This window comes from Centroberyx affinis, unplaced genomic scaffold (assembly GCF_046629955.1).
Source record: "Centroberyx affinis isolate AG114_WGS23_722 - 3 ecotype Tasmania unplaced genomic scaffold, CSIRO-AGI_Caff_v1 ptg003391l_1, whole genome shotgun sequence".
In the NCBI taxonomy this organism is placed as follows: domain Eukaryota; kingdom Metazoa; phylum Chordata; class Actinopteri; order Beryciformes; family Berycidae; genus Centroberyx; species Centroberyx affinis.
In genome coordinates this window covers 58,265-112,111 of record NW_027281376.1, presented here as the reverse complement: position 1 = coordinate 112,111, position 53,847 = coordinate 58,265, and the positions used below count along the sequence as shown (strand labels likewise).

General features: G+C 42.8%; 2 protein-coding genes across 2 annotated transcripts; both read right to left on the bottom strand.

Moving 5' to 3' along the window:
* Window positions 1–5,900: 5,900 nt before the first annotated feature.
* Window positions 5,901–48,234, bottom strand: cnot4b (CCR4-NOT transcription complex, subunit 4b). Its single transcript, XM_071539081.1, has 12 exons — window positions 48,051–48,234; window positions 34,726–34,966; window positions 33,684–33,881; window positions 28,663–28,749; window positions 27,380–27,481; window positions 26,809–26,934; window positions 24,151–24,275; window positions 22,938–22,995; window positions 21,288–21,543; window positions 19,733–20,305; window positions 11,870–12,106; window positions 5,901–6,824 (listed from the first exon to the last, which is right to left on the bottom strand). Exons 2-12 carry the CDS (start codon window positions 34,897–34,899, stop codon window positions 6,487–6,489), a joined length of 2,274 nt encoding a protein of 757 aa, XP_071395182.1. The 5' UTR covers window positions 34,900–34,966; window positions 48,051–48,234; the 3' UTR covers window positions 5,901–6,486.
* A 493-nt stretch (window positions 48,235–48,727) lies between these two features.
* Window positions 48,728–52,182, bottom strand: LOC139660832 (toll-like receptor 1). Its single transcript, XM_071539083.1, has 2 exons — window positions 52,169–52,182; window positions 48,728–51,966 (listed from the first exon to the last, which is right to left on the bottom strand). The coding sequence occupies exons 1-2, from the start codon at window positions 52,180–52,182 to the stop codon at window positions 49,500–49,502; spliced, it is 2,481 nt and encodes an 826-aa protein (XP_071395184.1). The 3' UTR covers window positions 48,728–49,499.
* Window positions 52,183–53,847: the final 1,665 nt, after the last annotated feature.

Genomic DNA, 53,847 nt, shown 5'->3' with positions numbered 1-53,847 from the left:
TAGCTAGTGCGTAAATCAGATGCGTTAACAACAAGACAGTGATGGTTAGCAGACCAGATAGGTTAGCTAGCTAACAAGGTGACAGTGAACACAAAACTGATATGAGGTGTCAGAGATGAAATGATCAGTTCCCAGTCAAAAACAGTACAGAAATGAACCTTGTTTAGTCAATTCTGTTGAGAAGTCGTACATTTAGAAATGCAACTTAGCCGTTCACAGCTGTTGTTTCCAAAAGATGTGGACCTCCAATATGGCCGCCAGAGTGGCTGTTACATCTCCGGAAAGCCCTGTATTAAAGAGCAACTAAACCCCAAACCCAAATCTGTTCCAGGTGATGTCAGTACCTGTTGTACTCCATAGAAGGTAACATCACCTGGCACCAAAGATCAGCCAATAGCACATGGCCATTTCAGTAGCATGCCTTTTACCATTAGATGTCAGGCTTTACACTGATTTGGGTTTGGGGTTTAGTTACTCTTTAAACTAAGGTGAGTGGCTGCATAGAAACCAGGTTAGAAGAACGTGTTTTAGGTGACAGTTGGTATGTCTTTGGGATTAACATCACCATCATATATTTTTCATTGAATTACAGCACCCCTCAATGTAAGGGCTCAATGTAAATTATGGCATCCCAGAACCACTCACCCTTCTATACCTAGGTATACCCAAATAAGATATAGCTAGATTAGACCAAGATATAGAATTATGCTGATAAAGCTGTTAAAGTTTTGGATCTCATACAAGAGAACATTTCTACTCCCATTAACTCCACAGTTGTACTATACATCAGCATTATGTATTTATTAATACAGTCTATGAAGTGATTATTGAAAGAGCCATGGGCTGGATTAATAACTATCCCGGAGAAGTCAGGCCCAATTTTTACTTTGCAGCGAGGGTATATTTTTTTTCTTCAATAAATGTTCCTTCGGACACAAGCTGATAATGCAATTGACCATGAAATTACTTTAACTTCACTGGACACACTTCAAGAGCTGTGCTGCCTAAAAAAAAAAAAAAAAAGTTTAAAAATAAACCCTCCTCACTCTCATTGAGAATCTTCTTCGAGGAAGAACCGCAGAGATTTTATGCCACACAGTCAAAAACAGTAGGCTATGTGGAGATATCCTGGAAATGGGTGGTGATGGGGGGTATTGAGCCATGCATAGAAGCACAATCAGCCTTATGTAAGATGGCGTTCCTTGACATATTTAGCACCCATAATTACCAAGATTACACAAGGAACGCAATTGTTCCTCAGTTCTTGGGTCTACACCTTAATATGTAACTGCTCCTCCTGAATGGCCTTCGAATAAGGCTAAGAATACACGCATCACTGCACAACAATACCATGTGCTGTCAGAGGCCAGAAATGTACAGAGGAAATATCTGCTATGTATTTATTTAGACCAGGATAATGTTACCCCATGTAGAGTAAAATTTCAAGAGTTTCCTGTTTATCCATGTCTTCTGTCTTCAAAATCAAAGTCAGAATTGAGGAACTTGAGTTGGCAAGGACACCTATAGGAACGAAACGCAGACTTCTGATATCAGAATATGGCCATTCCTGAAATAGCTTAGACTGGCACTGAACCAAGGTCCATGACTCACTCAAACTATAGGATTCACTTCCGACTACGTAGCAACTCAGAAATCGAAGCTATCACCCCTTAATAGCACTGTGAGAACAAACCACAAGCCTCATAGTTATCGAACTAACCGATGAAGACAACAACAGGGAAGGTTTTAAAGGGTTTAACAACAAAATAAACAGAGATACTGCAACTTCCATTCTGGACGGACGTTCAAAACAAAAAGGATCTATCAACCTTTAACATCAGTAATGTGTCTGTTGAGTAAACATAAAATAAGAGAAAAAAAAAAGAAAAAAATGGAAATGTTCAACTGTGGAATGTAAAATCACAACGAAATAAATCTCATTGGTGTGTTTACTAATGCTGTTGGTTGTCGTACATGAAATTGTCGGTGAATTCAATTCCTTTCTCTGCTGTATATGTATGTCTTGTTTTCAGGTTGTAGACCATAGGCTAGCTTACCTGGTTTGTGGCTAGCATGGCCTGAATCTCTGCTACAGACATGGACTACTTCAGCTGAGGAACAAGACTGGGGAATTAAAGGAATACACCATGTTTTTTGAAGATTGGTCAACTTATCCATTAAGTGAAAAGAACATAGACACCAAAATCATCCGTGTCGCCTGTTAATCTTTGGCTCTTGTGCTTCATGCTAACACTTAATGTTGAGTGATAACTGGCCAAAGTAAGAAGACTGACCTAGTAATAAAAAGTTCTTAGTGTTATAATATCATTAACTCTAAGCCCATAGCTCATGTAACCAGGTGTGTTTGGAACCATTTCAGTTGAGCGACCACATATCCATCCGCGGGAGCGTATCTATGTTCCCAGGGTCCTATGTTCCCAGGGTCCTATGTTCCCAGGGTCCTATGTTCCCAAGGTCCTATGTTCCCAGGGTCCTATGTTCCCAAGGTCCTATGTTCCCAGGGGCCTACGTTCCCCAGTTCAATATTCTGTTTCAAGTTAAAATATTTCATAAATATTATCCAGTTTTTTTTTTATAGTGAGATGTCACTCACAGCTAAAAATAGAAAAAGGTGTTCAAAATTAACTATAGATAAATGCAGAAAAAATTAACTTGGAGGCAAAAACAAACTGGATTAAATTAAGATACTTAAGTCATGTTTTTTATATCAGAAGACAGATGTGAAGTGTGAGAGTTGGATTCAAAAACATGTATACTAGGCTAGTTTTCACCTAAGGAAGCATTAAGCTATGACCTTTGGTGATTCCATGACTCCAACCATTTGATAAGTTCCCTCAAGTGTAGGCCTATTATATTGAGAGCCATACGGCAGTGCTGGGGATCAGAAAACCCCTTTGACGAGTTCCCACAATAGCTCATGTCATATTAAGTGAATACAGAGCTGGGGGAACATCTTTTTCAGGTTCCCATTATGTGCTATATAGAGCTGGGAATATAGGACCTTGGGAACATAGGACCCTGGGAGAGCACATATGTAGAACTGCTGAACATAGAACCCTGGGAACATAGGAATGACTCACCCTACTATCACTCAACATAGTGTATGCTAAACAGGTACTATGGAGCACCAGAGCCAACAATCTATCAGGGACACTGATGATTTTGGTGTGTCCTTATCATCTAGGGTCCATTCACCTCTAGAACAGTAACTATAAAAAGATTTAAATCATTTTAAGATGTAGAACAGAATGTCTGTTCCCACTACAAGGATAACTATATTTTTGGTTCCATCTCAGAGCAATTTTTTTTTGCATGCAGCCGAGGATAACATTTTTTAAACTAATCAAATTTAAGTTCTAAGAAAGAAAGAGGTTGGAATTCTGCACATCATTGCACTCATGGCTTTGTTTGCTGAGAAAGTTATCACAGATATGGTTGTAGTGTGAATGCTTGAGCAACATGTATCGTTTTCGTTTTTATTTATCTTTATAGTCGTCATTCTACATGTGAATTGACCTTTAACGGATAAGTTGACCAATGGGACAATCTACTAAAAATTCACTGTATTCTTTTAAGGTACTAGCTGGTCACAGTGATGGATCCATACTTGTGCACTTCAGTGCTTTCTCCAGAACATTTTATCAAGACATGTCCACAATTAGCCTAATCAGAGTTGTTTTGGATTTATGTTTGTCACTATACTGGCATGACGCCAAGGTCAAAGTGCCTTTGGTAAACAGAACTGTATTAAACACACTGCATTGCCACAGTTTGATTTTAGTTCCTGTGGCAATCACACATATCCACAAGGAACTTGCTGTCAATACCAAAACTATGGAAACATATAGCCTACCAAAATGTTAAGAAAGGGTGAAGTCATGTCGAGGGCCAATGTGCACCACTATCAGTGCTTTCATAACATAGGGGGAATGGAAAATAAATGGAATAAAAATAAATCCAAGCCTTGAAATAACTGGACAGAAGCAATCCAAGAATTATCCGAGATGTCCTCCACACATGGCAACGTGACGAGTTACCCTTAATCAACATGGGCAGAGATCTACACGTCTGGCATCAGATGATCTACTGTGGGCATGAATGCAAGAGTTGCAAACAGGCTTGTCTATCCACCCATGAATATGTCAAAAACAGAGCCTGCCTAATTAATGAATTAAAATATCTTCTGAAAACATTGTTTGATGTTCTCAGCTTGCTCGGCCAATTAGCGCAGAACAGCAGTAATTTCTGTCGATGAAAGCGTGACAATGTCACTGCTGAATATAAGCATGCCTTCGCCAGGCACAGTATGAACACTTAATTCGCTCTTGACATTATCTGCAAGCTGCTGCCTCCTCGGCAAGATAAAGTTAATTGGCCCACACTGAATGCATTTGAGGTCTGTCCTTTCAAATGCTTCTGCGGGAAATGTAGTTGGCGTTCATGCAAAAAAAACCCTTAGCAGAAACCATGAGAGCCTCTCACTACTTGGTTTTGACAGCGAACATGAGACCACATCCTAATGAGCTCACACACAGTTCTTACATGCATGAAGACAACCGTTTCAGACGGTGTGAAATGTTGACTAGTCCAGTTTCTGTACGAGTGCTTTGTCTACACTGAGAAGGTCTAAGCGGTCACCGACTCGGTCTAACTTTGGCAGAGGTGACATCATGAAGAAGCTCGCTTCGTCCGCCTGCAAAGAAGGATGAGTAATGAGTAAGAAGCAAACTCAACACACGTCATGTTTTCTCTTTTATTTAAGATTTAGTTTGTTTTTTCTTCCAGACCTGTAGAGGCGTGATTCCTTCAGCTCTTCATTTTAGACTCATGTTTTTAGCATTGTGTAAAACCAACCCATGGTTAGACTGCATCAGTGTATTAATCCTCAAGAATACTGTTGAATACTGAAACTTGTCAGGACCTTATGCAAAAAAAACAACAAAAAAAAACAAAACAACTTAAGACCATTAAAAAATAATTGGACGTTTTGGATAATGAAGGGGCACGCGTTGTACCCCTCATGTTACCGATTGTTTGAGTTGCCCCGAAGCACTACTATCCCAGCGCACATAGCCTCAAGAGATAATCTTAGGAAATAAAAGACGAGGAGTTAAGTGGGGAAAATGTCGCCGATCCCACTTTAGTCTTAAGTAGCGAGATGAACAGATTGATTCGATAGAACTTCCAGCCGCCGCCTAATCCAATTAAAAACAAATATTCTTTTTGAAATGTTCAAAATATAACTCTTTACCCTGATTTAAATCTCTAAAAGCGAAACATTCAACAAATGGACACTAAAGTAAGTGCTGTCTCTGTCTCAAATACAAACCGCCTGACCGCATTAATGTATTACAGGCCAAAACATGAACAGGAACAATTACTGCAATCATAACCATAACCCGATCTAGGACCAGTGGGAGAGGTCTCTGAGTGATGGCGACTGACAATGAGCGCCACACAGTGGCACCTACTGCGTTAAGCCCACTCTGTACTGAGATGCTTCACATCTAGTGCCAGTCTGTCTCCCTTCTACCCTCTGATACAGAGGTTTGGCGGACAGATTTCGTGGGGGTAGAGGGTGAGTTCTCTAACTAAACCACCCCTCCCAGGGCCTCCTGAAATCCAGACCTCCTGACCGCTTCTAGCAAGACTCTGAGACCATGGGACGGACCCCCGAGCCCGTTTACGGCGGAAAAACAAACATAGCAATACTCAAGCGGAGTACAGACATTGCATCTCTTCCCATCGAATCAGATCGGGCCTTAGATTTTGCTTTTCAATTTCTCCCCATAATTCCTTTGATCCTGTGAATTAAAAAAAAAAGCTAAAGTTCCCTCCTGATCAAAGAATCGAGCCCCCCCCCCCCCCCCCCCCCCGCATCTTAGACGCAGCAGGTTTCTCGGAATCGTTTGCCTCGGGTTTTTCGAGGGAAGCGGCTTCTCTCGTGTAGACAGATTGAGGAGATGAGCTTTTCCTGGCAAACCGTTTGAAGGCAGACGCGCTCCAATTGTGTTTCCGAGACTTACGCGGCATCAGTCAATTGTTTCTATTCCAAAGCGCCTCTCAAACATTGTCTTACTTCCTCGACACGATGAGTGTATTTTCCCTCGAGATCCAAATTCTCTGATATCTGGATCACCGCTACTTGCGCATAATTCTACAAACTCTGGAAATCCCTGTCAATTCTCGGCCAATCACGGGGGAAGACCCCTCTCGTTTGAGTAGTCCTGCGTACTCGTGATGCTGTCGGGACAGCGTTGGGAGGCGTGGCTGGGGTAGCGCGCCTAGGGCAACTTCAACAACCAATCAAAAACCAAGACGAGAAACACAACAGCTCAGAAGATCAGGAGGAGGAAGAAATGAAAATAGTATATCGTCGTCTTATTATTCGTTAATAGTTTTGTACTGTATCTCTGCTGATTTGGTTGAGTGATTCTCTGTGGATGGTGGAGGGGGAGGGGGGGTTTAAGGTTTACATTTGACGGTCCCCTTAGTGGCGGTCCACGGCGGCGCTCTGTAGCAGGTCTGTCTGGGTCTGGCCGGGCGGTCTGAAGGCCGCCTGGAAGCCCGGCGGGGGGGAGTGGAACTGGGCGGCCGGGGACGGGTAGGGCGCCCAGCCGGGTCTGTGGGGAGGGGCCTGGCTCCCGAAGGGGCCGCTGTGTGGGGGCTGGGGGGGGGGGGCGCCGCCGCCGCCGAGCCGGACGGGGCGTCCATCTCTGTGAGGGCCTGCAGGGACTTGAGCCAGTGGGGAGGATTGTCGTCGTGGAGAGACTCCAGACTATTGCCGCCGGAGGCCGGGATCCCTGCGGAGAGACAAGGGACATTACAGATGGAGGACGAGGCAGCAGTATTTTTTTTTTTTGTCTGTTTGTAAAGCTAACATGCTTCTTTTCCACATTAAAATACCAATAAATAAATAGGCTGTGTGTGTCTGTGACCTTGTGTCTTCTTAAAACTTTTCTTTTTGTGAAAGCCTTTGGAAATGTTTGATATATGTTTTTATTTTATACTGTTTCTACTGCTTCTATTCATTTGATCTTATTCATTTTATCGTTCTTACTTCCTCGGTGCTCAAGCCCTTTGGCCTTATTCTCATTTTATCTGCCTTGTCTGGTTTTATTTTCTTTTGTAAAGCACTTTGTAACATTGTTAAGAAAAGTGCTATATAAATAAAGTTTATTATTATTATTATCATTATTATTATTGTTGTGTCTTCATGCCTATACTGCCTAAAATTGGCTTTTGGGATGTTTTGGAGCATATACCATTTGCTGTGGGCATATTGTACGGACTGTTTGGCCAGTAGTGACCTGGGGCCCGTTGCATAAAGATAGACCTGGTCTTAGACTTAAATGTGACTTTAAGTCAAACTTGCTATAGACATTTATATTTACCGGTTCCTACTACTTCTTGGTTGTTGTAGATCTCTAATGGGTTGTTTCTGTCTCTAAAGACTCACTCTCTTCTTCAGACTCTTCCCAAAAACCAAAGATTTGGCATCTTTTATGAAACAGCTTCAGTATTTAAACTTCCCACTCTGACAGTTAGGCCGACTCGTTGCCATAACAACAAAGTTCTTAACTCAAGATTAACCGGGGGGGAAGGTGGTTCCTTCCTCAAAATAAGTCAGTTGTAATATTTAAAGAGCAACTAAACTCCGTATTCAAATCTTTGGTGAAGCCTGACGCCTAATGGTGAAATGTAGGGTACTGTACTGCTCATCTGTTATTGGCTGGTCTTTGTGCCAGGTGATGTCACCACCTGTTGTACTCTATGGAAGGTGACACCACTTGGCACAAACACCAGCCAATAGCAGATGGGCAGTGCAGTACCCTACTTTTCACCATTAGGTGTCAGTCTTCACTAAAGATTTGGGTGGGGTTTAGTTACTCTTTAAGTAACAGACAGTCTTAATTAGCCGAGTCCAACCTGAGAATGTAAGACCAGTCTAAGGCTTAGACTAGTCTTAAACTAGTTTTATGCAAGTGGCCCCTGGGTTGTGGCTATCAAGGTGAGGCTAGCGGCCACAGAGCAGGGAAGTCACAGCAACAACAACACTGGAGGAAAGCAGCAAGAAAAAGAAACAGCAAAGTTAAACCTTCAAAAAACACAATGAACTCCAGTGTTGCCTTTTTTTGTTATTGCAGATCGGCTGCAATGTTCCCCGTCTGCTTCTCCAACACCTGTGGAGGCTTTACCTCAGCCTCAGGCTAGAAGACAGCTCATGTCAGGGCGGGAACTTGACCGACTGAGGGGGAGGAGGGCGGGACTAACAATACACTTCCCGGCTTCCTGACTTTCCTTGGATAATGGAAGGAGGGGAGAGTGTTACTCATTCACTTTCCCCACCCACATGTTCCAGCCAGTCCAGGGGATTTGAATCGACAATCTGCCAGTCACAAGCCCACTCCTTGAACCCAACACTACCTCCGTTGGCAGAATTACATCTCAATATGTCATCCCCCACCAATCACCAAGGTTATTATAGTTCCGCATTTTTCATTAGTTTTTATTTTTATTTCGTTTTGACTTTTTGTTTTCAATTTCAGTTTAGTTTTAATTAGTTTTTAAAGCGGGTTTGCTAGTTTAGTTTAAATTTTTTTGAAAATGCTTAGTTTTAGTTTTTATTAATTTCAGTGTTAGTTTTAGTCTTTTTTTGTAATATGGGGTATTTGTCGGGGGCAAGATTCAAAAATTCAAAATACTAGGCTTATGTATGAAATAAATTGACAAAGACGAAAACTAAAGACATTTTCTCTATAATTTTAGTTAATTTTAGTTAGTTCTGTAAACACACAATAGAGTTTCAGTTATCGTTTTTTTGTAAAGCCTCGTTTTTATTTTTATTTCATTAACGAAAATGTTTTTTCCTAGTTTTCCTTATTCCGTTAGTTTTCGTTAACGATAATAACCTTGCCAATCACGCAGTCCCCCTCAGGGCCAATCAGTGACAAAGATGTCCTGTAATTGTAGCACCTACTTGGGTTGTCAAAATCTAATCAGCATTGTTGGAGATATTGTGCGTAACGGCCGGATAGATGAACGAACGAATGAACAAACGGACGCTGACTGATCCACAACCCCCCCCCTCGTGTCACAGACATAGAGAACTCCCCTCCACAGACAAGTCCTGTAGAGTAAGACGAGCTGAATCTCTGTGCTGTGATCTGACAGACACGGCCAGATTTGTCAGCATCACAGAGTGGGCAGCGGGCCGTCTACAGCGATCATCACCGACCGGCCCGTCTGTGGATCGATGCTCTGGGCGGGGCCGCGGGGCCCGAGATAAGAGAGGCCGGTACTGAAGCCAGAGGCTCAGACAGAGGGGGATCGATCGCCTTCCATTACGCCGAAGCAGTTGGAAGGAGCTGGCTCGTCCCCCTGTAGGCCTGTCCTGCAGTACAAAGCCCGGAGCCACGACTTAGTGGTGAAACTCAATAGCATAACAGAGGAAATCCCTTAGCCAGCACGGCGGCTCTTCTCAAATCCAGGCCATTCCTCCTGGCCACCAAGACCTGGGGAAGAGAGCGCATTTCTGAGCATCGCCTGGGAGAAATACTGTCGACGCCGGGTTTTTTCGAAAAATGCCCATTTGAATGCTTCAGCTGTTGGTGGCTGGTCTGAAATCACCACCCACCAAGCATACGGTCACCAGACGTCCCGGTTTGTCCGGGATTGTCCTGGTTTGTCCGGGATTGTCCCGGTTTCAAGATGGGTGTCCCGAGTCACACTTAACGGTCCCGGTTTGGGGTTTTGAAAATGTGGTCGCCCTAACCAAGCACCAATGCCGGTAAAATGCGTCTTTGATGAGTAAATCGTTAAGTGTCACACAAGTTTTAGAGACGATAACACTTGGATCTTATATACAGTCTTTGGTCTTTACCTGTTCTCAGACTTTGTCCCGGCTGACCACTGTTCACTCTCTCTGACCGTGAGCCAATCAAATCAAAGCAAAAGAGGCTCCTGATAGGCTGCCTGTTAAGATGCTGTACACAAAGTAGTAGCGTCTAAACTTCTGTTTCTCTGCTGTCTGGATGGATAAGTAGCCTGATGTTAGTTGAAACTGAACATTAATCTCATGTGGCGAGTCACTGAATGTTTATTGGATGTTTCACACAGTACCTGATTCTATGCACAAAATACCATTGCAAACCGGTGGGGTGACATATTTCCATGAAAAATGTATATAAATTATTTGGCTGGTAAAACTTAACTCTTGGCAAGTATATGTTTCTTAGCCCAAATCCTCTACTGATGTGAGCCTGTGGCTTCAGAACAAGACCAAACAGCACACATTAGAAAAGCTTCAGGGTCGGCAACGAGTCTCCTTATGACAGAAGCCAGAGGTTCTTTCCTTCATAGATGTTTCAGAGCAACAGGCATCTTGGGGTGGCTCAGGACCGCGGTCTCTCGCATTAAGGGTGAGACAGAAAGCAATCATCATTACATAAACACACTAACTACAGAGTGGGAAGAGATTTGCCGTTCTAAGCCTAATTGGCCCGGAGGCGGATGTTATGAGCATCATTTCTTCCCAGTGGGAAGCGCGGCGCCTCAGGCCAATCGTGGTGGTGGGGTGGTGGTGGGGGTGGGGGGACGCTTCTCCAGCCTCTCTCTGACAGATAGATTGATGCCACACGCGAATGGATATATATATATTGTCATCGTAACATCCCGGCACAGGCCAACGCCACCAAAAAGTGTGCGGTGTACACCATGAGCCTCCTACATTAATACAAAGGCCAGTCACGTTTGGTAAAAGTATTTGCACTACATTCATTCACTGGTAAGAAAAATCTAGGCTACAGCTCACTCAAAACAAATAGTTGAGTATTTTGGCGCCATTAGTCCAACATCGTTCTCCTTATCCCATAAACCCTTGCGTTTTGGGATCAATTCCTGTAGTTGGTTCAGGTTACGTTCTCACTCCTAACGAACCTCACTGCAGTTCTCTTGGAGGACCGTGACGCGCATTTTCAGGCGTCTTGTTGCGGTCATTTAGTGCCACCTGAGTTAGGGCGTTTTCACACCTGTAGTTCGTTTGCTCTGGTCCGAATCAGTTGATGAGTTTGTAAACTTGGAGCGTTTTCCCCTTGGTTCGGTTTCTTTTCACATGGAGAAAAATCCAAGCGAACCAAAATGCATCACTACAAACCAGGTGAGAACGTTCACTCCGCTTATTGGTCAGATGTGTCTGGGGCGGGAGCAAGGAAGTAAATACAGGAAGAAGGTCCTGTGTTCTGGACTAGTGCACATTGCTATGCAACATGGAGCAACGGCAGAGTTGGCATTTGCTCATAACTGTTGTAATTATCTGGGCAATATACCAGGCAACACTGTACCAGCAGAATGCCCAATGCACTTCGAGGAAACGTCTTGAAAATGCTATACTGGCTATACCTGCTACACCTGCCATACCTGCTACAGGAGCCGCTTAGCTCAAACTTGCAGAGTAAATTGAGTACACCTGGTAGTCGGGTCGGATCGAGGTCGGATCACGTTCCCACCACAAACGAACCGCTCCGGAGTTCGTTCGGGACCGGACCGAGACCACCTCCTCTAAAGGGTCTCGGTGCGGTTGTTTTGGTCCGCACCCGAGTGCGATTACTGTGTTCACACCTGCCCAAACGAATCGCACCAAGGGGGAAAACGAACCAGAGTCCGATTTAACCGGACTAAAAGCGCAAATGTGAAAACGCCCTTAGAATGGCATTGTTCCCGCCTGACCAAACGAACCAAACTAAAGCCGCTTCAGAGTTCCAATAAACCACTCCAAGCACGCTTGGTGTGACCGCGTCCTTAGTTCCTGCCGGGACCACAGAGCCCTTGAGCAGGCATTGCGTCCTACCTGTGATGATGGCTGGGTCCATCCAGCTGGCCGTGCCATCCCAGCTAAGGCTGTGAGAGAGGCCCCCCGAGCCCACCGGCGCCCCCGTGTGGTTGACGCTGGACGAGGATGAGGACGAGGACGAGGAAGACGAGGAGTTGGGCAGCCCTCCAAAGTTGATGTTGATGTTGGGTAAGAGCGCTCTGAGGCCGTCTTGCCACTCTTTCACATTTATACTCTCTACACAACCGCTGTTTTCTGCATGGAAACAGAGGGAGAGATGCAGCTCTTAGAAAATCAACACTGCCAGCAAAACTCCAGCTCTCTCACACCATGAGTTGTCCTGTATGAAGACACCACCAAAACAAACCGCAGATTTAATAAACCCAGCAATCTACTCCTCTAATAACTCTCAAATGCTTGAGCAGTGTCTGAAATTAACTTTTGTCTCAACTGCCAAGGGCTGATAAACTAAAGAAAAAATTACCTGCCAAGAGTCATTTTCAAGATATTTAATTTACATTTTTCATAGAAATGTCATCCTTGCCATTTTCAATGCTATTCTGTGCACCGAAGCGGGTACTGTATAAAACAATGAATCTTCAGCCTCACACCTGCCATGTGTCGCCACACTGGAATAATGTTCAGTTTCAACTAATGTTAGGCTACACAATCCAGGAAAAGTAAAGCAGCGCAGCAGGCGGCCAATCAGGAGCCTGTTTGATACAGAGCCATTGATCTGATTGGCTCACGGTCATAGAGAGTGTACAGTGGCCAGCAGGGACAATGTTTGAGAACAGGTAAAGACCAAAGAGTGAATATAACCATGACATTCAAATGTCTAAATAATCTAAAAAAGATACTGCCCAGAGTGGCGGGTGGCCCTTATTGATTTATCCACAAAAGACAAATATTACCAGCATTTGCCACTTAGTGGGTTATTAATTGTGGACCCTGCGCTTGAGGCTTGAGGATATAAAACAAAAATACTATTTAATTATACTCAATATTATACAGTGAAACGGTCTCCTGTCTTCCTCATTCTCCAGTAGGCTACTAGCAAGGGAGGCGAGGCCGTTTAAATAATACAGCAATTCATCTTTGGAGTAGCTCCAAAATAAACAGATTTTTTTCTTTTTCTTTTATTGAGACAGAGAGCTCCAGGATCTGGTCCACTGCCAGTCTGGGGCGCGGGGGGTAGAGGATGGTCGAGGTTTACTTTGCAGAAAAGGAGGTGAAGAAAGAGGGGAGAGGAGTAACCGGGGTGGAGAGGAGGAGGAGGAGGAGGGTTCGGACTCATCTCATCTTTGCTTCAGGACAGAGCGTCTCCCCACGGACCAACTAGCTGCCTTCTCTGCCCCCCCAAAAAAAAAAAAAAAATTATATATATATATAGAAATCTCACCAAAAAAAAAAAGTACATCAGGCTTTAGCCTCTGCCAGACAGGCATTCTCCCGAGACGCCTGGAATGGAGTGCAGCAGGCAGCATCCTGTATCCAGAAACAGGGGAGAGCTGCGAAGGTAATTGTACCCTCTGCGGCAGGCAGGCAGAACACAGCCCCCCCCCCCCCATAAACATGTGCCGCCTACAACTTAATAATACTGCCATGGCCGCTGCACAGAGACCTGGGGTGGTGGGGGACTGGGGGGAGCGTGTCTTCTTTTAACCAGCTTCCACACACACACACATACACACACACCTTGTCGCCCCCGGGCCTCGAACTGCCATGTCTCTATGCTTCTGAGGAAAAGCATGACTGGAATGTTCTACAGTCGTCCCGTCACAGCCGGAAACCGTGGCGACCGCTGACACCGAGGTGACCGAGGCGGTTCCAACGGGAAACATCACATCAACGCACTTAGGATTCGACCGATACGGGTCGCCGATATTTTACGATATTCAGTGTCTTTCAACCGAATCATTTTCAGGCCAAAAAAAAAAAAGACAAGTATTCAGTATTTCCCCCGGATTTATTTTCTTGTCAGGGTGGAAAAGCCTCTGAAACAGCATTTACACCAGTGATTCTCAACCTTTTTCCCTATCAAGGACCCCTAATCTAGTCCACATTAGGGCCACGGACCCACCATTTGATGATATTTTCTCTCTCGGACCCAAATCTGAGAATATTTTTATTGTTTGATAGATAGTAGGTAGAGAGATAACAGAGAAACTATGATCAAAACAGATCAAAAAATTCTTCTGCATTCTATAATTGTGTTCACTTCTTGTAAATGAAATAATGCTGAAGTTCATTAGTTTGCTGGGGACCCACTGGAACCCCTGGTGGTCCCCGGACCCCACGTTGAGAACCACTGATTTAGACCATCATGGGACACTAAAACTCTCCATTGAAACCAAGACTAATTCAATTCTTTGAGGGTTAGCAGCTCTTCAAAGCAGGATGACCCCCCCTCTTATTCAATGGTAGGGCACCGCTGGGACACATTACTGCCTTTAAATAAAGAATTTAAGTCCAAAAATGATTGAACGATTGCATGAAAAATGAATATGTGCAAAGAAAACCAAACATTAAAATGAAAAGGCTAGTCGGGGCAGGTGCCAATAACATCCTGGCAGTGTACCCGAGGCAGGAAGACTTGGTATGGAGTCAGGAGAGGCTGCAGAAGTGGGCTAATTATTCAGCTGCCATGTTTTCTCTTGCAGCCCAACAGCGGTATGGATGTGCTGTGGTGGGGAGCTGGGCTCATTTAGAGCACCGTCTAATGAGAGACTGCAGACACCAGGCCTCGCGAGGAAGGAGCCTTTCCAGTTACCATGGCTCTATGAATAATAAATACTAATTGACAGGATGACTGTTGGTGGACTTATTCATTAACCCACACAGCTAGCTTCTCAAAAGATGGCTAAGGGATGGCAAAATCTGTCGCAACGCTATACGCCTTTTATAACGTCACATATCGTGGGCTGACTGCTACCATAGCCATCATTTAAGATAGTGGTTCTCAATGTGGGGTCCGGAGACCACCAGGGGTCCTTGAGGGGGTTCCAGAGGGTCCCCAGCAAATTTCTGAGTTGTTACACTTCAGCATTGTTTCATTTACAAGAAGTTTACACAATTAGAGAATGTAGAAGAATGACTGTTTTGATCATAGTTTCTCTGTTATCTCTCTACCTACAATACAGATAGTGATGGAATTCTGGACAAAATCATATCTAACAATAAAGATATTCTCAGATTTGGGTTCAAGAGACAAAATCTCCTCAAATGGGGGTCCGTGGCCCTAATGTCGACTAAATTAGGGGTCCTTGACATGAAAAGGGTTGAGAATCAGTGACTTAACACATTAATTCCAACGCAAATTCCGTTAATTACATTAAGCTACTGTATTAAATAATGTCAAGTCACAACTCCAAAAACATGAATGATTAAGAGGAGACAAGTGTCCCCTCAGTATTCCCCTGTGATCCTCCCTCAGCCCTCGCCGGGCCCCTTCCGTTTCATTTTAATCGGCCAGTCAGGCGGAGAAGCATGGCTGGCATTAACATCATCACCTATGTTGCCATTTGCATCCGCAGATAAACAAGCGCTGCCATGTTTAATTCATGAGACGAGAGAGAGAGAGAGAGAGAGAGAGCCGGTTTCAAAATCAATTTTAACAAAGTTATAGAATGCCACTCCTCCAGTGGGCGGAATTATTTACCATTAAATTAGCTGGATCTCTTTTATGATGGCGCTATTAGGGAAAGGTCGCCTGCCAATGTAGCCTCATCTTCTTTAATTGCTCCCATTTTACAACCAATATCTTCTGTTTGGACATTGCTAGCTTCATTACAGATAAATTGTTAATGAGATGATTGCAGCTCACACACGCCGGACTATTGTGAGGGCAAACCAGTCGGACATCATGCCATCGCCGCGTTTCAGACGTCCGAAGAAGCTGCTCGGTTTGACTGGTCTATTTCTGTATAGCTATCTACCTCGTTCCAGCCTCATCAATAATACACCGACCACAAGCCGGCCGGGTACTGCTGAGTCGTCGCGACAATCTTGACACAATACATCATTTTCCGTTTGCCGCTCATTTATCTGGCCCCATCTCTCCGGCGGGACAGGCGGGACGAGGAGAACACGGCCCGCCTGTCTGGCCTCCCTCCCGACGACGGGCTAGAGGTCGAGAGGGAGGGTTGAATAAAGATGGAGAGGGGGGCCCCCCCCGCCGGACCGCGCGAAATTACATTAGCATTCGGGAAAAGTAGGGGAGCGGAAACCGGGTCTACCGGGGCGGGCCGTGGGCGAGGGGCTGACCGATCAGGAACGGGGGCAACGGAGCTCCTGGACGAATGGGAAGAAGGCGAAGGAGGCGCTCTCTGTGGGTTCTTGTCACTCACAGCAGGGTGGAGGCTGAGGCTGATGGCGGATTCGGGAATGGATCCTGACATTCCCTCCAGGATTCTGCCAAGTTTTCTTTTGCGATTGTGACCCAAAACTGCTTGATTTTGCAGAGGCTTTTTCTCAAAAATTGTGATGCAATCTGTGGAGTTTTTGCAGTATGACTGAAATGGTACTAAAGTGGCACTAACAGGAAATGGAAAATTTTAACTACCTCCCATTAAGAAAGAGTCAGATATAATCACGTGATAATAACCTCCATACTCACAGAAATTACTTTAGTAATTACTCCTACTTTCTTTTTTGCTCCTACTCTTTTATTTTTTGAGCGCATGGTTTCTAAAAACCACAGACATAAAGTTACAAAAAAGGAAAATACTGTCCTTGGATTCCAGCTTTTATGAATATACCTTGAACTCCACATCAGCACAGTGACCACCAAATGAAATCAGTCCATTTGAGTTTATTTTGTGGTTATAAAACTGTATCGTTTCATTAAACAATGATGTAATATTTATATAAGATGATCAAATTACGGATTTCAAATTTCAAAAACTGCATTTTCAGGAGAACAACAGCTGGCGGCTGGCCTGATTAAAAACTGTTGATCTCAAACACTCCTTGAATGGTAAAGGATGCATTCATATTCATATTTTGAAATGTAAACCATAATGTAATCGTTAAATCACGCTGGATGTTAAATGTTTAAATGAGGCATATATGCTAATCATTCATGCATGAATGTATCATGAAACAAGTCATACGCATTACTTATGTGCTGTGTTTATGTGCTAACCCTTCGGAGGACTTGTTTTCAAAGCTCCTGTCTCAGGGGATTTCAGTAGTTGACAGACTAGGCTTGCTACTTTGCTCTTACTCATAACTACAAGGATTTTCCAGATGCCACTGTTTTCAAACAAAACTTGATATGAAGCAGCCATTGCTCGGCATTTCCCAGATGACATGTGCAGCAACCACAGCTATGTTTGACTCACTATCACTAAAAGCCTTCAACTTTTAAATATTGCATTTCCAACCATGAGTTCATGGGTTGTTCCTAAATAATGTATGTTTGCATGCATTGGTTACAATGTCAACAAACATGGTGTTTTCTTTTTTGCGATATGTTTGATCTGAATGAACAAAATCATCGTACGTGTACATTCTCCTACTAGCCAATCGTCAACACGTTATATCGCCAAGCCCTGATGTATTGGTCAAATTAGGGCTGGGCGATATGGTTGAAATCAATATCACGATAATCATAAGGATTTTTCTCGATGTCAATATATATCACGATATGGTTCATGTATGCAAAATCACGTTAAATAATCAAATGAATGTTAATCTCATTGAACCGAATGGTCATGTTAGGTGTGGTGTCAAACAAAACAGAAATATTCAAATAACATTCCTACCATACCTTATTTTATGAGAGTTTTTAAGTAAAATTTGCTTGTCATCATCAATTTAGACAGCAGAAATGTGTGTCACGATATTAAAATATCTTCATATCATCACGATATCTTTCCACTGAAAGACGATAAACGATAATATTGAATTATCGCCCAGCCCTAGGTCAAATCGCCTAACCTTACAAGGCAGTAGTACACTTGCCAGTCCAATGGTCTCACATAGGGATCCAGAGAAGTCAGAGTGAGCACATGCACATCTCTTTTCCAGGTGCTGAGTCGAAATAGTTACTTTATGCAAATTCCAAACGACTTGCAACACTGTGGCAGCTAACGATGGCTAATCAGGATTTCCAGGTTATATATATTTTTTTTTTGTTTCTTTGTAGAGCTCACATAGGGATGGCAATATCACACTGACCCACATAGCCAGTGAAAATAGCTAGACACTATTGTAAGAGCTTCTACAATGCGTGGTTTGTTTAAAAAAAACACCCAAGAAAAACATTTCTATTCATCGCTTGGCCTTGCTCATAAAGCAGCACTTCACATTTCCTCTAAGAGTGTCTGGCCTGTCTGCCGTCTGGAAAGACGAGGGATGATTTCTGGAAATCAGCGCGCCTCACAAAAGGGGATTTCAGGTAAGTCTACACCCTGTGGCCGCTGCCAAGCTTTACCAAGCCTCTGGGAAATTTGACTTTTCCCCCCCATCTCCCTTCTTATCACAGATAAACAGCTCCAGACTCGGTAAACAGTCGCTTGGAGCAACTTCATTAGCTCGATACATTTAACGTGTAATGAAGATCACAGCCGGATCCTGTCGGTAGCTCTCCTACGGCTTCACCTTAAAGGAATAGTTCACCCAAAAATGAAAATTCTCTCATCATCTGCTCACCCTCATGCCAAATGAAACACAGGTGAAATTTGTTAGTCCATATAACACACAGGGAGGTTGCCAGCACAACTTGGTAGCAGCCTTCTCCAAAACAACTGAAGTCAATGGGGACCTGTTCTTTAGAGTTCCAAAACAAAAACAGCCAAACAATCACACTGTGAATAGAAAGACCTATACATCATTATTTGTTGCAAATCAATCAGCTGTAGTTAAGATTTGCACTAAATGATGGTGTAAATATACTGTAGGTCTTTTTGTAACTCTGAAGAACTGGTCCCCACTGACTTCAGTTGTTTTGGAGAAGGCTGCTATGGAGTTGTGCTGGCAGCCTCCCTGTGTGTTATATGGACAAACTTCACCTGTGTTTCAACTGGCATGAGGGCGAGGAGATGATGACAGAATTTTCATTTTTGGGCGAACTATTCCTTTAAGTGATTTGGAAGGTGATTTGCTACTAGAGCAGGCACTGGGCTGAACTGAGAGTTGAACTGGCAGAGCTGGGACTGGGCCTGTGCTGGGTGATGTGAGACGATACTAAAAGGTACAGTCTGCCGTCGCTCCCCTCTGCTGCCAGATGCATTTCTCTTCCCTCTGATGAACGTTTTCCCAGAAGTTCTGTATGAGTTGGGGGGGGGGGGGGGGGGGGAGAGAGTGTAAAATACTGAGACAGCCTGAACAAAACCTAAAAATACGAGCTTAAGTCTAAAAAAACTGCAGCACAGCATAATTAACGGCAGTGTTACAGCATTGTCAGCATGACCCATTATCAGCTTGATATGAAGATTCAAATCATAGGCCTTCCATTCTTCCTCTCTGCTAGAAGCCATCTAATCTCTAACACACACACTGTACATTGTGGTTTCAGCCAGAAACAAATGAGGTGCTGCCACCCAGTGGTCAACTGAATGAGCTGTACACTTACCCACAATGTAATGGGCTAAAATGATGTCATGGGTTGTTCATTTGTGGAAATCAGCTGAGCTTCCCAGCTCTTTGCCTATTCTGCAGAACCGTCCACAGAAACACAGAAACATGGAAGCCTCCCCTGTGTTCTGTGCTTTCCAATCCAGATGAAGCTAGACTGGAAAGCTTCAGTAAAACAAGCAGGTGAACTGGGATAGGGTGTTGGATTAAAGATGCAATTTGTAGGATGTGCAGCTGTAACGCACGGTAACAGCTAGACAGAACATCAGCAGAGGCCAAATCTCACTGATCCCGTCTTACCTGTGATAGGGATTCCTCCTAGCCCAGTACTGTGATGCCCTGGCAGGATAGTCAAGTCCAAGAAGCTGCTGTGTGAGGTGGAGGCTGTCGGGCTGACCGTGTGGTTCAAGTGCGCAAAGTTACTGCGTGACGAGGCCGGGGCCACGCCCATCCAGGACTGGCGGGCGGCCGAGGAGGAGGAGGCGGAGGAGGAGGAGCAGGACGACGAGAAAGGCTGCGGGTGCCCGGGGTAGCCGAAGGAGCTGTTGAGTCCGTGGTGGGGGTGCTGGTGCAGGGAGAAGCGGTGCGGGAGGCCGGAGTTGGGCGGGAAGTGGTTGGAGGGCAGGAGGCCACCGGGGGGGCCGAGGCCTTTGGCGGGCAGGAGGCCGTGGGGGCCGTGGGGGAAGGAGCCGGGCGACAGGGCGGAGGCGAAGCTGTCCTGAACGGAGAGCTCCTTCTCGATGAGGTCGGCCAGCGCCTTGCGGGTGATGTCGAAGGGGTCGAAGCCCAGGTCGTCCTCCTGCTGCTGCTGCTTGGATGAGCCGAAGCCGAAGGCGGCCTGCCAGTCTGTGGAGGACGACACGGGGATGGTATCTGCGGACAGAGCGGGGAAGAGACGGCAGATTATCCGGGGTGTCTGCGGTTTTCAGAGAGCCAAATATTTTAGATTTTAGACAAATTTAACAACCAAAATAAAGACACAAAAATCTGGCAAAACAGCCTATTTCCGATTGAACATAGCTAATGAAAGTTGTGAAACTCTAAATGAGCAGTCTAAGAAAAATACACTAGGAAATTAATGTTTAGGGACATGAAGTCCAACATGTTTATTATATTGTATTCTAGGGCTGGGCGATAATTCAGTACAATCGTTTATCGTCTTTCAGTGGAATCATATCATGATGATATGAAGATATTTTAATATCTTGACACACATTTCGGCTGTCTAAATTGATGATGACAAGCAAATTTTACCTTAACTCTCATAAAATGAGGTATGGTAGGAATATTATTTGAATATTTCTGTTTTGTTTGACATCACATTACCATTCGGTTCAATGAGATGAACATTCATTTGATTATTTAACGTGATTTTGCATACATGAACCATATCGTGATATATATTGATATCGAGAGAAATCCTTATGATTATCGTGATACTGATTTCAACCATATTGCCCAGCCCTATTGTATTCACCCTGTTCTGTATTAATCCAAGAGTGGACATGCATGTGGGTCAATTTTACTGTGACCAACTGGAAGTGCAGTAATGTAATACAACATAAGAAAATCAAACCAACACTACTGCTGGTCCCATTCACATCTTTTGGTGAAAACACAATTCATGGCATTCGTCTTATTTCATCTGTCTCACCTAAACGGAATGTAAAGAATCTGTCAATAGCATTATCCAATTTGAAATGTACCAGACGACACGGTGTAAAAAGACCTCTAATTATTGTATTCGAGACATTTTAATAGTTTTAAAGGCCTCGATCTTAGATAACGCAAGACTTCCCAAGGGCCTTTTTAAGGAAGATTAACCATCTTGAACCCTTGCTTCCAGAAGGCCCACCTGAGGTGAAGAGGCTCTGTGGTTCTGGTGCTGTGGGCCAGTCAGAGTTGCTGTGTGGGGAGCTGGGGAAGCCGGCCAGGCCGCTGGGGAGGGGGTTGGGGTGCCGGAAGTTGCTGTTGTCCGAGAACAGAGACTGGGACTCCGCGGCGGCCCCCTCGAACGGGGAGCGAGCTGTAAGGCCTACGACGCTGATGGGAACTACCAGGCTGGGCTTACTAAGGCCAGGAGGGGGCGATGGAGAGTCACTGCCCGGGAGCTGGGGAAGAGAGGGTGGGGAGGTTGTCATTTCATTCATCCTTCATTTAAATCAGGTAGTCTTATTGAGATCAGGAAAGCTTTTCCAAGAGAGACCGGAGAACAAAACGTATTAATAAAAATGACGAAGAAAATACACAACGCAATTCAGTCAAACAGTCGGCAACATACGGGGACATACATTATGAAAAGAAATATCATAGAGAATGGGATGTCATTGCTTTACAGCCATTGATGGGGACAATAAATTCTAACTTTAAAGTGCTTTGCAGTCTGTCCCATTTATAAGACGCAAAGTGGCTGGTACCAGGGGCCAGTTGCACAAAACACTTTAAGTTTTCTCCTTAAGTATGACACTTAAGGCTTAATTTCTCCTTAGCTGAGGGACTTACTTAAGCGTGCACAGAATCCCTTAAAAGGTTTCCTTAGTTAAGGAAAAATGTTAAGGATTGAATTGAAAGAGATTTTACAGCGGTAAAATTCTACAGTTTCCATGGAGACCGTTTGTTTGTTTTCACTTGCGCTTGTGATACGCGTTTGTGATGTTATCGCCTCACCTGTTATCGTCTCACAAATTTGGCCTATAGATAGTAAAAAAATGGCAGAAGAAAAGAAGGCAAGAACACCAAATTGGTCAGAGGAAAAGATTATACTTCTGGAGGAAGTATAAGGAAGGAATAAAAGAAAGCACATACTAAAAAGTAAATTTGATCCGCAAATAACAGCAAACAGAAAACAACGAATGTGGGAGGAAATTGCAACGAAAACGAATTCAAGAAGTCTGGTGAAGAGGTTCATCCAAGAGGTCCAAAAAAAATACGACAACTTCTTCATTTATCGCCATAAACTCGGCCATGTTGCGGTTAAGATAGAGTCAGAGGTACCTTAAGTTTTTTTTCCTTACTTTGGTTGCTAAGGTCTTTTGTGCAACGGTTTAACTAACTTTAAGGGACTCCTTAAGTATAAGACCAAGATAAGGAGAAAACCTTATATTTAAGTGAACATTTTAAGGAAACCTTAAGGAGAAGACTTAAGGGTGTTTTGTGCAACCGATTATATTTTAAGGAAACCTTAACTCGGACTTATCTTAAGGTGTTTTATGCAACTGGCCCCAGAAAACAAGAACAGAATTTAGTCCATGTGACTTTTGTTTACAAGCCCTGGTTCACTTGTAACTGGGCAGTGTGAACCTAAACACACTAAACATAAAAATGCAACAAAATAAACTTTTCCACTATGGTTCAGCCCAAAGAAAATAAACTGCAGGTGTTATTGTACCCTTAATTGGCAGTCAGTAATACTGAATGGCTGGGATTTTTTTTTAAGCAATAATAAAAAGAACAGTGTCTGGTACACTGGCACTGCTGCATTCCAAGTAAAAGAGAGATTTCTTACCAGTTGTGAGGTTTCACCGTTGCCTATACTGATGATGTCTGGCAGTTTGTCACTGGGGCTGCAAAATGAAATTAGGAGAATTATGGTGAACAGAATCAACCACTGAAACATTCCAGGGGGTCCAGGTAAGGAGAAACCTCAGCTGAGACTGTCAGCATCAATAAGGAGGTGTTGGTTTCTTTATTATGGATTTCTGCTTGCCAGAAGGTCCAGCATCTCCATGTGCTGGAGCCTGTAGTATTTTCATTAGGTCCTTGTTGAACTACCATGTAGAGGTAATAACCTTGATAGATCAGCCGATGCTCCTGCTGATGCTATTTTTTGCATTTGATGCTATATTTTCACTGTAGATTCATTGGAAGATTGATTTTTCCATTTCACATTTCTTTATGATTCAACTTGCTTGTGGAAGCGTTTGGCTAGCTAGTAGAACATTCATTTCAAGTTCCCTGGTTTCTTGATAAGGTAAGTTGTATCATTTTACAACATTAGATTGTTCGAATTAGGTTTCTTCTTCGTTGGTGGGCTTCAATGGGGTGGGATTAAGTGGGCTTCATCCTTTGTTGAGGATGTAACGTTAGTATAGTAGGGTTTGCTATGTGTATTTTAGCTTGATTACATTAGATTTGATTACATTATTTGCAAAGACACTTCAAGCTGGCAAGCATGTAATTTAAGAGTAAAAGGAAAAAAACAAAAGACCAAGAGAAAAATAAAAGATAAATCACTACAATATCTCAAATCTACTTTGTAATGGAGATGTAAAGACGAGGGCGGTTCAAGTTTACCTGGCGGGGTCACAGTTTGAAGAGAAAGGGGAGAGGGCCGCTACAGGGCCCAGGCTGAGGTCGGGTTCGGGCCCCTCAGGGGTCATGTGTTCAGAGTCCGAGCCGTCCAATGGGGGACTCTTCCTGTGGTCTGACGACAGACCGTTGGCCGTCTTACCGGACGGCTGTAACGACGGCCAGCCATCTTTGTTGGTACTGTTGGATCTATGGAGGGACAGTGACAGGAAAGGAAAGGCGATGAAACAAAAATAAAAGTTGGATTGAATAGCGTGACTTGGAGGCATGCATGCACATCTCCATGGATACAATGGATAAAATCTTTCTCATTATCTCAAGTCAATGATTTCTGGGTATTGAAATCCTTAAAACTGCAGTTCTAAATAGGTAAATGCAGCAGTAGACAGGCAAACATAAGAGAAGAGCACCTTTGTAAAGAGTTGGATTTGCCCTTTGGTTTCTCCCCTGCCGTAGCCGAGGTCTGTAGGAAGGTAGGGTTCATTTTGTAGAGATCTTGTAATAGTTTCTGCTCGTACTCTTGGTGCTTTCCTGCCTGTAAGCCAAAAAATAAATAAATAAATAAAAAGTTTAGTAGGTTGTTAAGTGAGTGTGGCCTTTTATGCATCCATAGTTCCCACATACATTTCATATATCCTCTCATTGGGCTTGCTGTTGTAGTAGCATTCCAGTATTTCCATTTGCTCCGGTGGCCCGACTATCATCAGATTGTCCTGGTTCCCCTAAAATCTGACGCGGACCTTGGGCAACATCCGAGCCAATATGACTCGCTCTGTTCTCGTCTCTCATATCCGAGGTAGGGGAGTATAGCGTTAGGAGTCTTGCCCAAGGACTTTCAATTCTTCGATCACACATTCATGCTGTGAACCTCCAGTTCCACCTCATCCCAAAGGAGCGCTATTGGCTCGACATCTGGGGACTGCGCAGGCCACTGGAGTGAACTGAAGTCACTGTCATGTCCGTGGAACCAGCTTGAGATGTGTGCGCTTTGTGACATGCTGCTGGAAGTATCCATTTGAAAAAGGGTAGACTGGGGCCATAAGGGGATGCAAATGGTCAGCAACGATGCTTAGGTATATGCTGTGGCATTCAAATGATGCTCAATTGGTATTATGGGGCCTAATGTACGGTGGCAGAGACGTGTCGAACGAACTGCATATCCAAATGCTTTGCAAATTCGAAAAACGCAAGCGCATTAACGGAAAACACAAATGCAAAAGCCACAACACAAATGCAAAAGCCACAACATAACAACGGAAGCGAGCAACAATGGATGTTGACAATCAAACGGGCCGACTATTATTGCCTGCACATGTGGAAGAGGAAAGTTCTTGCCCGTTTGAGAAGTAAGTGAAACGTTGTTCGCTAGCCAACTATGATAACTATCGCTATGTGATTGTCACAAATGAGCAATGTTGTTCAATGTCTTTATAGTTCCACATGTGCAGGCAATAATAGTCCGCCGGCAATAATAGTCGGCCCGTTTCATTGTCAACATCCCTTGTTGCTCACTTCCGTTGTTATGTTGTGGCTTTTACATTTGTACTGTGGCTTTTGCATTTGTGTTGTGATTTTTGCGTTTGTGTTTTCCGTTAATGCGTTTGTGTTTTTCGAATCTGCAAAGCGTTTTGGATATGCGGTTAGTTCGACGCGTCTTGGCCACCGTACTAATGGGTGCCAAGAATACATTCCCCGCACCATTACACCACCACCACCAAGCCAGCACTGTTGATACAAGGCAGGATGGATCCACAGATTCATGCTGTTTACGCCAAATTCTGACCCTACCATCTGCATGATGCAGCAGAAATTGCGACGTTTTTCCATTCTTCAGTCTTCTAGTTTTGGTGATCACCTGCCTACTGTAGCTTCACCTTCCTATTCTTAGGTGATAGGAGTGGAACCCGGCGTGGTCTTTTTGCTGCTGTAGACCATCAGCCTTAAGGTTTGGCATGCTGTGCGTCCGGAGATGCCCTTCTGCACACCACTGTTATAAAGATCTGTTATTTGAGCATTTGTGGCCTTTTCTGTGAGCTTGAACAAGTCTGCCCATCTGACGTCACAGAACTGCCGCCCACTGGATGTTTTTGGTTTATCGCACCATTCTCTGCACACTCTAGAGAATGTAGTGCATAAAAATCCCATGAGGGCAGATGGAGGATTTTTATTACGTTATGGGCTTTATTACATTTGATTTTATTACATTATGGGCAGTTATTACATTATGGTCAATTATTATGTTTTGGGCCTTTACAATATACATAACGCTCAACACAGCTAAGTAAACCACAGTGTGCAATGTCATATCTTTGTCAGTTCAACCATTTCTCTACAAATTCAGCAGCAAGCCCAGCAGATCTCTCTTCCTCTCCAAGTACATGGGGGAGTTTTTGTTTTGGACAGAGGGCAGAGAAATCTGGTATCAGAATGTGGAATTTATTTAAATAAATTGTTCTTATGTTTGCATATTTAGGACATTCAAATAAGAAATGCTAATAAGAAAGAAATAAGAAATCTCTCTCTGTCTCTCTCCCTCTAAATAATAACATAGGCCTAAATAAATGAAGTACCTAGAAATAGACAAATGTAAACATCTAATTTTACATACTTTTATGGCAATTCAATAATAGATTCTGATTTACAAAAGGCAAGTGATGATGCAAAACACGATAAGATTATCATCCTACGATGTGTTGCATTTAAACATGGATTGCACATGGATTAATCAACAACAACAGTGAGGACACCGGTAGGTTTATCATTGAATATACTGTATATGTGCTTCTGGGGTGATATGACACAAATATGACTATCAATAGTGTATTTTCATTGTGTATTTCAGTGAAATACACTCCAAAACTAGGATTACAAATCAGGGTTGCCAGGCCTGGATTAAAACTATATAGATCCTGCAAACTGGGGAAAAATTAAACCCCAAAAAATCCCAAATTAGGAACAAATAAAACTGAATTTGGGAGATATTACAACGGATTTCACTGTAGTTTCATCAGGGCCCGTGTTTAGCAGCACACAGGTTTCTTCCAGACTGTTCCCCAGGCTCATCTTACCTGCATTTCCTCTTTCGTAAAACTAGCAGCTTCGTCCCCAAGCTCGTGTAGATACATGCAGTCTGGTTTAGGGCACTGCATGCTCTTTAAAAAGTAACTGCAGTATTTTGTTGTTCCTAAAGAGGCCTGGAAAACACAAAAAAGATACTTGGAAAATTCTAGAATAACGTCAACATATAGTTAGTGGCTTAGAGTAATGCCAAGGCATGTGGAAATTAGGAATCTCCTTATTAAAGGTCACTGATCAGTAACAACATTTATGATCATTTTATAATTTAAATGATCGGCATGATGAAAATGTTGACAGTAATTACCACTAATTATTATATAAAAATGTTACTCCACTTACTAAGTAATAAACACCAAGAATGTAATTATGTGATATTATTACATTAGCGATCAATTTATTATATTAATAGGTTGAAAGGTTTTCTCTAATAATTTCTGATGATTTTTACGAAGAGAATTGTGATACCTGATTTTCCCAGGACATCTGAAGTTTTCAATACATTTTATTCAAGTTCTTAGCATACAGACACTAAACGCATCACCTTTATCCTTCCAAGCTTACCTTCAGTGTTCTGCCATCTACTACTACATTGTTGACACACTGTATTGCTCTAAGGGCGTCTTCAGACCGAATGTAAGTGACATAGGCACTGGCACTAGGCCCCTGGGAGAAGAAGAAAAACAGAAAAATTGGTAGACGCATCACTACATCATTCATAATAGAAATGCAAATCTCTCCTTAGATCGATATGAATCCCGATGCTAATCATATCACTCTGCAGTCGAGAGGTACGGTGGATTTTGTCGATTTCTAAGCAAATTAATTTAACAAAAAGACATTACTGCTTGGTTACTGTATACAGTCCTGTTTTGTTGGAAGCGTGAAAATTTTGCTTGTAAAAAAACATATTAAATCAATATTTTGTGTCAAATGATTCACGTCTTTGTTAAGCAGCCGTGTAATAAATTAAGCAAAGGATTTCCTTAAACTTGGCCGCATTTTTTCAGCTGCACCATTAACTCAAAGATGCCAACATTTTTATTCGACCAAATAGTTTACTGCAATAACATACAGAACCACAACACCAGATTTGCCGGTAACGGTCATATTGTGGAACCCAGCCTAAGGACTAACTCGCTGAAAAAAACTGTCATTTACAGAGCCATAACAAACTGGAAGAATTTACCTGTTAATATCCGCCTAATAAAAAATAAATCATCCTTCAAAAAGATTATGAAGAGGCTTTTATTGGCATGCAGATGACAGACTGAATAGTAGGAGGTATAACTCTGTACCAATTTTCAATATTCATGTTCCGCTTCATATGGGTTGTATTACTTTCATTTTTTTTTTTAATTATCTATATATTGATTTTTAATTAGTATTCCACCTAAATATACGTTTCAGTGTTGACTGGCCTTGAATTGTATAGGAATGCATTTTTTGCATTATTTTTATATGAATGTATACTGATGTAATTTAGTGTATATTAATGTAATTTAACGTTTATCATGTAATGTGTTATGTACAGTATGTCAGGTGTGGACCCCAGGAAGATTAGCTGATTGCCACGGCATCAGCTAATGGGGATCCTTAAATATACAAATAAGTTGGTTAATGTACAAGGAGCTTATTTCACCCTGTCAGGGCTTATTTTGCAATAATGACCGGTTCATTATACATTATCCGTTACTTAATGATACCCTCCATCTTCGTTAACGCCACCACCCCAGCCAACTTTCACCCGGTCCCCTATATTTGAGCCGGTAAGGACGGCCCGTTCTCCATAATACCCATCGGAAAATCAATACACCCTTAATTCCATAGTAGGCTGGAAGTCTTACTTGTGAGCCGGCGTATGATGTGCTGTTGTTGATCACCACTTTGTGAATCTTCCCAAACTTCCCAAAATACTCTGGCCTCTTCAGAACCTGTTTGGTACAAAGAGACGGTAGACGCATTTATTTTATTCTTATATCTTATATCTGCAGTGAAATCTGACTTTATTCTTCCGCCAGTTAGTTCTGAATGGCACCGCAGGGGGGCATCGCAATATGGAGGCCTAATGAATGCAAAGAGCCTAAAGAGTAGCAGGGAATGAATTATAGAACGCTGAATATTTTCACTGGCATAAGAGACAAATAGGGCTATTTTCAGATGAAAACAGAAGTGGAAAGCAATGTGCAAACAGTGTACAACTACGCAGACAAAAGGCAATCATACATTATTCTTCCACAAACATGAATCATTAATCATCCGCTGCATGTAGAGAAGCAGTTAGAAACAAGAGTATTGTGTGTGTTGTGTTGGTGTCTGTAGCTCTGAGCTGCTTGGCAGGAGCCTGGATTTTGACATTCTGGTCAGTCTTGGCTGTGAGCGGAGATCGGCCATTTCTTTGTGGCCTTTGTTTGACTAAAGCCGTCTCGCCCGCCTGGCCTCCCACCCTCTTCCTCCAAAAACACAAAGATAAACACAGAGAGCGAAAGACGGGAGAGAGACAGAAACCAGTAATCTCTTAGCTCTCATGGCAGCTCGTTGTTTGACAGTGAGAAAATAGAGGTGTGAATGCAGAGCGGGGACCGGTCCAGACGGGAGGGGAAATAAGCCGGACTGTGTGGTTCGGTTTAAGGCCGGGTCACACTAGACGATTTTAACACTGATTATAAGCCCGACTGGAACATCCTGACCGTCTGGGCGAGTCTGGGCTGGGGGGCGCTCAGGCCCAATGGTCGGTCAGATTATCCTGCCGGCCTCCAGACCAGTCAAGAGCTCGACAATGCTTTTTCCAATGTGCTTCATTTAGTCGGTCCAGAGTGGCCGAAGTGGTCCAAGAGTCACCGAGTCTGACATCTGACAGTAATCCGGGCAACAGCCAATGGGAGTTAAGCGTATGGGAGAAGAAAAAGAGAATGAACCCGAAGTTGCTGTTAACAACAACTTCCACTCATGCAGATAGTTTACAGTAGAGATTCAAGCTCCACTTGCTTCACTCTTGATAAGCTGTTATATAATTTGGAGGAACCAAAAAAACCAGACCGAGGGGGGTCGAGGCCGAGTCGAGACGGAGACCGAAGGGGGTCGAGGCCGAGTCGAGACCAAGACCGAAGGGGGTCGAGACCGAGTCGAGACCAAGACCGCAAAACTATGAGTCCAATTCGAGACCAATACCATAGCAATGTGTTATCCAAGGATACCATTGTATTTATTGACTAAAATAGCATATTTTTGTTTATTGCCTAAAATAGAAGGGAGGTTTCTAAAGACATTTCAACAAAATTAGCATGTTTTGAGGACAAAATTAATTGTAGGCAGCTTGTTTATGTTCATAACATACAGTAGTTGCACCTTTACTTAACTAGAAGTGGATTAATCTTACCTGTAATTTAAGAAGACGAAGACGAAGGAAAAAAGACAGAGAAAGACAGAGCGAGAGCAGGAGTAATGTTACATATGGACATGGTTGAGTTTTTTGAGTTTTTTTTTTTTTTTTGGTTGGGTAGTTGGCATATCAGCAGTCACTAAACCTTTCGGTGGGCGCATAACTTTATCAACTGTGAAAATTGTATCATTCACTGCTGGTCACTTTCTTAGAAGAGATTAGAATTCTAAAAACAATAATATCATGTAACGTTAATTCATCCGAGACCGATTCAAGTCCGAGTCATATGAACTACGAGTCAGAGAAGACACCAAGACTGTCAAAAATCCGGACCGGACTCGAGACCGGACTCGAGACCGGACTCGAGTACTACAGCCCTGTAAAATGGTGTAAAATGGCAACGTGCCTGGATCAATCCACATAAGTACGCAGTTACAAATTAGGTCAAAGAAGTCAAAATTCTTCATCGGTGTTATCCTGTCACTTCAAAATACATGTGTAATGTAAACATTAACTGTAGCTTAGATACCATGGAGCAAAAACAGTAGAACATCTGTTTTATAACTGTATTTACAATGAAATGTTCTGGACAAATAGGAAAATGTTTTTGAATGACAGAATGGGGGGAGTGTGTGATCTCTCGTCTTTATCTTTGCCCCGTTGCCTGGTGTGAAGAGCTTCCAGATGGGACAGCGAGCGTTTACTTCACACCAGTCATTTACTCTGAACTGCCCTCATTGGGCAACATTTCAACAGTCTGGTAGTGTGACCCAGGCTTTAGCGGGAGAGGGCAGGAACCACAGATGTCATGAGTTGAAGCATTTCTAAGGCCTTGTACTTTATAAATGGGTTTTTTTTTGCCACTTGCCACTTTTAGACTGCCTGACACTTTCCCTCCTCGGTGGAGAGATGAATAATATGTTCAGGGATATTTATGGTATGCAGCGTCATCATGGACGCCATCAGGCACGGAGGCCACTCTGCTGTTGTTTTCCAGAACTGCTGTGCGTGGGAGAGATATTGGCAGACTAAACTGCTACTGTTGCATTACACACCATTCATTTCAAGAATAGAACATAGCTGCTAGTACAGACGACATAGCTTAACTGAAATTTTTACCACCATCGGACCGGGGTCAAATAGCATTTGCAAAAATACATTTATGGTTTGCTTCAGCCCAGGATGTTAAAACAATCACAGAAAGCATTTAAAAGTGGATTTAGTGGATTTATTATTCAGTGACTGACATCTTGCCTGAAGCTATCTGAACTGTCCTGATGCAGTAAACCCTCTGGTAGTCCAAGCAGATTAAGCTAATCATTTTTGCAACTGCAATTTCACCCAGGGCTGATCAACAGAATCAAAACTTTATCTACTTAAAATCTCATTCCTGGGTAAATCTAATCATATATGATTACCAGCAGGGTTCAACCGAAGGCAGATACCCATATTTTTGGACTGAAGTTGCCAATAGCCCATATCAACATTGATGCGTACTTGTGGAAACTGATCAAAATGTTGCATTAGAATAAATTCAGATGAAGGGCTTCTCATAGACAATGGGAAGTCCTTGGAAGCTTCTGTGGAACGGTACTGGAGGCCTAGAACTCCAGCTAATCACATGAATCTCCAGGAAGTAGGAGGGTAATAACTTACAGGGTTCCTACACATTTTCAATTAAAAAATTCCATACTTTTTCCAGACCTTGTTTTGAAGATTTTATCTGGTGTTCAATATGATTTACGCCGATAGACATCTTGCCCCTGCTAACTAGGTCATATCACTGTATAGATGAAGATTGTTCTTCACAGCCACAAATATCTGAATATGTGAGATGATTGGCAGGGTTCCTACACAGTTTCCATTTTAAAATTCCATATTTTTCCCAGACCCTATGTTCTTGACTGGATTTGATTTTGGTGGGTATTTGATATAATGCATGCTGACAACGGCTGGGTAATAAGAGCGTCCCTCTATCTGAACATTATTCTTCATATCAACAAAAACTGTGGACTCAAAGTGGCTCTACAACAACATAAAAGCTAGAATTATGTGTGTATCGGACCTGAACCGCAACATTTTCCATACTTTTCCAAACATTTTTTCAAATTCCCAAACTATTCAAGACCTGGAAATGATCAAATTCATTTTTAATACTTTTCCAGACCTGCGTAGGAACCCTGAACTTAGCCGATAGTGAACTAACATTCCCCTGCAGGAACTTATTTTTATATTTCTGCCATCCACCTCTCCAGACTGGCTCTATGACTCATCTGGTCAGTCTGAACACTGATGCCCTAAAAAAAGGCCGTTCTGTTGGTGATTAAAGTCAGGAGCTGAAGCAGCTTGTCTGGACATCCTTAGCTCCATCTTAATCCTACCAATATAAATTATAGTAAAAGCAAGCAATGAAAGACTGTGGAGATCTGCTCCATTATTAAGTTATGAGTGGGAGAATAAAAAGGTCTTTCACGTGGGCGTCTCCAATCATTACCCAACTCCGTAATCAGTAATTCTGTATAAATCACTGAAAACTAAAACGACAAGGTTGGCTGGTGAAGAAAATAGGGCATGAGGACTGAAACGAGTCCAGATTCTGTCCAGTCCCACGGCAGGTTATGGCGATGCCATATAGATCTAGCCTAATTAATGATCGGTTTACTAATTAATGATCAGTTTACTTATTCATGATCAGTTTATTTGAAAGTCATCTCAGCTCTGTAGCTCCCTAGTTGATCAGCTCATCTTATTTCAGTCAATTCATAGTCGAATTAGATTTTTAAGGGCAAGTGACAACCCAAGATCATGCAATGCTGAAAATGGAAAGTGTAATTTTGAGGATTATAAACATGTTAAAAGTGACGGAAGGGCAGTTGCATTGCATTTTTCCTAGGAGGAAGTCAAAATTTCTGACTTTCTGACATCTCTTAAACACAGCATCACTCAACAGGTTCTCCTGTTGAGTGACATCATCTAAATTCATTTACATACAAGAGGAGGATTATGGAGTTTAAAATCTCTTCCAAGATAGGGCTGGGCGATTTTTCTCAATATCAATATATATCACGATATGGTTCATGTATGCAAAATCACGTTAAATAATCAAATGAATGTTCATCTCATTCAACCGAATGGTGATGTTAGGTGTGATGTCAAACAAAACAGAAATATTCAAATAATCTTCCTACCATACCTCATTTTATGAGAGTTTTTAAGTAAAATTTGCTTGTCATCATCAATTCAGACAGCAGAAATGTGTGTCACGATATTAAAATATCTTCATATCATCACGATATGATTCCAGTGAAAGACGATAAACGATAATATTGAAATATCGCCCAGCCCTAATCCAAGATGTGAAGATTTATAGTTAGATTTTGCAATAATACAACTTTTACTTCCTTTTATTTATTAGATAAATCTGACTAAAGCGCCGTGGTAAAAAAACATGAGTGTGTGTGTGTGTGTGTGTGTGTTTTATCTCACCTCAGGGTCGGCCAGCCTCTGAGACAGCCCCACGACGAACACCAGGTTCCTCTGGACCACGCGGACGCTGGCCAGGTGCTTGCGGTTCTCTGTGATCTTCTGCTTCTTCTCGTTCTGCTTCTGCTTCTTCTCATTCTTTATCCTCTGCAGCTCCTCCTGTGACAGCGGCTTGTACACCGCGGGGTCTTCTGGGTAGGGCTGCATGGGCCACGGGCAACACGGGAGACACCGTTAAAGGTAAACTCCCTCCCTCAGATACTTTCCCACTACTAAGGCGGGTTCATGCTTCACGTAGAAAACGCACACAACTGATGTAATGGCAGAATCAGACCCAGGACCTCTCTTTCTCCCGATCTTTCCTGTCTCTCTCTTAGGGGTGTCACGATTCTCCAAATCCACGATTCGATTTGACTTTCGGTTTTAAGGTCACAATTCGATTTTCGATTTAAACATTTTTTTTTTTTCCAGCACTGACGGCTATGCCATTGTTAGACTATCGAGTCTTGATTTGTAAAGACCAAGAGATCATTGGTTTTATGCCCTGACAACTGTCGTTTACATTTTCAAATTCTTCTTTAAAAAGATGGTATCAAGTGTGATTTTCAATGTGTTTCAAAGTGTTTTTCCATTTAAAAAAAAACACAATTTTCCCTTTAATTTGGTACCAAATACATGGCAAGGCGATTCAGGGCGTCTCCTATACTTCAGTGAACATTCACAGTATGACAACAAAACAGATCTTTCCTATCTTGGCTAACGATGAGCTTTCAAAATCCATACAAAACCTCCAGAGCTTCAGCCCACACAGTAATAAGATCAGACAGTAAAAGTCGCCAAACAAATATGGAAAAAGTCGCCAAACTTAAATGGATAAAAGTCTCTGTGCTTGTGATTTCAAAGGTCGAAATCGAATGCTCATTTCGATAAATTTTCGATTCAGAAACGAAATCGTGACACCCCTACTCTCTCTACTTTGAAATATATAATAAAGGCGGAAATGCCTTTATTAAGGGCTCAAGCTATAGGGGAGAGTGTGACCTACCTTCCTGCAGGCGGGACAGAGGCCGTTCTCGTCGGTCCGGATGCGGTGCCAGCAGAAGCGGCAGATCTGGTATCCGCAGGTGCAAGGGAAGAAGTTGACGTCGTCGATCTCCAGCGGTTCCATACACAGCGGGCACTCCATGGGGTCGTCCTTCACCTCGGGGCTCCGGGACATCCTACGATACCGCGCTGCCTGATGGGACAGCGTCTACGGGGCAGGGGGGGGGCGGCTGCGCACGAGGCTGGGGACACAGAAACAAAAGGGGGCGAGGGGGTGGTTGAGATGAAGAGTTTAAACACGAGAGCTTGGCTTTGCGTAAAAAAAAAAAATGTTTCATACATCAACAGTGGAAAAATAAAAATGTTCTATACAGCCTTGTCCAAGAAACACAAGACGGCAAATGTGCCACCTGACAAAGTCGGGGCGGGAAAAAGAATGAGAACCTCCAGCTACCATCAAAAATGCCCTTGAGCAAGGCACTGAACCCCCACCTGCTCCAGTGGAGTTGGTCAGCAGTCAACAGTAGAAGACTGTGGTTGTGCTGGACAGCTCCCAGAGTAAGCATGGAGCTCTGTCGACTGTCCCTAAAATAAACAAAAAAAAAAGAAAAAAGGGTAATGTCTGCAACTTTTAGCATTCTTTCAAAAAAACAGCAGCAAAAATGCCAGTGTATTTTGGTGGTGTGTCGGTTTGACGACTTCGCCAGCTGCTTTGCGAGGTAACAACCATTACTTGGGTGTTACTGACTTTTATAAAAAAAAAAAAAAAATGTGGCCGGTATAACAGTAAAAGTGTCTGATGCTGTTAGGAATCCACCAGCCACTGTGCCCAGCGGATGGAGGAGATACTTCCCCGCTGTGACACAAAGGTCTAGATTGTGAAAATGGCCTGAGTTCCAACAGTGCGCTCCAGACTCACACCACCATTTCATATCACCTTAAAAAAAAAAAAAGGTAAAGAGCGAGGCTTTTCAAATAACATTGTGACTGCAAGGAGCGGATTTTCCGCTCGGGAGACATGAAAACTGCTTCTGTTTCGTGGGGAGTTGCGGTTGGAGAAACAGGCGAGCGGTCTAAGTCAGAGGGATTGGAGGTGTGATTGGAATTGACCGACGGGTTGCGGCAGCTACAGCACAAACTAATGGGCATAGTGAAGAGAGTTGGACCAGAGCGGAGAGTCGAACTGTACTCAGTGAGCTGTAGACACACACACACTGACTGTAAACAAACTAGAAGGGCACTCTGAGAGCGCAGACCTCCACCAAGGTTCGTGCTATTGTTGCTTGTTCGTGAGTCGGATCCGGATCCGCTCCAAAATGTAATGGGTTCTTCCTTGGCCCATGCTACACCCTTCCACGAAGTTTCATGAAAATCGGGCCGGTAGTTTTTCCGTAATCCTGGTAACAGACAAACAAACAGACAAACAAACAGACGGCACCGAAAACTTGGCGGAGGTAACAAATTATGGTGGAGGAGTCTGGGTAAGTTAACTCTTAAGCAACCTGAAGTGAGACGCTTCACTCTTTTTTTAGCTGGACACTATGAAACATGAACATGAAGTCCAGCTGTGTTTAGTAGGGTTCCAAAGGGAGGTAATATTCCCGTTCATTTTCAGAAACTTTCCTATGGGGAATTTCAAGGAATTTTGGGAAAACAGATGCAAACCAGAAATAACCGCCTCGCCAATAAACTTTGTTTTATCATTGCAAGGACAGTCTTGATTTATTGAACATATATAATTAATGTGATTATTAGGTCAACTTAAAGGATTTTGGTGTCTGCAAAAGTAAGTGACAGCACTTCCACCGTTTTTGTAGAATGACCCAAGATCATTTTCTCAGCTACAGTGGTAAGCAAAACATTATGATGTCACAGTGAAGTTGACCTTTGAACTTTTGGATATAAAAAGTCATCACTCCATCATTTTAGCCTATTAGACATTTGTGTGAAATTTTGACATAATTAGCGTATGAATTCTTGAGGTGGACGTTGTGTGCCAGATGTAATGAAATTCCCTCCAGGCGTTCCTGAGATATCGCGTTCATGAGAATGGGACGGACGTGAGGTCACAGTGACCTTGACCTTTGACCACCAAAATCTAATCAGTTCGCCCTTGAGTCCAAGTGGACGCTTGTGCCAAATTTGAAGAAATTCCCTCAAGGCGTTCCTGAGATATCGCGTTCATGAGAATGGGACGGACGGACGTATGGACGGACAACCCAAAAACATAATGACATCAAAACAATAACATAAAAACACCAATATGTTAAATAAAAATGTGCTTCTCTACACTTTCACACTTGATACCAAGGTAGGTGTATCAAGCAAATACTGAGCAGTCTGCCATTACTCTCCAAAAATTGCATCTTGTATTGAAGGGGGGGTGACGCACTCTTGTCTGAACAGCCTTGGCAAGTCACCTTCATAATGATGAAGGGAAGGTTCTAGGACGTTTGGCTGAATTCACAACAAAGGATGGCATTTGGAAGGCCGATGCCATATGGGACGCTTCCAACCACATCACAGCATCAACCTGGTGGAAGGGACTGTGCCGTTCTGAAGCCTTGTCCCCCCATTGCTGCTGCTACTGTCCTTCAGATCCCACCGTCCTTGGCCGCATCTGAGCGCCACTGGTCTCTCTTTGGGGAACACCCACAACAAGGTGCGCAACAGACTCAGGAATGCAAGGGCGGACAAATCATTGGCAGTTAAACTGAAAAAAAATTAAACGGCTGTTATAAAAGAAGAAAAGATGGTAAACGGCTTTAAAACAGCATCATTTTTGTTGAGATTCTCCTTTAAAACATTTTTTGTCCTGAACACTGTTTTATCCAGTGAAATATCAGAATGCAGGCAATGAATTAAAGAAAAATCTTTATAAATATCCAAGATAAAATTAAGAGAATAAATTCAGAAATGTACCTAATAATTCTCAAAGTTGTCCGAACTTTACAACCCTAGTGTTTAGTAAAGCAGACAGGAGGCATATTGTACAACTAACCATGTTCTGTATTCATCTAAGAGTGGACATGCAGTGGAAAGAAACTGGATTAAAGACATTTTAATGCTTTTAAAGACCTTCAATTTAGACTAATTAAGACTTTTTCAGACTTTTTAAGGACCCGTGGACGCCCTGATGCATAAAACAAAGCCCCACGTGGCCTAGGTCAGTTCACTAAACTCAGGACAGGCCTGAAGAAGACTGAAGCTACTGTAATGCCAGTTCTCATTTGTTTACTGGAGGGGAATGCACGTCCGCTTCCAGGCTCTGAAATAACCCCAATCCATTTCCTCAGCCATGACCTTAGCTTGGCAGGCAGCTCAGACCTGCTGCCGGGTATAAAGAACAATGAATCCACAATGGCTGGTGTCAAAACAGTTATAACCAGGCCATAAACAAGGAGCCAACGATCGCAAAATTGTCACAAAATGCCATGGCATTACATATCGCCCGTCTGTCAAATAGTATACCTTCAACATACTCTGACAGGACAGCCAAAATATACATAAATCACTAAACTGATGTTCTTCCCAAGGAGGCTGCCACCTCAAGAACTCCTTACAGTGCTGGTAAGCAACTCATTACAGGGTTTTTCCTGGCTCAAAAAGAGGCTTACGTGGTGCCTCAGCACTGGCTTCCTTATCGCAGCCAATTTAACACTCTATTCCAATTTCATGCTTTTATAGACAAGTTTTTGCTTCCTTGAAAATGTCTCCTGACTGTGGAGTGACAGCTTGCACACCAGCTAGACAGAGTCTTGCCCGTAACGTTAGAAACGTTAACGGAACACTTCCGACATTAGCCTACCTAGGCTTTTCGCCATCATTCACCTTTTCTCCGAAGGCTGAAAGAAGCGCCCTCTGTCGGTGGAAGCCTCAGTCACATCACAGCACCCTCTCGTGTCCCGCTTAAAGGAATAGTTCACCCACATATGGAAATTGTGTCATTACCTGCTCGCCACTATGAAGGAAATTCCAGTCACTCTTTCGTGCTTTACTGATTCCAAATGTTTTCGGTTACATGGCCTTCGTCAGGCTGATTTGGCCGGCTTTCAACTCAGGGTTGCAAGTGGATTCATGTATCTCGGAAGCACTTCTCTCTCTTTAAAGAGAACATTGCCAGGCTTTTTGATAATCACAAAGTGGCAGAGTCAATGTTACAAAAATGAATATCTTGGCAAAATGTCTTCATTTTTTTCAGTCCCTTCCCATTTTTATCCACAAACGATCCTTTCTTGAACTTGACCAAACAATCCTGTCCTTTATCTGAAATGGCAAACAACCACATATTGGCAAAAGACACCTTGAGAAGCCCAAACCAGAAGGTGGCCTTGCCCCTCCTAACTTTCAAACTTATTACTGACCTATCATTACGAAACCTCTGTGGGTTCGCATCTGCATATAATCTTGCATAGAAGTCTCTGAATGATGCACTTCCCTGCCATTTCCATGAAATAAGATCAGTGACCATCCAATTGTTAACCACTCCCTTAAAGTCTGGGCCCAGTTTCGCCGTACATTTGATGTAGAGAGTCCATGTATTTCAGGAACTCATCATTTCTTCCTTCCCTGACAGATAATGCTTTTATACAGTGGCATTCACTTGGGCTTTTATCAATATCACAGTTGACAATCATTTTGCATCTTTTGCTCAGCTTCACAGCTACACCATCATCCCCATCTTACTACTTTTGATACTTCCAGGCGAGAGGCTTCGTCCGGCCAGCCAGGCCCACCCAACAGTTCAACTGTTGATAATATTATTGGTCTGAGTAGAGAAATCTTTATTATCCCCGCTGGGGCAATTCATTTTGCAGCACACAGTTAAAAAAAAACATACAGAACATTAAAATTGGGTCATAAAGCACATACGGCTAAAGGAACATAAAAGACATTAAGGTCTGACTGCTCTACCAAAAGGTATCATCTCATGTATCAATTCAGAGCCAAAGATCATTTGCCCCAAAACTAATAACTTTACTGAGTGAAGTATTTCAGCGCTCCTTTCCCCTCCCTTATTGATAAGGTATTGAGGGTTTCCATGTGGGTCTATCCCAGGCAGCGGGGGGGAGAGCCAGGGGATGAAAGCTAAAAATACCCCGGCCTGTCCCAACCATGGAGGCGTGGGCCCGGCTCAAGCTTCTCTCTTTTAAGGGAAGTCCAGATGGGAAGCAGAGGGGCTTGCGGACCCTCCCCGCCCCTAACTGCTTGACATGTATGGTCATCAGTCCTTCCTCAGACAGCAGAGCACAGGGAGGCCAAGGCGAGGCCGGCCTCTACAGCTCGCAATGAGCCAATTCACACACCGTATGAAATTAGTAACAGCATTTTTAGTAGGCCCGGCATTACTGGAGGCAATGCTGGCTGCTGGGCTCATATGTCCACAGCCCCTTGGATCCCTACTGTGTCTGACAGAGAGGGAAATCTCACATTAGTTGAAGACATCATTCAGCTAATGAGAGTTTGAGGGCTTCCCGCAGACCAGTATTCTAACTAACCCTTTGTTTAATCTAGAGGAAATAGTGTTCACTTTGAACAACACTTGCCCATCTGAAGCCCCCCCCCCCCATGCTGCATAAATCAAACACTCAAGCAAGACGTCAGTTGGTCTGAGATGAAAATATAGCAGAAAAATTAGCCAGTAAAGCCCACTGAACTTCGAGATGCCGTGAGAAGTGGTAGACGTTTGTAGGGCTGAACGATTTTGAAAAAATATCTAATTGCGATTATTTTGACTGATATTGCAATTGCGATATGATTTGCGATATTAGAGGGAATGATCATTTTTACATCATTATTCTCATTTTCACTGAAAAACGTATTAAAATGATTATGGTGTGATTTTTGCGGGGATCTGTACCAAACAAAGATGTTTTCTTAAGTCTGTAGAATATGATGTGTAGGCCAGGACATCTCTGCAGCACCACAATATTTCATTTAAAATGGTATTTTGACACACATTTCACCTTTAACAAATATTGTGCCTCCTGCGATTTGAAAATTGCAGTAGGCCATATTGCGATTTCGATAAAATTTCGATTAATTGTTCAGCCCTAGACTTTTGTCAAGATGGCGGAGCTACAAGCTGTAATCAGTTCCATCCCTGGTTGGGGAGAGGACACCAAAATTATACCTAGATTGTATTAAGGGAATGGAAGTCACCACGTAGAATACAACACCTGCCAAGAGCAGGGTTTGTTTACTGGTTCAGTGATGACTCTGAAAAGTAACAAGATCAAGCTGAGCTTCAGAATATATTTCCCAGGCATTTCAGAGCAGTTAAAATCGGCAAATTGCACACAAAGGCCTCCTTTCCACTTGGCAATAACATGCGTCTCATATCCAGAATGTGTCTAGATCTGATTTAGCTGGATTATATTAAACCTGCCAGTATAATGAGTCTCCTTTATATGCGATGAAATCAGATTTCTGCCAAAACAGATTGTCATGCATGTCTCTTCCTCTGGTAATATTTGCCTCCTTTAAAAACTGACAGTAAACACCTCATCTGACTTCACCAGTATCCTGACAATCCACTTTTGACCAGTATGCTACTATCTGAGCTTCCTGTCACCTGTTTGTTTTGCCTGCACTTCCTGGTTGGATCTGCACGCTAAAGTTCAATTCCATATACATAGCTTCTGTATGTGGCCCATCCAAGGTTTCTCCCATTTTTTCCTAATAAGGTTTTGTTGGGAGGACTTTTGTGTCTTGTGCTTCGTTTGCTTCCTTGTGTTTTATTTTGTTGCATACTGTACTACACCATTTTCAATCTGTGATTGATTGTAAATAAGATAAGATAAGATTAGTTAGCTCTTGGTAGGTTCATTCTTTGTAAAGTCCTTTGAGACATGCTTGCGATTAAGGCCGATATAAATAAATGAACTGACTTGTATGTGGATTGGAGACACATTGCATTTATACTTTGTTAATGTGGCCAAATGTCTCTGACCACCTTCAAAAGGTAGTTTAGATCAGTGGTTCTCAACGTGGGGGTGGTCCCCGATGGGGTCCCAGGGGGTCCCCAGCAAACTGATCAATTGTCAAACTTCACCATTATTTCATTTGCAAGAAATTAACACAGTTAGAGAATGTAGAAGAATGACTGTTTTGATCAAAGTTTCACTGTTATCTCTCTGCCTACAATACAGATAGTCATGGAATTCTGGACAAAATCCTATCTAACAATAAAGATATTCTCAGATTTGGGTTCGAGAGACAAAATCTCATCAAACGGGGGTCTGTAGCCCTAATGTGGACTAAATTAGGGGTCCCTGATATGAAAAAGGTTGAGAATCACTGGTTTAGATGATCAGCACTTGAATGTGTCTTGGGTGCGTTTACACCTGCATATGATGCAGTGTTGCGCTAACCAACTGCTATTCCTTCACTCCGGATGCAGGTAGAAAGGGGGGTCAGGGTAGAAAGGGCTTTAATTCTTTAGAGTTCCAAAATGGGCAAAAATGACCAGAAAAACACAAAAGACTAAAAGGTAATTGTGTAGGGTGTTGGAGAATGAGACCTGTTTCTCGGCAGACGTGATAGCGGTGGCACACTTCAGTGCTGCCAAACCAGGCGCCATGTCCTCCATGAGCTGCCAGTGTTCATCCCCCAGCTCTACAGCCCTGGCGTCTTGGTTACCGTGCGATCAGATACAGTACAGCGGTCACGGCCCACCGCTGCTCCACAAGCCTGTCAGACATCTCACAGACTTCACACAGAGTTCCATCTTGTTCTGCATGACCGTATTAGTCGGTGAGTTGGTAGTCCCGTTTACTGCCGCTTGGTCTCCGGCGCCCTAAGCTCCGCCTGTTCTTTGTTACAGTTTCTCCTAGCAAACACCGAAGTGATGGTTGGTTGGGAGGATTGTGATCTGTCGTCTGCCTTTAAACTAGGGCTGGTATGGTAGGAATCAATGTCATGATAATCGTAAGGATTTTCCTCGATATCAATATATATCACGATATGGTTCATGAATGCGAAGTCACGTTAAATAATCAAATGAATGTTCATCTCATTGAACCGAATGGTGATGTTAGGTGTGGTGTCAAACAAAACTGAAATTTTCAAATAATATTCCTACCATACCTCATTTTATCAGAGTTTTTAAGTAAAATTTGCTTGTCATCATCAATTTAAACAGCAGAAATGTGTGTCACGATATTAAAATATCTTCATATCATCACGATATAATTCCACTGAAAGACGATAAATGATAATATTGAATTATCGTCGGATGCTGGCCTTTCATATGGTACAGCATTGTGCTTGTAGGCTACAATGTTTACAGTAAACATTGTTGTCAGTTTCCTGGCATATCCTGCAAACACTGCTGAATATTAGTAAAGAATTATTTTCACTAAGGCATAGACAGTGTCCAAGATTATTTTTTTTCTACCTCACCTTCCAAGGGCTGGTAAACGAAAAGAAAATTACCTGCCAAAAACAAGATTTTACCGGCCAAAATAATGAATATACATCTTAGGAAAGGAATGTGTCACCTCACCCTTCCCATTCTCAGTTTCATGTCTATAGAATCATGTACTCTGTTAATTTCAAATTTGCTATTTTATCATGAATTGCAACAGAACTCAATATAACCAAGACATTCAAATGTCTCATCTGGCACCTGGTGGGAATATCAGACACTGGGCATAGAAAATTCAACTCAATTTGTGTTCCAGATGCTCCAAATATCAAGTGCTTAGTGCTGAAGTGCTATACAAACTTGTGACAAATGTTTCAATTACACCTTCCTCCAGTGAAACCTTGTGATATTACTCAGCGGTGTGCGGATTCTTAAGGACGTCCTCATTTCACATTTGGAATCAATGCACCACCACCACCAATGTTGTGAATCACTGTTGTTTATGGACTAATTCTTATATCCCTCAGACATAGATATGTAGGTATTACACCAGAGGGGTCAGAGGTCAGGGACAGTGAGAGGAAGTAGCTCCCATGTAGGTAGGGCTTCAGTCTGTCTCTTTCAGCAGTAAAGGTACACTTAGGGCTGGACGATAATTCAATATTATCGTTTATCGTCTTTCAGTGGGATTATATTCCGATGATATGGTGATTTTGGGATATGGAGACGCACAATTCTGCTGTCTGAACTGATGAGAACAAGCTAATTTTATTTAGAAACAGACAAAATGAAGTATGGTAGGAATATTATGTTTAGTTTGACATCACACCAAACATTACCATTCAGTTCAATATGAGGAACATTAATTTGATTATTTAACGTGATTTTGCTTATGTGAGCCATATCGTCATATATATCGATATAAAAAAAAATCCTTATGATTATCGTGATATTGATTTCAACCATATCGTCCAGTAGAGCTGCAACGATTAAATCGATTAATAAAAAGTTGCCAACTATTAAATTAATCGCCAACTATTTTGATAATCGATTAATCGGTTTGAGTAATTTTTTAAGAAAAACAAGTCAAAATTCTCTGATCTTAAATGTGAATATTTTCTGGTTTCTTTACTCCTCTATGACAGTAAACTGAATATCTTTGGGTTGTGGACAAAACAAGACATTTGAGGACGTCATCTTGGGCTTTGGGAAACACTGATCCACATTTTTCACCATTTTCTGACATTTTATAGACCAAACAACTAATCGATTAATCGAGAAAACAATCGACAGATTAATTGACAATGAAAATAATCGTTAGTTGCAGCCCTATCATCCAGCCCTAGGTACACTGGGGGGGGGGGGGGTCAACCTGCGACCTTGTGGTTACATGGCGGTCTCTCTAAAGGCGGTGGTATACCAACAACAAAGTCAAACCTGCGTCAAATGGAAACATAGTCGAACATGTCACCACACACACGTTTGTGTACAATTGCTGTGGCTTTGTATTGTTGTTTTTTTTTTACTCCAAACCATTGGGGGGGGGGATGAAGATTCAAGATAACCTAAGGAAAACAGAAACAGCGGTGTCAAAAACTCAGAGAACAACAACAATGGCTGAAGGTGAAAGAGAAACAAAGCCTGTGACAGTCTGAGGATTTAGAAGCCGTTTGATCGGTCTAACAAGTTCAGCAAGCCGAGCCTCCAAACCGCTCGTTTTGAAGACTTGAAGACTTGACCACCAGATGTTAGCAATGGAGATGGAAACAAAAGGCTGTGAACCAGAAAAGGAAAGTGGAGACGCTTTCCCACAAGGCAACACAACCAATCATGTGATATTTTACACCGATCACATACGGTCGCGGTGAGGTCTGACGCAGGAACAATTCCCCTCATCACCTCTCCCTTCCCTGCTCGGTTCTGAACTGAGGACGCTGAACTTCTCTCCTCTGTGTGACCGGAGAGCTCCAGGCAGAAGGGATATAATAGGGCGATAAACACAGTGATCCGTATATTCAAACGCACAAGCTGCAGCACACTACAGTGGGAAAGGTAGGGCCTTACGTGTTCGGTGAGAAAACATTAACCCGTGCGCAGTGGAGGCTCACAGGATGAACGGCCTTCTTTCCCGAAACAGGGTAGGGCCTGAAACGCCTCTATTTGCAGTAGGTTTCTGTTCCCTTAGAAAACATTAGCATACTTTCCCACACTGTTGACAAAGAATCAGCCGGGCTAAAGCCGTCATTGATCAACAGAGACCAGGAGTTAACACACGGGACATGAGTCTGGTACTGCTCTAAATACAAAAAGGTATATAAGACCTGCTACTATCCTGAACCAGCCCATTCTGACTGCTGTGTATCAGTAGATTATGGCTTTTTCTCATTAATGATTTACTCAAATGCCAAATGTCTACATACTCATAAAAAAACCATAACAAACACCTAGTTCCTTAGAATAGGGCCTTCCCGGACATCTAGGCAAGATAAGGCTAAAGGTAGCGGGAAGAGGAAAAAAAATACAGAAGTACAAATTTAACATTGCCCACAGATGTAGCTGTTTGCAGAAGACACTGATGAGCTAAAACAGACCTGTACAATATAGGCCAAGGCTCTAGTTCAGTGGTTCTCAACGTGGGGTCCGGGGACCACCAGGGGTCCTTGAGGGGGTTCCAGGGGGTCCCCAGCAAATTGATGAATTGTTAAAATTCAGCATTATTTCATTTACAAGTTAGAGAATGTAGAAGAATGACTGTTTTGATCATAGTTTCTCTGTTATCTCTCTACCTACAATACAGATAGTCATGGAATTCTGGACAAAATCATATCTAACAATAAAAATATTCTGAGATTTGGGTCCGAGAGACAAAATCTCATCAAATGGGGGGTCCGTGGCCCTAATGTGGACTAAATTAGGGGGTCCTTGATATGAAAAAGGTTGAGAATCACTGCTCTAGTCTGTTGTTACCACCACTTAAGTTCCTTGCTTAGTATCTAAACATGACCAAAATGACCAAGAACAGGAGGCAAAGTCAAAAACGTGAGTAAAAGGAAGCCAATAGCAGTATCATGGGGTAAGTCACAGACCCACCACCAAACGCACAGAAATTAAAGTGGCCATCATCTGCCTCGGACACACACTGGAGACGGAAATGAAACAAACCCCCCCCCCCACCGAGAAAGTAGGCTGCGTTTCCCTGATCTGCAATAGGTGGTCTGGCATCCCATAAGAACAAAGTTGTGTGGTCAGTTGTAGCGTGACTGAGAGACTTTGCCTCGAGGCCTGGCTGCTCCCCCCCCTGACTCACGGTTTTAATGGAGGGAACCGCTTTGTCAAAGTCAAAACAATGCTCTAAAGAAGATGGATCCTGGTGCAAGAGCAGGCTAATAATAATAATAATATGGGCCAGATATCTCACAATGATGACAATCACAAATGAGGAAGAGGAGTGTGGATTACTTCAACCGGGTGAGTCAACGAATTTTCTTTTTCTGCAAGCAACATGAGGTCCGACGTGAAGCCATGTCACCAACACTGTGACGCCTGTGTGTGTGTGTTTCTGAGGCAGGCTTGTGGACAAGGAGGATGAGTCCCATGGGAACAGTGTATCAAGTATCAACACAGAGCCTTGCCAAGGGGAGAATACACTATCTCTCTGGCACAAAACAATGCAGATGACTGGCTTACCCCTCCTGACAAACCTTTGGCACTTCCCCACCATTTGATGAGGTCCAAAACCAGTGGCATTTACTACAGAACTTCAAAAACTCTTTCCGTAGACGTCTCAAGTTGCAAAAGCTCTCCGGTCACAACAAAGAAGTGAAGATTTAAGGATTTGACCACAATCGCACAAGTTATCTGAGACTTGTGTGTGGCAGATTTAAGTCTTGGCGCTTCGGTCATTACGTGATATGGGTGTTTTCTTTTGTTGACAAGACCAAGAGCTAAGGCTAACTTTGGATGCAGCATCCAGGATGTCAAGACATCAAGTAACCTACCAAGCATTACTGATTCTAGGTAACATGTCACTGGTCACACAAGCTGCAGTTTATTTTGGTTGCATGTATGAAACAGGACAGGACTAGTTTGCTTAGCCATTCATCACATAATTTGAACTCAATCTGAAATCCTGTGTTAAGTACCAACATCTACATCTACTTATTAGGGGAAAATGTGCACAAATCTGGTATATCATGTCAACAGTGACTGACATGGGCCTTATTAGCCCAGATACAAACAGACAAGTAATGCGTGTATCTAACAGACACACAATTATAATAAACAGCAAAATTCCTAATAACAAAATTATAATGTTGCCCATTTCTAAAGTCGCAAGGTGCTGACATGGGGGGACAATATCAGGGGCGTTGCTTTCATTAAGCTGAGTGACACCTTAACGGGATGCTGCTGACCGGCTCGGCTAAACAGTTAGGCTAACCGGCTAGGCTAACCAGCTAAGCTAACCCGCTAGGCTAACCAGCTCGGCTAACTGCTAGCCATAGCCTGGAATGCTGCTAGCTTGCTATCTGGCTTCTCTATGGCGTCGGCTAATGGAAGATAGCAAGCCAGCTTTTTCTCGTGCTTTGCCATGAAATAAAACGCTCACGGCGCTGTAAAATCACTATCAAATATATCATAACACAACGGCGGCTCCTTGTAGACACGCAAACGTGTTGTTAAGAAGTTATGCTCCTGACAAAAGGCTGTCAGACAGGGGAGTTTGTGCGGCCTGTCCTCCCCCGGCGAAGCCTGCCACTGCTCTCTATACCGAAACACTGACACAGCCTGAGTGAAGCCGCCTCGGCTTTGCTCCTAAAACACGGCCTCGCTGAAATGGACAGACGTTTGATTAATGTAGATAGGTGTGGCCGGAGTTACCATTAGACTTTTGTCTTCCTGGGAAAATGATGGTTCCTTGGAAAGCCTGATTTATGGCGATAGTTCAGTGGGATACTCACCCTGCCTATGTCTTGCTGGGGATTCCTCTCCGGGATGATCGGGGAGAAGTCTCTGTCTATGTGAACCAGTTCCACCGTTAGATAAAGCTGCTGTCTGTGGGACTCACAGCAGCATTTGCTTTATCAAAACAACCGGCCTTTTCTCTCAGCTTATGTGGGTGCTGGCTACCTAGTTATACCAGAAACCACCATCTTACATTGAAAGGAGGAGAGAAGAGGGGCAACTACACAACTCACTGAGTCGGCGCAAATGGTTTTGATGTGACACAAGGCATTGTGGGTATAGTAGTCCAAATTACTGAGGCAGCTCTGCAATTGGAGTTCTTTTTATTGACTCCGTCAACATCCCAAACATCCCAAAGCTCGTATAAACAGGATCAAACATTGTATCTATATTCATGACGCTGAATGCATCTATATACATACTTATATACATGTTTTTTTTTACACAATTTTGGGTGGTAATGGTGATTTTGTCTGAATGTGTGTGTTTGTGTCTGTGTTCCCCATTAGTTGATACAGACATAGCCTACATAGGCTAATACAGTTACAGCAATACCCCCCCCCCCCCCCCATTAACATAATATGAACATTACAAAAAAAACAAATACAATTACCGAATACCCACCCCCGACCCCATTCAAAAACTACATAGAACTAACTAAATAAATTGTGTGTGTGTGTGTGTGTGTGTGTGTGTGTGTGTGTGTGGAGGGGTGTATGACCACATGCATGTGTTGCTCAATTGGTACTGAACATAGAGACCATTGATCTGCATAAGAATGAGACAAATGTGGAGTGTCATCTCTTTTTTTTAGGATCAGTAGGTGGAGACATTTCCTTAAAATAAAAACAACCACAGAAAACATGGCATAAGGCAGTGGTTCTCAACCTTTTTCATATCAAAGACCCCTAATTTAGTCCACATTAGGGCCACGGACCCCCCATTTGATGAGATTTTGTCTCTTGGACCCAAATCTCAGAATATTTTTATTGCTAGATATGATTTTGTCCAGAATTCCATGACTATCTGTATTGTAGGTAGAGAGATAACAGTGAAACTATGATCAAAACAGTCATTCTTCTACATTCTCTAACTGTGGTAACTTCTTGTAAATGAAATAATGCTGAATTTTAACAATTCATCAATTTGCTGGGGACCCCCTGGAACCCCCTCAAGGACCCACGTTGAGAACCACTGGCATAAGGCACACAGGGCCACTGAAACACACAAAATACAACATGTCTGTACAAATATAACACACATTGGACCTTGGAATATTTATGAAACGCTGTTGAAATCAGAATATTTACATCAATGTGGTCCTTGCATTCAGTATAATTACTGTTGGAGCATTATGGTTCAATGCTGCAGTGTCTCTGATGCCTTGCTCAGGTGACTAAGCACAAGGCTGTTTACAGTGAGCAGACACTGAAACTCTGTCATGTTCATTCAACTTGGTTTGTGACCAGAGGCAATGTATCTGATATGTCCAAAGCCACGTCCTTTAGGACCATGCTCTTGTCTGCTGTCTTTAGCATTGATCTGAGGCTTGCCCAGAAAACCTGCTGCTTTCGTTCATCCTTGGGCCACTCAAGGTACGTCTGTTGCCTCAATAAACTCCTCAGCTTCAAGAACTTCTTAGGCAGAGAGTCAGTCGGAATGGGCTCCAGTAAAATAAAGACTAAAGAGTCTTGCTGGATGCTGATGGCTCTGTGCTGGGCAAAGAAGAGCTCATAGTTGCACCATTCACTCTGGACAAAGTGGTTGGAGAGCACAAACAGTGTCTTGTAGCTGGCCTCCACACAGTTAATGATGTTATCCATGATCCAGTCACCGGGGACAAAGTCGCGCTCATGAATGCACAGGGACAGCCCGGCGCCTTCGAGAGCGGGCACCAGCTGACTGTCAACCCAGCCAGAGTCGTGATGGCTGTAGGAGATGAACGAATGATACTGAAATGAGACGCTCTGCAATATGTTGGCCCGTTTCTGACCTCTCCTCTTCACCCTGATCCACACCCATAACATCTTTACGTACCACACCCCATCACAAAAATAGAAAACGAGACCCAGGGTTGTGGTTATGACCATCATCACAGGCAATGCAACAGCAGCTTGAAGCCATGCTTCACATGACAGCGCAGTTGCTTTATATTCTGAGAGTGGCAGGCCAACGGCTGACGAGGGAACACTGCATGTATAGTCCAAGGGCCAGTCAGGGAGCAAAGACTTATTGAAAGCAGTGATAAACCAATAGGAGTCGCATGAACAGGCAAATGGATTGTTTCCAGCTTTGAGGGCCTGAAGTCTGGGAAGCCCTGCCAAGACGTTCCTGGATATAGACGTGATAGTGTTCTGGTCCACATGCAGCCTGAGCAGAGCCGGGGCGTAAAGATCCACAGGGATCACCTGGATACTGTTGGAGCTCAGAAAGAGGTGTGTCAGCTTAGGAAACTGCCTTAGGACGTCTTGCGTTATGGCCGTGACGCCCGCCTTCGACAAGTCAATTCGTTCAAAGTGCGGAGACAGATATTTAAAGACGGCGTTGCCCAGGTTATTGTTTGCTAGGCTGAGCTCGGTCAGCTGGGCGGGCCAAGAGCAAGCCTGGTCCAAGTAGATGGAGTTGAAGCTGAGGTCCAGGGACTCCAGGGTCTTCATCTGATGGGTCTTATCGGCGATGAAGGAAAGTCTCCTGAAGCGGTTTTTGCTCAAAGACAGCCGCCTGAGTTTGGGAAAGACGGAGGTGTACGAACACGACGGCCACCAGAAGCCCGAATCCGTCAGCAGGTTATCGGACAGGTCCAGCGTCTGCAGCGCCGGCAGGGCCGATATCAGATTGCAGGGTAAAATGTTCATTCCGCTCCCAGAGAACTTTATATTGGTCATTTTGGAGAAGGCTTCAGCGCTGATGTTTATTATGGGGTATCTGTATTGATAATGGGTCACACCATCAAAGATAATTGACTGAACATTGATTGTGTGATTAAGAGTACGAAACTGAAACCCATCTGGTGTATCTTCGTTATAAATTATGTTGACCAATGCAAGTTGACGGAGAGGGGAGAGACACACATTCTTAAAAAACGTCACCAAAAAAGAGCTATTGATCCAAGTGTGGTCAATTGTGACATTTTGTATGAATGGCATCGTTCTGAGGTTCTTAAAAGGGTCATCTGTCACAATGCAGTTATTGGGAAGTAGCTTAACAAATGTCAGTGCTGTTGTCCGTGTCTCATTCAAGTCCTTGAGTAGGTTCTCGAACATACCAAAATTCCCACAAAAAGGCACAAAGAGGGTCATTTCCTGGAGAGACTTAAGTTTTGCAAGAGCGCCTGAATCATATTTTTCCCACTGAATTCCTGCTCCCAAAATGAGATGTTGCAAAGAGATGTTTGCCAGAGGATCAAAGTCATTGTAGTTCACTGACCGAGCCTTTTCGCTTCCTAGTGAAAGGACATCCAAATTTGTTAGGTTCCGAAACGACGCTGGCAACCGGTAACTTTCGTACACATTGCTTGCCAAGTCAAGGATTTTCAGCTGGATCAAAGGAAGATCAGGAATCGTAGGTAAGGAATTGTAAGATATATTTAGGACTTTGAGTGCTGGCGTGTGACGAAACACACTGGGAGAAATCACTCTCAGGTCACAGTGAGTCACCTTCAGGAAACAGAGCTGGGAAAGTCCGGCAAAGGGAGCTCCGTCCAGGCTTTCGATGGAGTTGTGAGAAATATCCAAATACTGCGTGTCGTTGGGCAAATTGGAAGGAACACTTGTTAGATTTTGACGGGAGAGGTCTTTCATTCGTCGTCGGGAGGTGACACACAGTTTGAACCCCTCCTCCTCTACAGCTGTGCAGTCAGGTTTCATGAGGGAGACGATGGCAACAGTCCAAAAGAGTAAAGCTAAGTTTGCACTGAAAAACCAAGATGAATGAAAGGAATGAGTCTAAGGAAACTGGTTTGACAGGTGTTTATGATCATTTATTGCGATGTTTTGTATTTACATTTACAAACATTTTAGCAAAATATTACCGAAGAACAGGACATTCTGGTTGAAATAATTAATATAACTATAATAAATCACAAGCAATATCAGAAAAAAGAAAAGCATTTTACCTTTGTGCAGCCATAGCTTCAGAAACAGTAAACCTTTGAACAATATCAGTGTGAGGCTCTAAGGTCTGAATCGTCTAGCGTGGGACTGTGGGCTTTTATCCTTTTAGTTTTACAGCTTAAGATCAGTTCCTCTTTTTCTTAATCTTTGCTTCCACATTTCAATTCCTCTTTTCACTTTCTTTGCAATGTGCCTTTTTTTCATATGACATAAGTAATACATTTTTTTGTTAAAAGTTGATTGAGAAAGGGGGATGTACGGAATGAAATATTTTTTATACATCTTTGGTGGTAATCCTAGACAATACCACCAACTGACAAAACGGTAGTGTTGTAGTCGAGACCACCTAAACCGAGACCGAGTCAAGACCAAGATCAGAGCGTATCAAGTCCGAGTCAAGACCAAGACTTTGAGGGGGTGAGACCGAGTCAAGACCAAGACCAAAGGGGGGCGAGACCGAGTCAAGACCGAGACCAGACCAATGCGAGTCCATTTTCAAGACCATGTAATCAGAGTGATGGCTCAACATTTACACCATTTCTCTGCTAAAATTCAAAAAGAAAGAAAGCATTATTTAGGAATTTAAGTAAAATACAAATGGATGTACAGTATGTACTCAGTGACAGAAGGCAATCCTTTGAAACATTGCAATTCGATTTCACTGACCTTTGGAAAGGCTCAAGACAGTGGGCAGAATGAAACAGAAGTGTTAAAACACCCTGAGCAGATAGCTTCACTAAAACATTCAAAGTTATTATCAGGTTATAGCTGACCCTTGCTTTTATGTCACAATGTATAATTATTTTGATTCCTGAAATGAGAAGAAACATAAACTTACTGTCACGTAAAGGCTACAAGTTGTTTTTATGTTATAGTGTTTTGACTTTGACCAAAGTGACAACTTGCTCTGCTCTCCCCTACTCAATCTGCCAGAGCCCCGCTGTGCAGACCAAAGTGAAATAAACTAATAAATAAACTAATTAATAAACCTTCAAACTTAAAATAAGCCAAGTTATCGGTTGCAATTTGAAGGGGAAAGTTTTATATCCAATCACAGTAAAAAATAAATAAATCAGACAATGCACCGACAGGTAATGATGTTACTGCACTTGTGGTCTCGACTGGTCTTGAAATAAAATTCCGAGTCCTCTTTGTCCGAGACCGAGTCAAGACCGAGTAAAAATGCAGTCCGAGACGAGACCGAGACCATCACAATGTGGTCTTAAGACCGGTCTCGAGACCAAGACCGATCTCGAGTACAACACAACAAAACGGATACATAGAAATATAATCATACTGTATATAATATATACAAAATCATATACAATAAGAAGAAAATTATGCAGCCATGTTGTTGCCCAAGAAATTTCCCACTGCCACAATACCGAGATAGACATAAAAAAGATTTACTTTCAGTTTGTTTGGCAACCCCAGAGAAAACCATGGGAAAAACTGCCATGATCAAATACATAATTTACACATATTGTTTCAATATTATCAACATACAGTGCAGTGCATAACTCTTCTAGTCACTAATCACACATTTTTGTTGTTTAACAGAGTGTGAATACCAGCGTTCACAACATTTGACATGATCTGTTTCATTTGATTCTACTGATTGATTGATTATCCATTATTGTTGGTTATAACACATTATAAGTCATCATATGCAGAACATTAA

Coding starts and splice junctions, on each gene's coding strand:
- cnot4b (XM_071539081.1), bottom strand. CDS start 34,899: ATGTCCCGGAGCCCCGAGGTGAAGGACGACCCCATGGAGTGCCCGCTG. Junction 26,935..27,379: donor TAGATGGCAGAACACTGAAG/GTAAGCTTGGAA, acceptor TGTGTTTTCCAG/GCCTCTTTAGGAACAACAAA. Junction 6,825..11,869: donor GGACCCAGCCATCATCACAG/GTAGGACGCAAT, acceptor GTCTCTCCGCAG/GGATCCCGGCCTCCGGCGGC.